The sequence below is a fragment of the Micrasema longulum genome, unplaced genomic scaffold (assembly GCF_059751315.1).
Source record: "Micrasema longulum isolate JH-2025_06_02 unplaced genomic scaffold, ASM5975131v1 h1tg000066l, whole genome shotgun sequence".
NCBI classification, from domain to species: Eukaryota; Metazoa; Arthropoda; class Insecta; order Trichoptera; family Brachycentridae; genus Micrasema; species Micrasema longulum.
The window spans coordinates 241,884-300,163 of NW_028277273.1; the positions used below are offsets into that span (position 1 = coordinate 241,884).

General features: G+C 33.5%; 1 protein-coding gene across 1 annotated transcript; it reads left to right on the forward strand.

Moving 5' to 3' along the window:
- The first annotated feature begins 2,264 nt into the window (after window positions 1–2,264).
- On the forward strand, window positions 2,265–55,723 carry net (atonal bHLH transcription factor 8-like protein net). Its single transcript, XM_088230709.1, has 2 exons — window positions 2,265–2,705; window positions 51,068–55,723. Exons 1-2 carry the CDS (start codon window positions 2,645–2,647, stop codon window positions 51,727–51,729), a joined length of 723 nt encoding a protein of 240 aa, XP_088086835.1. The 5' UTR covers window positions 2,265–2,644; the 3' UTR covers window positions 51,730–55,723.
- The last annotated feature ends 2,557 nt before the right edge of the window (window positions 55,724–58,280 follow it).

The following is a 58,280-nucleotide window of genomic DNA, read 5'->3' on the forward strand; positions in this document are numbered from 1 at the left end:
GGTAACCTGTAATTGAACATGATTATTAAATATATATAAGAAAAGAAGTTAAATAAAATATAATTACCATCAACACTCCTTACTGTTCACTAGTTCAATCCGATCTACAAAATGCTTCTCCAGTTTGGTCTATATTCGATAAGACTCATACTGACCATATTATGTCTGTCCCACACCGTTTTCTAAGAAAAGTAGCATGGTTTGCTCGGATTGCGAAGGGGTAATTATTTATATTGTGAAATAGAGCAATCTCCTAATCTGTCTTCATTGGAGAAATGTAGAACTGAGATGGCTCTTATATGCATCAAATACTTAATGATATAAGCGATGTCCCATCTCTGTAGCAATCTATTTATTTTCATGTTCCTAACCATATTGTCATCAGAAGACAAAGTCTGCTATTTATTAAATCTTCTAGGAGCAACTTTTGTTTTTATGCCCCAGAATGTGTAGATTAGTCAATTCGTCACACAACTTAAAATTCTTTGGGATAGATCTTCCGGCTTTTTGCAGATCTTTTTTGCAGATTTGCTCAAACAGTGTGGGATGAAGATGAATTGGCATGGTTTTACTCAAAGTCTTATATGTTTATAGTGTTTATGAATATATTATATATGTTAATCGTGTTTATAAACTGTTGTAATTAGTTAAGGATGTATATGTAACAAATAAATTAAAATAAATGTTTAGAAAATAAAAATGTACACATATATTTTCAATACAAAAAACTTAATTTTACTATGAAGATAAATGCTAACTTCTCATTGTAATACACGCCCTGATATCAATGTTTTTCACAGTTATGCTCGGTAAATCTATAACTTTTCTACTGCATTTTATGTCTGAAGTGTAGGTAAATGTTGTAATAATGATTTGCGTGTGAAGTCCACTTGTTCACGACACCTGTATCATGTTGTCTATGGCGGTATGGCGGTACGGCGCATGGCGGCTCCGCAGTCAAGTGAACGGCTGGCGACAGCGGCCGGCGCCTGCTGGCTGTTGGCGCTGTTGGCTGCCCCCCTCCCCCCCCCGCTGGGAACATCCAACCTCGTCCCCGCACCCAACACCGCGCATCCTGCACCAGTGCTTCCTGAACTTTAAATACGTTACAAATTATATTTTACTTAAATTATATTTTTATTATCAAAAACATTTTTCACCTTGTGGTACGACATTTTACATTTTTTATTTTTTATTTGTTTAAACCATTTTAATTTTTAGTTATACGTCGACCTGTTTCGAGGTTACTTACTTATCATCGGGGCTTATACTAACGTCGAAACAATATCACTATATTCTTATAACGTGGTATTCCACTGTTAGTATTTTAAATGTTTTCTGTAATATGTATATATTTTTATATATATTCATTAATCATATAACACAAAGTATTTTACAAGTATAATACGTTGAATTACATTCCCAGGAGTTACAACAACGCAATTCGGAACATTAATAATATTAACATTTAAAAATAACACATATTGAGAACAACAAAGAAACAAAGCAAGTTTAGCACCTTTAAAACTAAATACAGCACAACGATATATATTCCAAAAACCTTTTCTTACACAAGCAGAATAATTATATAAAAAGAAGGCTTTTAAGAATAAAAATAAGTTGTGAATCTACTAAGGGAGATAAGGTCATTAACATCACACCATGCAGATGATGCAGCCATAGTGATGATGAGAACATATCCATCTCAGTTAGTAAACATCTGGATGCCTAAGAAATGTCGTATAGTACAATGAACACATGATTATTGGAAACATAATTCGGATATACAAAACGTGTGTCAGACCGATTATGGTGTATACAATAGAGGCGAGGATAGATAGAGAGAAAATAAAAAATACGAAAAACCAAGTAGAAAAACTAAATAGAAAAACTAAATAGAAAAACCCAAATACTATATATCATTTTATTTAATAACCATGAATTACAACAGGGTTAGACCCAAGATGCCCATAATAGTCGTGGTGTATTACTACGCAAACCACACTGGCATGATCAAAATCACTTTTAAATTTTGTGATTTCTCGAAAATCGAACCTGAAACCCTCGTGCGTAAAGAAAGCACTCTAGCCCTTAAACTACGAGTGCGTTCTAAATTATTAAAATTGGCATTTGAATTATTTTTTTTGCTCTCCGCACCCGAGTTTGAAAACCGCTGCATACACACACCATCCTAACTAGCGTAAGTCGGTGGCGCCCGGGCCACGCACGAACACAGATCACAGAAAACAGATCGGTCTGAAAATTGAACGACTGAACATCATCCAACAACGAACACAGAAACAGAACTCACTCGATTCTGATCGCCGCGGCCGACTTCACGCCGGTTACGCTCCCGTTGACATTTCTTTACGCGGCAAACATCGAAGCAATTTTCAAATAAAAACAAAAGCGCGTGGAGTTTAATTTTTTCTTCGCGACGTCTCCTAAGACAAAAAGAAATACAGTTTTCAAAAGTGCAGTTAACTAATAATTTCCATCTTTTTAAGCAATGAAATAATCGATTTGGTGAAATAAAAATCTGATATTTTGAATTTAGTGTGTGAAATTTAAAGCAATTGTGAACATTTCAGTTTGAGGTTGTAGAATATTGAGAAGGTGGACAGGTTGAATGTGAGGCGACTGAATGTGCCTGCAACTGGAGACCAGGGTTCAGAGGGCGAAGCGCCCTATCATGGCGCCCCCAGGTAAATAAAAACATTGCATTTTATTGCAACATTATTTATGTTACACCATTTTTGTGAAGTCTCATAAACAATTAATTATATCAACTGTTGACTTTCACGCTATGCTACAAAAAAAACGTAAAGGATGTTAAATTTAAAATTCACATGTACAAAGTTCGACCGGCTATAAATACTGTCGAGTTATTTATGATAAGTTTTTTACCATACTTATTTAGTAGAATTTGCTTGAGTGTTTTATTGCAGGCTGTGTTTGTGAATTTACTAACAAGTTTGATTATGAGAAAATAACCTTTTTGTAAAAATTTTAGTATAATAATCATTTGTTTTTTTCGTGACCTAACCGTATTATCTATAATTAAAAGCATTTTTGTTAATATTAACTTTTTTTATCTAAACTATCCCTTATTTATTTATGGTATTGACCAAAACAAAATTATAAACATTGTTTATGTTATCAAAAATACGGTCATCCACGACATAGTTGTGAAACATTGTATTATTGTAAATATTTTTTATCGTTGTCATAATATATTACAAAAGAGACGGAGAAAAAAAATATTAAGCCAAATATGTTAGTATTATAAATGTTTGTAAAAGGCAGATTTACCGTTTATGTTAATAAAATAAATAAAATAAAATAAGTTCATGATGGACTTTTTCGTAAAATTTATTAAATTGTAAATGCTTTGACTTACATATTCCTTCTAAATAAATTTTCCTCAGTTTCATTTTTTTTTTTTTTACTAGGTTTTTAAGTAAGTAGGTACTTATTTCTTATGTATTGAAAGAAAAAGATCCCTATGTAAAGACCACCAAACTTGTACCAAACTTATAACTTAAAAAAATTTTTTTTTTAAAACAGGATTTGTATGAAAATCGATAAAAAATATTTTCAGTATTACGAAAAACAGTTTTTTCTTTCAAATCTTGCAAAACAAATTTTGTAAGTCAATGCGAGTAGTAGGTATTACGTGTTATTGTATTTTGACGCTAGGAATATTTGCTTGCAATTTCTACATGTCAAACACTTATTTTGTTTTGCAAGTATGGACTTTTTTTTCCAATAAACGCCATTACAAAATGAAAAATGACGACTAAAAGTCAAACAAAATGATAATGGTTAAACGTCATCATAAACGTCAAACGTTGAAAGGAAATTTTCAGCTCTACAAGAAATTGTGTTTGATTTTATGTTACACATATTATTTAATTCAATTACTAGCCTTAAAATAGAATATCAAGTAGACGAAAGCGAGCATTTTCGACACCTCTTTCTGTTCGCCTTTAATCGAGGAAATAAAGCCGCCAAAGCTGCCCGATATTTGTGTAGTGTATGGTGAAGATGCTATGAATTATTGATTAATTTGTTGTAAAATGAAGTAGAATACATTGTTTAAGTATTTTTTTTTTGTTTGCTCTTGTCCTCTTTTTTTGGAATATAATTAAAGCATCCACCCCTGTTTATAAAGACTTGAGTCTTTCTTCAGTTTCGCATATCAATATCAATTTTTTAAAACTAATTACGCGAAAATTTAATATTTCTTTACAATCAAGCCGCGAAAATAACAAAACAAATAAACTTTCATTGTACCCCTCACTGCAGTATTGTCAGTTTGTGATCAATCAAATACACATGGTCAGCAAAATCACCTTTTTCTAATTTCCCAGTATGACAGTGGAGGAATACAGTGGTAGTTCCAAATTGAGACCGCGGCCGCACGCTCCAGATCCCGCATCGGAAAGGAAGAAGATCGTAGTAATACAAACAAATCAATCAACGACACGAAACCCAAATACATATAGGAAACATTAGAATAATTTTCCCTATACAACATGCACTCAATCAACAGAAGAAAAACAATACGTATCTATACCAAATCACAGAGGAACATCAAATTATCAAGACATATTTTTTTGAAATAAGAGAACTTATCTTAACGTCCAATATTATTAACGACCCGTTTTCTGCTAGTAGGCGCATAGTCAGTTCTAAGTAAATGGTCGGTGGCTGAGTGGCTAAGTGGCCGCGGCCGGTCCCCAGATGCGGAGCGGTTGTAAATGCCAGTGAAACATATCGTAAACTGTGAATGGTAGACATGCCGCGAAAACTGCCACTGTCGAGTGACAGGACATAGGACACGACAGCTGAGGACGGGGTGCTTCCTTGCACTCGCCACTTGCCACTTGCCACCCTTACCCCATTGTTTCCCTTCACCCTTAATCACACATGCCGCCGCCGCACACGAGTACCGGGAAAACAGGAAAACGGACCACCTCGGCCCTTATCAAACTTATTAAACGGAGTGTGCATTCGGTATTTTTATTTATTCCAATTTATTACCAACGATAACCTCCATGGAAAACGCAAATAATAACAATCATTCTTTTCTTACTTGAATTTCTTATTTATTTTTATTTTTTTGTCACATTTAATGTTAATATATTTTGCATAATTTATGAAAACTTAATTGGTCTTTTTATGTTAAAAATTGTTGTTTTTAATATTTCTTATGTATGACTGTATGTTTTCTGAATAAAATAAAATGAAAAATAAATAAAATATCGTATTCTGAGAAACGAGCTTAAAAAAATAAATTTATTAATCATTTTTATTATTGATGATTCGACTCTCGAGGTGATGCAATACTAATAAAAATAGTAGAACAATTTAACTATGTATTTTTATGATTTAAAAGAAACGTCAACATTTTTTTTAATTTTCAGAACATTTCTTTGGCAAAATAACTTTTTTTTTTTCACTAAATTATTGAATTAGCAGAGATTACAATTATACCAGAGATAATAATAGCTTCGACTTTTTTCCAAATATTTAAAATAACCGGTTATTTTAATAATAATATTTTATATGTAACCAGTGATGATTTAATCATGATATATCAGAAAACGATATTGAAATCATTAATTTAATTCTGGAGATTGCCAACTTTGTAATACTGCCATGTTTGCAACAAACCCAATAATTTGAAAGTCAGATTCTCATATATAGAGCCCTATTTTAAACTGACAATCTTATAATTATTTTAAACAATTGTATTCTGAATAAGTTTAACATTGTCATTTCATATTAATAATTTAATTAGTAAAGTAGCGACATTATAGTCTTTTTTCAAAACCATATTTCTTCTTCCAAAAACGGAAAAAAATCTAAACGCATTAGGCCTATGTAAAAACTACAATATCTTATATGCTACTACTATAGGGAACAGGAAATCAAAATGACATAAACAGACTACAAAGACAGCAAAATAAAATATTAAAGTTAGTATATGACCTCGCTTATCTATCAGCAACTAAAGAATTCTTTAAACAAAGTAAACGTTTTAATATTACTGAACTCTTTCAACTAAAATTTTTAATATTTATTTATAAATTAGCCACTGATGTTATTGTAGACGAAGAACCAAAACTTGAAAAAAAAATGTTGTAAATATGGACACAATACGAGAATATCAGAACAATAGCGAGAACGCGTACGATGTTTGCTCGGAGACACTTTTCATATATAATAGCTCCAAGAGTGTTCAATGTCTTGGATGAACATGTTGAGTTCTCCAAAACAACGTCTATATTTAAGATGAAGATCCATAATTGGAACAATCGATACAAATCGAGGGGTAGAAACCACTGTATGAGATTGCTTCGGGAATAAATATATAACATCGCTAATGTCTTCATTATTATCCATATACGTATATGTGCATCCATATACGTATCACTGTCATCCGTATTGTATTAAATTTCATATAAAAAATCGTATCTCACTTTTTTAAGGTTTTGGATTTTACCCGGTTTATTTATTTGTCAATATTATACTCTGCATTACTTAACGGGCTGTTTAACCCACCAAGTAATGCAGACTGTAAACATAAGTCAGAAATCAACGAATAGAAAGCAGATAGGTGCTAAACTGCCGATATGTACAGAAAAATAGATCCATATTATCGGCAGAAGCCGTATTCAGCAATCGAATTGCCCTATATTATTAATAGGTGAATTTTGACTTGGATTTGTACGGCTTCTGGGTGTGTAGAACAGTGCATGAAATGTCGCTCTAGTATAATTATTGGGAACATACAAACTTTCATTATTTTTGGATTAAATATACTTCCAAAAATCAGCTCGTATAATAAAAATGTTTTCCAATAAAAATTTGGCGACGAAATTCGAGTGTTGTAAGTAATACCCCCAATTAAAGAATAGACAAAATATTATTATGTTGTGCTTACTATTTTTCGAATATACGCTGCACATTTTTACCCTTATTATGAAAATACGTTTAATTCTTCTTCTAAAGTCGTTCGCTCTTGGCAGAGAAGTCGTGGTCACATTGGCAGAAGGGAAGCACGTCGTTACGATTCGCCTCCATGCGCTTCTAATGAATTATTCGTTAAATTAATCACGTTCAATTGATATGACTAAAATTTCTTGAAAATATTTCAGCTTCGATCAAATACCGAGGAAATTTATTACGAATAAATGAATTACGAAACGCTTACCTAAAAGCTAAGACATCGTATACAAAACGGTCATTCAAATCTGAAGTCTGCGTTGATTGCATCTCGAAGTATGTTTATCGAAACGAACAGCAGCAGTGTCGGGCCGTCCATTATGCACCGCACATTCACCGTTTGTTTAGGGGTCGTTTAGTTTAGGCGGCAACTGGCAACTGGCAACAAGCCGTAATATATTACTGCGATTGCGAGTGCAGAGGATTAGCCTAACTGCGAGTGACAGGTTATTAGTTGTTAGTCCCGATGCCCTCTGCTCGCCAGATGTGTTCCCGGAACGGACCTGTTTACCGAGATACGGTACAGACGGTGCAGATGATGTGCCGATTTCGGTATTATTATCTCTAGGATCAACCCACGCCGCCACACAGAGCGCCATTTCCGCTACACTATACACTATTGCACTCATCTAGAGATTTACCCATCTGTGAATGGAGAATCTCCCTTCACTGCAAAGTGCTTAAGATTTCTCGGGATTTAAGATTTGCGGCTGACTTTACAAAAAATAATTCATTAATAATATATATATTTTTATGAGTTGATTACCATAGCTATGATTTATGTATGTGTATCTGGGAAGTATGTTTACGAAGTATGTTTGAACGGAGGGTGAGTGCTGGGAACAGGGTGAACGGTGCACTGAAATCTACTTTGGCAAATGTTTATCGTAGGAGGAAAAACTAGCAGTTCACAGTGGAGTTCTAGTGGCAAATCTAATGTATGGGAGCAAAGTATGGTATTGTAAAAATGATTATGAAAGTAGGTTAAATGCTGTCGAAATGCAATCCCTCAGACGAATTTGTGGTAAAACGATGTATGATAGGTGCACAAATGTCGAGATCCGTGAACTGTGTAAGGCTGAGACAAGCATTATCGCCAGAATCACGAAAGGGGTGCTGCGTTGGTTCGCACATGTAGAGCGAATGGACAGCGAAAGAACGGCTAAAAGGATCTACGATGCGAACGTTGATGGATGCAGAAAACGAGGAAGAGCGAAAAAGACATGGCACGATCAAGTTCATCAAATACTTGGAGATGTAATAATCGGCGTGCGTGCATGAGAAGATGTATGAATGTAGAGGAAGCGAGGTCTGTATGCAAAGACAGAGTGATATGCCATTCTATCCTCTCTGCCTATCCCTACGGGGAAACGACGTGATAGTTTGTTTTGTTTGTTTGTAATTTTGAAATTACTCCGCCTGTAACGTCACAAGTTCTCGTCGGTGAGTTCTGCTGACGTTTAAAAAGAGAACCCCGTGCGTATGAAAACACACTGAACATGGCTTCTCGGAAACCGGAAATTTATCACAATACATAATTGATTGGCTGTTCTAAACAGCTGATGACCAGAACCTATGACGTTTTAAAGTAGTTCGTTTTTATAAAAACGTATTTTTATTAATTTTTTCATACAATTTTAAGAAATTTCGCCGCAAAATTAAATGCTCTTATTTTTACCGCATGTAAGAAAACATTTTTTATATCAAATTCCCGTAGCACTGAACTTTACCGTTGTATACTATGCGATGATTTTTCAGGAATGTATACTTTCAATGTCAATATATATGTTTTTTAAATATGCATTGTAAAAGTAGAACAATAATAACATTTTTTTACAAATTACCGGATGTTCCTTGTATTCGTTCCTGGAAACAGCAAAATGCCTTTCATGTGTAAAAATATGAAAGAAAAAAATGTTTGTCGCAGGAGGTCAATTTAGCAGTTCACGGCGGAGTCCTGGTGACGACCCTTATCTATGGGAGCGAAGTATGGAATTTAAATAAAGTATGAATGCTTTCGAAATGAGATTATTATTATGGATAACTTATACAGCGTCATTTTCGTAATATAATACCTCAAGGGCGCTTTACATAGTGATTCTATAGATAAATAAATTTAATTAAAGCTTTTATATTTGTGATTTAATTAAAATAATTTATTTTGCTATCACATGCTATGTATTTATTCAAATGATTTAGAAAACAAGTGAGTTTTAAGTTTTTTCTTTAATCTTTTTGGTAAATGTGTGGTAAAACTAAGTACGAAAGGGGTAGAATAATGTCGAGATCCGTGCATTATCTAAAGCCGAAACAAACATTATCGATGCGAAAAAAGTATATTGTTAAGTGTCCTCGGCACGGGTCACCCCCTCCCAGTGAGGTCACGTTATTATTATTATTTATTATAGTTCACAGTGCAAAAAATACATCGGGAATTACACTGGCTACGTTTTCCACAGAGGGTGGAATACAAACTCAGTTGGCTTATGTATAAGTCTCTGTACAACTCTGCTCCAGAATATCTAAGGGAACTCTGCATTCCAGATGAACTAGCTGACAGACGTCTAACGCCTAGATCAGCTACATCTAGGTCGAAAGGAAAAGTTATTATACCTCTACGCAAACAGCGCACTAAATTTGGCAAACGCGCATTTGCGTCCGCAGGCCCTACGGCATGGAATGCTCTCCCAGCAGAGGTCCGAAACTGTGATGGTGATGTGATGTTTCGGAAGAAACTTAAAACCCACTTGTTATCTAAATCATTTTAATAAATCCTTAGCATGTGGTGACAAAGTACATTGTTTTTCTTAAATTAAAATTAAATTGATATCTTTATATAATCACTTTGTAAAGTGCCCTTGATGTATTATATTACGAAAATGGCGCTATATAAGTTAGCCATAATCATAATACTAATAATGTATAAAGCTCTCGGTGCAAACAGAAGCTCTTGTTGTTTGTTGTAAGTTCACAATCCTTTTCTCAAGTTGGTCCTAAGCAGAGCCAGATGGAAGGGCACCGAGTTCCCACACACATTACTACTGGATCCGGCGACTGGCGACTGGCGACATACGATTGATGTTGGCTCCATGTATGTACGAGTATAAGAAGCTACTCTAACGTATACGTAATTCGTACATACAAAGCACTCACCAAAAGAAGTTGCGCGCGTTAATAGGCCCTTTTAGATCCAAGCCACGAACTCGGTGCATAAATAGCATGGATACGGTTAGCAATTTGAAAGTTTTCTTTTCTTTATTATGTCCTTATCCAATGTTATTAATCTGCAAAATAAAAAACTTTTACGTGAATTGTTTAAGTCTAATAAATTATAATTATTATAGATAACTTATAAAGCGCCATTTTCGTAAAATAATTTCTCAAGGGCGCTTTATAATTTGATTCGTACAGCATTGATTTTATTTGTCATGACATGCTGAGAATCTATTGAAATTATTAATTTAGAGAACAGGTGGGTCTTAAGTATTTCCAAAACATCATTGAAAGGATGGTTTAATTAATTAACTAATTTTTGTTTTTTTTTTTGAGGAATTCACTATTGCATAAACACAAAAAATCCCACAAAGGCATGGCCTGTGTGTGGGAATACAATTTATTTTAAAATTTAATAAAGGCTACTGGAAGAATACGATAGATAATATTAGAACACAATTTTTTTGTCAATAAAAATGAGAAAATAATAATGAAGTAAATACTAAAATTAAGTTATTTTAATTTGCTCTTTTATCCATAATTTCAACAAAAAATTCAATTTAAACAAATTCAAATAACTAATCTCTATAATATTGTCCTTATGAAATGCATTAAACAGTTTCGGAGCTATGAAAAATGCGCTATTTTTAGCTAGTGCCCCTGCCCCAATTTGGATTTAATATTTGACTAGATCTATTATTTTTTTAGGAAATTAATGTTAGCGCATAAAAACATATTTTAGACAATGCAATTGGCAATAGATTTTTTTTTAAATATGCCTACAATAGGCTGTTGGGATAATTGCCTGCATACAAACAATCACAGAAAAGAACAAACGAAACGTACTCGTATACTCTGTACTTTTTATAAACTTATTTTCTGAACTGACAAAAACGAGTCCGATGCAGCAATCGTCGCATTTTTACTGTTTTTTTTCCTAGCCGTTTATAAGACAGGGAGCCACATTTTGTTAGTTTTGAATATTCCACTTTATTGAACTTATTCAGGTCAAAAAATGACATTTATATCTCGAAATTAAAAAAAATGTTTTCAGTTCGTTTTAGCCGTGTACCCTTCGATTAATTAAATTATTTAATATAGTTCCGAACTGTTGAAAGATGCATAAATGTATACAGGTAGCTACTGATTATCTAATGTTAGTTACCAAAGCACGTCTTTTTTTAACACTCGCATTACATCAGTTTCCAACTCCTGCTAGAAACTAAGCGGTTATCTTCGATTGTGATTCTCGTCACCCAACGCCTCATGCTCTCATGCACCACGGCGTCCATGGCAGATCGATCAGTTTGGTCAGCTTCCAAGTCCGAAGGGGGCATCTTGTATCTGTGCCCCTCGCTTCTCGCCGCTCGGCGGGCGGAGTTGGCGGCGAGGGGGGTGCGGCGGACGCCAGACAGGCGGCGCCGCCGAGCAGTGGCGCCTCCTCTCCCCGCCCCACCCCCCCTCCCCGGCCAGATGGCTGAGCGGGGCCCATCTGTTGGCCGCCCGCCCCCCGCCATTACACATGCACATTACACCGTGGGATTATCATACCGCTACTGACTAACTGAAGTACCGAGATATCGAGATGAGAAGATTGTGACGCTGGATGGAATTTGATTTATTTCATTATTTAAGTATACACGGTTTGCCTTTTATGTACAATAAATTGAACGTATGGATATAAACACACCCAGAAATATAAATTACTAAATATTTGAAAGTAACTGGTGTATGGTGTATGTATTTGACTTGGTGATAAAGGTTATAGTAGAATACTATATGCAAATATTGCAAAATACGTTTTATCAAATTTATTATATTACTATTCTAATTTTTAATACGTTTTATATTATTTTTTATTCTACATCTGTATTTTAATTTTCAATCTCCATTTAAACGTTAATTTTAAAAAATGTCAAAAGTATCAAAGAAAATAATTACAGCGTGTAAAAAAAAAATTGTAGCTGAATTTTGCTAAAAATAACTGGGACAAAATGTATTTACTGTCTTAGAACGGGGAAGCTGACCCTGGTTAGAGGCAGTGACTCACCAGCAAAAACAAAAAATGTATGTAGTATGTAGGTTTACTTATTACGCGTTTAAAGTGTATTGTATATCAATTATTTGCTGTAAAAAATCTGTAAGCATAAAATAAATAAATAACTTCATTATTTGTGATGCATGCGTAATGAAAATCACTAACAAGTTTCGATAATCACAAAAAATATAAATAGGTACTTACGTAATTTTTATTACATACAATAATTACTATTAGACTTTTTACTTGTTATACGTCAAATTCAATGCGACCTATCCCTATCCGTATTATTGTTTCAACTTTCTCAATTGAATTTGTTTTTTATTGTCAATTCTTAACGGAATTTCGCTGTAATTAGATAAAACTTTATATTTTCGTATGAGTTATAAATTTAAAATATTTGGTACACTTCCTCGAATTAGCGTGTTTCCACCAGAATTAGAAACGTCAAAAATGAATTTTTAAGATTTATAAAAAAATGATTTATTCTCATGGATAGCATGTTGTGTTTTTTTTGTCAAATGAGATGAAATTACACGACCGAAGAGTTTTGTTTAGTTCGCAATTAGTTTCAATTTTCAGAGTTTTGCTTCAATCAATGCACTTGCTACTTTCTTTAAGATTTTGGACGAGGTGATATGAGATGGGTTTCGGAGTTATTTTAAAGAAAATAATTTTTTAGTCACACATGTTGAACAGATTCATAAAGTATCTCGTTAAAATGTGTCAATTGCGTCACCGTGAAGTCAAAAGAAAGCCAATAGTTCGTCTCAGAGTCCGCTAAAAAATAAACAATTTATTTGAAAAATTTTTTTTACTTGTTACACTGTTAATTATATACACTAAAATAACTTAACACGTAATGTTTTTATTTAAAAATTAACTATAATATGTAGGTAAGAAAGCGGATGGCAGCACAGTGTGACAAGATGTATGAATGGGGGAGACGTTGAGAATGCATGCTAGGATAGACGTATGTGGCTTTCTATTCTTTATGCTACCCCTACGGGGAAATGGCGTAATAGTATTGCATATTAGTGAAATATAAACAGATTGAAAACATATTTGAGAAAGAATATGAAAGACTAGGCATTTACATAACTTATCGCTGAGTGGCTATTATGTAAAAATAATAATTTGTTCTGCCTCTGTTTGATCATCAGTATTTCTTCATTTTCCGCCAGTTGCTGAAACTTTTATTGCCATAGGAAGAAACTCGCTTCCAAAAGATTTAGATCTTAAATTTACAGAGACTGAAATTCAGCATGGTAATTAAAATACACCTAAAATAGATATGCCATAAATATCGCATATTATTTTATTATTCAGCACTAAACTATCAGGAGCAACAGCTGGGTTGGCGATCCTTGGCACGGCTCTACCGCGGCTTATTTGTTCTCACTGATTTATACTTGTAGTTAGTAGTTACCATACAGTTGTGGAACAAACTACAATCATGAAAAGCCGCAACGTATTTTATTTTATTTTTATTTTTATTTTTTTTTTATTTGGGATTTTTACAGCTTACATAAAAAAAATAATTAGAAAAATCTTAACAATACTAAAGCCAATTAAAAAAATCCACTGTAAATATAATGACACATAATATATAAGAAAAGAAGTTTAGTAATTGTATTAGTGTGACGTTTGTAATTACACATATTATGTAAATACAGATGCAAAACTTATGTTGCCAACAATAACAATGTATTTTGCAATACTCATCAAAGCTTTAGATAAACTCACGTTCCCTGTATAATGGAAAAGAGGTTTTGAAATTGAAGAATTTTCCATGGTTCTTAATTCCTGACAGCAGAAGTCGAGTTTATTCATTAATATTTTCTAAAATACTGTATTTTTATTAATTCACTATTATATATCCAGAATCCAGACCAATAATAATACTTTTTTTTCGGTCAATAATGCCTAGACTTTCATATTTCCTTCTCAAAAAGGTTTTCCCTCTCTGTTGCAATAAATTTAGAAATATAATATGTAATTACGACAATTGTGATCACATTAATATAATCACAAAACGTAATTTATTCATTTATGTTGTATTTAAAGTTGGATAAACGTCCTTGACTGCCTCAGTATCGATGGGTCGGGTAGTCCCGGTAGTCTGTGTATAAGCGTGACACTATTGGGGTAAGCCTAGGCGTCATGATGTGTAAGTTAACCGTTGTAATGTAAAATTTGTACCGAATGTTTAAAAATAGTATAACAGGACTATTATATTTAGTGAATGAGAAGATTTTTCACGAATTTATTAGCATGAAAAGTTCTAGCACCTTATTTCAGTGCATTTTCCAAGTTTTTGAAGTAAAATTTCGAGTGTCAAGAAAACGAGTCGAAAATCTTTCTAATATAGAAAACTTATTGTTAACATTTGGTCACATACAACAGATTACATTTATCACTCCCTTATCCACACCTTATGGTGCACGAGGCACTGCATTAGTTCAGTAATCGTAGTGACAATTTTTGTTTTGTTACACGAAGGGGAAGATCAGTTGGCCAATTCAGGGCTGGTAATCTGAACGGAAAAGCGCGCGTAGAAAACGCATTTTTAACGCGTATTTACGTACTAAATACACGCTAACAGAGCGATCTCTTCGCGTGCAATTCTGTTCAGAATACCAGCTCTGGTCAACAATGAAATATTGTTGTGAAAAGGCGTATTTTAAATCAATATTGACAGGAATAGAAGCAGAGACATTATGCTCGGCAAACACGCTAACTACAACTCATCATAATTTTTATTATCAAAATGTGGGTTTCGATCATTGAGATTTTCGGTATCTTTTTTTACAATAAATTATGGACCGTTATCAAATCATATTTCATCATTAGCTCATCATAAATAACTATATATCATCAAGTCTGTATATTTACCTTTGCAGAAGATTCTATCTCCGATTCCCCGTTAACACCATACAGAAAATAAATTTACCTATTTGATGAAGATATTTTGATACAAAAATAAATTATTCATTTTAAAACATTTTGAAATAAATTGTTTAAAGCTTAATAAAAGCCGGTAAAAAACATTATTTGCTATCATCATCATCATCATCAGCCGTCTCTTGTCCAATGTTGAACATAGGCCTCCCCTTTAGTCTCCATATTTCCCTATCCTGAGCCAACCGCATCCAACCACTTCCTGCAACTCGTCTTATGTCATCAGACCACCTTGTCTGAGGCCTGCCGACACTTCTTCTACCCGTTCTGGGTCGCCATTCCAGGACTTTTTTGGTCCATCTAGAGTCTGTGATTCTGGCTATATGACCAGCCCAGCTCCATTTCTGGTTGGCAGCCCTATGGACCACATCGGTGATCTTTGTTCTCGCTCTAATTATTTGCTCTACTTATTTAAATTAAATATATATGCTCATTTAAATTAAAAATTAAGATTCAATGCCAATTAAGTTATTATTTTTATTCCTATTTCAACATATGTTTTCTCAATGTGCTTAGATTTTAAATTTTTTTGTAGCATTAAGTTTTACTTTTTATTTGATTTTCGGAATGTTTTGTCATCACACCCCCTTTTTAATATAACACTGTTATTTCGTACGTAAATGTTTTTTTGAAAAAATATTACCTACTAAAATGTTTGTTCTTATGTTATTTTTGTAAATGCCTCTTGGGCGTAAATGTGTGAAATAAATCAAAATAAAATTAATCCCCAGAGATATTTTTTTTGCTTTTCGTATGATGATTTTCACGACATATTATTTATTAACAATAGATTGGAATGGTATTTTTAAAAAGTAATATTCCCATAAAGTTATTGGTGTAAATGAAAGTTCCGCCTCTGTCTAATGGCCTGGCATGGGCAATGGGCATATATTATTCCAGTCATGGAGCGCTGCGAGCTGTTTCCTTCCACGGGAACCACACACATAGACATGCATTCTTCCTTCTCATCGATGCACGAATGCACTACAATATGGCCAATCTTGTGCACCGAGAAGATGTGTATAAAATGCATTGATATTTTTGGTCTTCTCGGTGAATCATTTTACCACTGCGAGTATTTACAAACACCAAAATTTTAGACGATTTTGCCAATTAAAATCGCAAAAATAATGAAACCACTAAAAACCGGGTTGTGGTTCCGTGGGCCGTTGTAGTGCCTCGGATTCACGGATCAGAGGTCCGAGATTCAAACCCGCTCTACCACAACTTGATTATCATTTAGCTACGGGTATTAATAAAATAAAATGAATGTAATTCATATGAATGGAATTTTTAAAATGGAAATACTGAAATTGACTCAAATCAAAACTAGATTCTAGCAATACGTAGTTGCAGATGCTTTGCACATCAATAAAATTAGCACGTTGCATACAATTTCATTATAAGAATCCAGTGAACATAATTGCATTTGCATAATAGTTATTACGCAGTAAAAGCAGATTACCCACCTAGTTTGTAGTTTAAAGCTTTATTGTATAATTATGTAACTTTGAATCTTGCGCATTACCTGCCATATGTGTTAACAGTTGATCATTGTCCTTTTTTGTATGCTCTGTATTTCTGCATTACTACTATTCGTCGTCAACGCGCGGCATACCATTAATAATTTCATTATTTTAATACTTATTCAAATAATAAAATTAGACGGTTAAAATGTTTTATCTAAACATGTAAGTGATGTGATTTAAGAAATGAATCCTATTTATTAAATATCGATTGTGGAATATACTATTATTCATACATGTATGATGCGATTGATTCCGCATTTGTAGTGCTATACAATTTTTAACACCTGTCGCGAATGGCAACAGCCGCAGCCCTCCGACTTCTAACTGAACTGCTGAAATGCCAAGAACTAAAATATCAAATGAATACAATATTTCATGTATGAAACATTGGACTTAAAAGTTTTAATTCTTTTTTAATTGGTTTTCAAATAAATGTGGTTAAAAAATCAGTGTACACACGAGGATGTTTAAATCAAGGTGTTTACCGTACATGTCTTCGTGATTGTATAAAAGTTTCGCGTTCCGTGCGTAGAAGGCATGAAGAAGTATTTATTATTTACACATTAACATGTCTCTCATGTGTCTCTACAATCAAAGTATCGTTTGATGTCTACAGTGGCTGTAATATGGGCGAGGCCGCAATCTGTCCGTCAGTTCACAGTTCCAATAATAACTACATGTGTTACATACACAGTGAACATTTTCCATGTCTCCCTTTCTGTGTATAAATAACACGTAGTTCCAACTGTCGTCCTTATCAGTCTAGTATTTGATCACCGCCATGTGCTCGCAGCTGTTTCTGACTCCCGACTGTATTTAGTATAAACATTTTTCTTCCAACGTCCTCACTCTTGGCTCGTGGCACAATACGCCTTTCTTATAACAGTTTGTTTACCCAACAGTGTTTCACTGGGTTTTTATTTTATCCATAAATTTCAAATACACCCAGATGTATTAGTACCTATATCTTACGCTTCTTATATATATAAAAAAAAATATCGGCTTTTTTGTGGGTACTTACCAGAAACATCAAAACCTGTGGTTTTTTTGTCAAAGAATAGCAAAAGCTATCAAACTAATAAATAAAAAAAAGAATCGAGTTGTGGTCCCGTGGCTAGTGTTGTCGACTCACGGATCAGAGGTCCGAGGTTCAAACCCCACTCCACCCTAACTTGATTTCCATTTTCTGGTAGTGAGTTATTAAGTTATTTATAACTCGTTGAAAATGGTCACCAAAATTGGAATATTTGGGTAAATTATAAGAACGCTAATATTTATTTAAAAAAAAAACCGAATCAAAAAAATACAATAACTAAGTGGCGAACTGACACAATAACGAGGAACTTTAGCCCTACGGGAAATTGGATACAAAAAATATTTTCTTGCGCCCGGTAAAAATTGGAGTTTATTTATTGTACGACTAAGTTTCTTGAAAATATACAAAATAAATAATAAAAAATATTTTTTATAAAAACGCACTACTTTGAACGACGTCACTGGTTCATATGAACCAACCAATGATATGAGAGCGGTGAAGGATATCCGGTTTGCTCATCGTAAACGAACCAATCGGAAGAACTGACAGAGAAGAACCTCTGACGACACACGCGGAGTTATTTCAGAAATACAGAACTTTAAAAATCATAGCGCTGATAACACGATATATAAAAATGAAAAAAAAATTTTTCGGCTTAGTTTAACAGTCTATTAACGCATACATTTTTTAAAAACACTGAACTTCCTCATTATGATGAACAAAAATATCTATATTAGTTTTAGTAATATTCCATTGCATGTCTTTGATATTCCATTTTTTTTTCAATACTATTTGCAATAAATAGTCAATTTAATTACGACAGGTGATGTCAATTAAAATAGCTTGAACTCCGCACTTCGTTGTAATTACACGTGTCGCTTTAATTAATTGTATTGACAGCCATCAGGCGCCTTTAAATTTTTGTGCGTTTTACATTATAATAAGCGTTTGTTTCCTAAAAGGTGTTCTTCGGGAAATGAAAAGAAATTATCGCGGAGAATCTTGAAATGGCAGTTAGAAAGGAAAGGTGTTCATCAGGTGGCAGATGGAGCCGCATGTGCCGGAAACCACCACTACTATCCACATCTACCGTCCACTAGCCACGTGCTAGTAGCACAAGACAGACTATCGCGTCTTGGCATTCTGCGGTCACCTGATGTTTCGACTAATGCGACGTATTTATTTAGATTATATCGACAAAATTAATTCATTATCAGTTTGTCTTTTCGTAATTAGCGTTTTCATTAGCAAGCTTTAGACTGTATTTTTGTTTTTAAATAAATAAATGTATTCATTATTAATATTTAATTGGATAAAGACTCACGGTCCTCACGGATCAATAGCCTGAGATTCAAATCCCACTCTACCACACTCGATTCTTATTTTCCCCTTTAGGAAATGTTCTGAAAATTGAAATATGGTAAATAATGAGAACTCGAATATTTATTTTACGCTTTAAAAAAATTGAAATGTCCGCTTCGTGGCTTACTACCATACAAGAGGTCTCGGGTTCGATTTCTGAGATAGTTTACATGAAGTATTTTCTAAAAATTTGATTTTACAATAGAATCGGTCGGCACCTGGAGCATAAGACAGAAATGATCAAGAAACGTCCCGGTTGGTGTACCAATGCAGTGCCCTATGAACCATTAGGTGTGAAAATGGAATGATGATGATGAATTTTATGAAGCACAAATTTCGTGTAAAATTGTTTCAAAATTAAGTGTAGGCGTTTCAATTACAAATAACCTTGCGGCCACAAAACGCTACCATAAAAATTATCGTTTTTATGGTTAATTTATTTTACTTAAAAAAAACTGTTTTGCATTAGGTTAGTTAACGAAGACTTCGGGATCGTAACATAATTATAATACGTAAGTTCTGTCATTATTTAGAAAACTTATTTTCTGAATAAAAACATCTATTATATTAGACATAACGCCGGATAGTACATAAATACACGAATCGGGTTGCGGTCCCGTGGCTAGTGTTGAGAGGATAGTGATCAGAGGTCCGAGGTTCAAACCCCAACGCAACTTGATTCCCATTTTCTAATAGTGAGTAATTTACAACTCGTTGAAAATGGCCCCAAAACTCGAAATATTTGGGTAATGAGAACGCAAATGTTTCCTTTATTTTTTAAACCACATACATTGGTAGATATTAGATAATATGTACATATTTATATACTATCGTTATAATATTTTGACCAACTAAACTTATGGATAAATTGAAACAACTCGCGTAAGTCAATGGACGCATTTATCTTGTTTTGATTTATGATGCATAATAAGTGGTCACAATGAATACTTAATCAACGAGTAAGTATTTTCATTATATTGTATTATTTTTATAATTTCACTTTGCCTATGAATTTCTAGTTAGCCTTTCATTCATGGAAGTCTCTCGAATAATGTAAAATGTGGTTAGTTATTCCTCGTCCCAAAAGAACACCTGTATTATTGTTTTTTTAGCAAAAAATGTGCACCTGACTAATAGGATGTTGTTAAGTTTTAAAGACGATTCAAATTTGGCTTTCGGTTCGCTTCTGGCCTCGCATTATATGCCCGTTCGGACCTTAGAATTTTACCTGCCTTGATTACATCTTATCGTCTTCTAGCTTCTTTTGTGCCTTTTCGGCTCTCAGAGAAAAATAGCTCATTATTCGAACTAAATGATGCCCACAAAAAATTGGCGCCAGAGCTGTTATTACATTAGGTATCTACTAAATAACTTGTAGTATTTTCGATTGAATCGAAAAGGAACCTAACAAAGTACAAATAGGTGTATTTTTTAAATACTCCCGAATTAAAAATTTTCACTTTAAAATTGATAAATAATAGATTACGTAATCGGTAACAAATGTATGGGTTTATTTTATGTTGCTGTTTTTAGTTTAAATATAGGATCTTATTTTGCTTGATTAGATTTGTCTTGAAATGTTTCGATTTCATTAAAAACTTATGTGTACAATATATTATTTTTTTATTTATCTGTTTGATTTCACATATACGCCCGAGTATTGGTAAGTACAAACATAATAGGTTTTTTTTCTTACTTTTTAAATAACATTATGAATTGTTTAAAATCATGCCGTAATGCAAATAAAAAGTAAAACTCAATGCTTAAAGTACGAAATATAAAGTAAATTGTAAATAAAAAACAAATAATTAAGTGGTATTAAAATATACTATTATAACTAATTTTCTGATGTAAACACTTACGTTAACCAAATATTACATAATCAGTAGATAATTACGAAACTTCACTGGTCCATTAGAGTTAAGTCTAACTGTGTAAAATATAAAACTTTGTAACTGTACTGTATGTTTCCTAAATAAAAGAAAATAAAATAAATAAATAAAATAATTATATCTAAGGCAGTTAATAATATTTGTTAAAAAATATTTAACAATCTTTATGGCATAAAACTACTTTTTCAAAATTAGGTTTTTTTTCGACAGATATGAACCTGTCAAGGATCTGGAAGTCTAGGCATTTAGAGAGCCTATGAACTGTCATTGGCTGGGTTGAGTGATCACTTTACATTCTTTGTAATATTCACCATTCTGCCAACAAATATTTGACCTCCATATTCACGTATGGCATTTTTCGTATAATTTGTTTTATTTTAATACTATATTGACATCTATAGTTGAAAAGGGATATGTTTTTTAAATTGGTTAGTTCCCGAGCCAGAACGAGAATTTACTTAATTTACTTTAAATTTTTTAATAATTTATTTTGTCAGTATCGTTATTTCATTAGGTGTACTTAATGATCACAAGGCAGTGCATTAATAAATTGCAGCATATCTCTATAATTTGTTTGCGTAAATAAATTTGTCGCAAGATTGTGGACTTTGAAGGTGTCCTAGAAGACTTTTAAAAACCTGCTTTGTGTAAATTTTGCCAGAAATCAAATTCGGGACCTCATACATGGTAGTCAAACTCAGTCAGTTAGGCTTTATTCACTGCACCACGAGGTGAAAAAAATGTATCATCATCATCATCTTTCCCTTTCCGCACTCAATGGTGCATAGGGCACTGCATTGGTACACCAATCGCAGCATATATTGATAATTTTTGTTACATGAAGGTAAGATGATCAGTCTAACGGTCCAGTGACTCAATCACAAATAACTATCGATGTGCTCAAAAACATGCTAAGCATTTGAGCGATCACAACGAACAATAATGAACATGCTTAAGTTATCGCGGCCATTGATCAACGCTTGTGTCGGTTTGTTTTTTGTTTTCCTCGTAAATAAATACAGTTCATTGGCGAAAAATCGGCGTTTACTATAAAAAATAATACAATACATTGCATTTGCAAAATAGTAAGGAGTATCTAATACAAAAAAGTGAAAATTAAATTACAAACAATTACTGTGGCAACTGCTTTTCTTGACATTTGGATTGCCAACAGCCGGCTAAATGCAATAAATAGCATAATAAATTATAAATAAATAAAAATAGCAGTTTTGGAATATATACACCGGTGAAATTCAAATTTGTGATTGCGCAGCAGGATTATACGTCGCGAAACGTTAATATTTTGACATTTATAATTAGGTGTTCACGGATGTTCCATTGTGATCGCGAATACGATAAACAACTATGGTGAGAAATTGTTATCACGTCGCTTATTAGCACGTCGATAGTTGTTTGTGATTGATCTACAGGTGCCAGTCCAGGGACTATGAAATATTCTAGTTGTAATAACACCTTTTAAACAAATATTTCATGTCAAGAATTGAACCCGAGACCTTTTCCATGGTAGGCGAACGCGCTGACCACTACACCACGAGGCCGATAAAGAAAATGTATAGGTACATTCCTAGCTCGTTAATTTTCAGCTGAATGTCCCCGGTCCCTTCTTTTCATAATTATTTTTAATGCGCATGTGTCGCTTAACCCCCATTTGTTTCTATTCAAATGGGACCCCTATCACAAGCGGTGCGACTAAATAATAATATGGAAGAAAAGTGTAGCAGATGCTCTCTCGCCCCTGATTGGGGGCGGAATGCGCCCCTAGAAACAGGTGTAGCACCTGACGCGACGGTTGCCCCTGCCCCCGCGCCGCGCCCCCTTACCGTTACCTTCCTCGGCAGTGGGCACCTGGCATAAACAGGTGCGCAGGATGGCACACTAAGAAATCGAACGAAAATTACATTTTTAAGAATAGTTTTTCCAGTTTTTCGCATTGTGTATCATATCATGAATATTCGGAGTCAGAAAATTTGACTACTCCTTTAAAAAACTAACAGGTTGTGTTCCAAAACCGATCGGTATTGCTGACTGAACAAATATTTTAATAATAAACGCAGTTCCTCGAATTCGGTTCTAGAAACTGCCTATAACAAAAAAAATGTTTAAGATAGTTGTGCCATATATGTATTTGTAAATAAACCCGCTTACCTATTCTTCTTCTACTTCTTCAGCCTACTGCCGGGCGGCGGCCTCTTCCAAACGTTTCCACTCTTTTTTATCACCCGCTTTTATCATCCATATTCTACCGGCTATCGAGGCAACACCAACCTGATACTCATTATAATACTTACAAAAACATCTGTTTCATTGGTTTTATTTAACCTTCCAGAACTATGTATACCTACATCTTCATCTTGCGGTACCTTGTCAGGTCCCCCCGACGTTGGCGATCATTACAGTGAAAGCGTCTCGGCCCTGCCTAATCGTATATTCCGCAGCCAGAACAACTGCTTATTGGAAGCACTCGCCATAGCGATTCCTGGGAAAATATGGCCAGAGTGGTTTCCCGTTGCCTTCTCTGGTGGATTTTTCGGTCGGGGTCACCTTCCCTTAGCTGTTTGGTTTTGAGGCGCCAGAAACTCGCCTTTCATCCTTTCGTTATCTGCTGTAATCACACCGTTATGAGTGTGACCCCACTGTACAGGGTTTGCAACGGACCAACATCGTTTGTATTTAATTTTGTATAATATTTTTTATTACTTGAAATACATCTCAAATTCTAGTACTATTTACTTCATATTATATAATACTAGTTAACATTTAATAGTCCTTTGATTTAAGATAAATTTGAAATAAAATAAGGAAAAACAGTTCTCATTCTCGACCATATGATGCGGTGCGGTGTTTCAAAAATAAATATTTTTTAATCATATTTATTATCACGTTTTATATAAAAAAGGGTTGTTTTTAAAATATTAATTAAGTGAGGGGTATAAATTAACTCGATATTTTTATATTTTCGTCTTTAAATGCTCTGTATGCAATATTTGCATATTATATTATGGCTTTTCTGCGATGCAGCGTGCATTAAAATCGTTAAATTACACACACATATTTATGTTGTATTTGCTTTTTCTGTTTTTTAAGGGAGGGAACAAAATGTAGACATCCTGTCAGGGCACGAGTCTGACACGCGCCTACTTCCGCCCCCTTTCCGCCATGTGATAGTGTTTATTGTTTATTCTACGTAAGTGTAAACATCATCACAGGCCCTCAACTAAAAACACACTGTGTCACAATAATCATTAGACTTGCTCAACATAAAACATCCGGAGATCGCCGGCGTCGGCGTTGGTCCATTCAATATTACTTACCGTGCGCATAGTTGCTCTTCATAACCGCGGAAATACGAAATATGTAGATTTATAAGCACTGATGTGTGTACAATGAGTAGACACGTTAGTGGTCGTATTTTATTTGGTAAATATTGCGTTGCCTTTAACGGTAGGAATTAAAGAGATAGTACATCGCGATATACAGTGCGTTCGAATGTTAATAACCCTATGTGAATGTGTTAGTGCCTGTCGGCGAAGCTCTTATTGTTAATGAACTATCAAACTTAGCCAAAAAAAATACAATTTATGTATCGTATTATCATCGGTACGATTTGTTTGAGTTTGTTATTTTTTCAATTACTCCGCGTGTGTCGTCATTAGTCCTCTTCGAGCCTAGTCTATATTAGTTGAATATTAAAGTCATCATCATCATCATTCCATGTCCGCTCCCTAGTTGGAGCATACGCTGTCCACAAAGAGTCTCCATGCATCTCTATCGGTTGCCAGCTTTTTTGCGTCCTCCCGAGTCAGATTCGCGTCCCTTAGTTCTGACATAAACTGCCGATACACAGTCAGCAGGAGACGTTCAGGACACCGAGAACCTGATGCCTTGTAAAGTGGGCAAGCGTGGTTAAGACTATCAGGAGGCATTCGCAGTATATGGCCCTGCCAACCGTATCGCCGCTTGATGAAAGTTGTCACCGGAGTTTTCTGCGTCCGTTATCTTATTAATTCATTCCTTAAAAAGTCAAAGCACCGCACACGCGAGATTCTTCATCTACACCTGCTTTCGAAACTCAGTATTTTGCTGTTTTGGGCCCTAGTGAGGTGCCACGATTCGCATCCGTAGAAGAGAAAAGGTATTTAACTAATAATAATAATCGAAACGTGCCGCAGTTCGTTACCTTACTTCGAAATTATTCTAACTAGCGATTTTTAATTGAAAACATGAGTTTTACTAAAGAATGTGGACTCTATAACATACCAGCGCCCTTGGGGTGATTTTCACAAAAACGGCGCTATATAAATTATCCAAATATATATATATATACCATACGTAAATTACTTGCAACACCTACATTCAAATTTAAATGCTTAGAAAATCTAGAACCCAATGAACTGTTTCATAAAAAAGCTAGTAAAACGTATCCCTTGTTTTACCGGCAAACATTTTTTTGCAAAGTAACGTAAAAAGGTTTTATATACTTCAATTTTGTAATTATTTACTGTGTAGGTAAAAAAAAACAGCTCTTTGTTCGGCACTATTCAATGATTAGTCTTCGCATCTCGTGTAAGATTAGAATATCTTGACATAGAAAAATGTAATTTAAACGTTTTCAAAGTAAGGTAACTCACGGAGAAGAACGCGGATGGGGCTCCGCCTCACGGGCGCCAGCGCTAGAGCCGGGCTACGGTCCCTGACTACGCGTAGACTACAGTAATAGGAGACCGTAGGCTCGGCACTCGGCACTCGGCACATGACGCCTTCTAACTTTACTGTACTGCAATGTAATGACTAGACTTGGACGTACATACGTATCAATCAATGTCCTCAAAACACACTTCGAGTCTAGATTCTAGGAAATTAACACATCCACTTTAATTAACCATATTTATATACACTCGATTAGTCGCACATCGCTAGCAACGGGTGCCTACGTACAGTTATGTTTTGAGTATCCAATTCATTGACATTCTAAATTTATGCGCTTTGATGTTCAATCAATAGGTAACTTTTTTGCTTTGTTACGAATTTACGAATTTTAAAAATATTTTGTTTTTTATTTTTATTTATTTTTATTTATTGTATTTTTTTCTTTGTATTTTACAATAGGTGAATAAGTAACAAATACAAAAAAAAACTATCACATTAGCAACAAAAAATCCCAGAAAGGAATGATCTGTGTATACTTACTTCAAACCCTGTCTGAATACAATATTTTCCAACAAGTTTTCCATTTTTTCTCAAAACTCCCTCATACTAAAGTTTGCCTAGTCGTTTATGGTTGATATTAAATTATTATTTAAAAAGGTGTTTTCACACTATAATATTTCATTGTCCCTGGACTGGTGCCTGAAGCGTAAGACTGTTCATCTTACCTTCATGTAACAAAATATGATAAAGATACGCTGCGATTACCTATGCACCATTAGGTGCGGAAAGGGAATGATGATGATGATATTTTGTTAAAATAATTGTGTAATCTTAATGATAAATTGAAAATAGTTTTAAAAAATAAAAATTTGACTATCAACGGCAGTAGGTAACAAATTTGGTACAACAGAGAGGGAAAACATTTTTGAGAAGGGAATATGGAAGTCTAGGCATTTAAAGGGATTATTCCAACTCCAATTTTATTTTATTTAATACGTTTATGTTCATTACAACATTATTTAAGGCATACATAATACGAAAAAAAAAAATTGTACAAATTAAATGTGATAAAAAAGTTAAAAATAAATACCCAGTAATTAGAGTAAAAGGAAGCTATCCTTCATGAACTTTCTTTCAGTGATACGAAATATGTCGATATCCGAAGAGATATGGTTGAGTAAAGACGTAGCTCTGCCTACTGGCATTACCATTGGCAGGCTGGTTCTGCAAGCAGGGCTGCTATTCCAAACGCTCTCGCGGCCATAGAAAAGGCTTTTAAAGCGCTTTTTACATACTAAATACGCGCTTTAAAGGTGTTTTCTGCGGCCGCGAGAGCGTTCGGAATAGCAGCGCAGAAGGATAAAACAGCTTTGTTTAAGGTAGATATTAAGATCATAAAGTAAAATACTCTCCATTACACCTAAGTTCGTAATGCCACGGATCAATCGGAAAAAATACATGAGCAAATATGCATTTCTTCTTTTCTCCAAACTACTTTATCCAAGCATTCCCAGTGTGAAGTATGACAGGTACAACCACGGATATTGAAGGGAGACCCTTAAGCCCACCATCCACCCGCAGCTGTTATAGAGTCCTGGGGGACTCTCTGTCAGCTGCGCATAGAGGAAAGTTTATATAAATATTCTTAAGGAATATGCAGATTAAGGAGGGGGGAGGAGGACGTATGGACAGAGGCCAACACGTCGTCCCCACCCCTCAGGATCCCCTGAATGCCTCTTTTTTTTATTCAAAAAAATATGTTCACAAACAATTTACATAAATAAACGTATCCAAATATACAAAAACATTTTCTTATAACTATAGTAACATAACAAACATAACTTACACAAAACATAAGTAAAAACACGGATATTTACAATAAGAGAACGACTTTGGATAAAGAAGGACTCCCTGAGTGCTCAGAGGCAGAGGATCCGAATACCACCCCCGTAAGGGGAGGACAAAACAAAATAAAGTGTGCGTTCCGCTCGGAAGGAAGCACAGTCCCAACTGAATGAGGAACAGTTGCCTGCCACAGGAACAGTTGCCTGTCCCACCATATTTTACCCACCTAGGCGTCCGTACAACCACGGATAGTATCCGCACTCCCTTAAGTAAAGATACCTCAGAAATTTCTTCTGAACCATCTCCAGCATAACAGCATACTTCAACTCGTGGGCCGCCCAGATCAGACATCCACACTCAAGTCTGATTCGCACCAATGAGTTATAGAAAAGGCCAAGAACACGAGTAAATGGCCACTTTACACACTGTAACATTTAACATTCTGCCTATGTTTGAACATCCACACTTCCTAAACTCTTCCATCTGCTGACTTTTGTGAAGTAAAAGAGCTGAAACTTTTGTTCATGTGGGTGAGAAATCCACCCCGTCTACAGACACTTTAGCTCTAGCTTTAGCTCACTCAAAACATTGTACTAGGTACGTTTGTAGAGACGGATGAATCCGACGGTTGTTATTATCTACACACGCCGTCGTTCTTTAGTGGTAAGTGGTGAATTGTAGCTCGGCCCGCCGAATTATTCGCCATCTGTTCTCGGATAATGGATTCTCGTGGCACGCGCAACTGTCCGCATCTGTGTCCAATAAATGGTACGCTCACAATAACCGTTTACTGTGGTGATACTCATCTGTCAGAGGGGTAGAGCTACAAGCTACAAACCACACCTGCCTGTGGGTAATAATTGCCATTTTTCTGTCGCCCCCTGACCCGACTGTATTGACATCATTGTACATCTGACTTCTACTATATAGGCATTTAAATTTTATCAACACCTTTACTGTATTCGAGGGTACTTCACACAACACACCACACACAAACCGCACACGCAGCTGATGCATTTTTGCAATGATGTGGAACATAAATTACTGTCCATTTTTCAATGTTATAAATAATTAACTACCCTCGGTATAAAGTCTTGATATTTTTAAACAACTGCATGTTTCAAATATAAATTTCCTTTTTTTTAATTAGCTGTAAGTGCTAAATATACATAATATTAATTTGATCACACGTGTAATTTCTAAGAAATAAAAATGAATAAAAAACAAATGTTCTCGATTTCAAATGCTTCTATTTTTGTTACTATATTGGTAATATCATACTGTCAAAATCTGCTATTTATCAAATCTTCTAAGAGCAACTTTTGTTTTTATACCCCAATGTCCAAAATGTGTAGATTAGTCAATTCGTCACACAACTTGGAATTCTTTGAGACAGATCTTCCGGCTTTTTGTAGGTCCCTTCGCCACTAAAACAGTGCGGGATGAAGATGGATTGGCATGGTTTAGGTCGCAGCCTTATAACCTGGCCATGTTTATGAATATATTGCGTACCGTTTTTATTGCCCTTGTTTGTCTTTGCTATATAGTTTTATGTTCTTTTTGTTCGGTTTCTTGTACATGTTTTTTCATATAACTGTTGTAATTGGCTAAGGTCATATATATTATAAATAAATAAATACTGTCTTATATTCCCCTTCGATTTGAATAATGATTCTTAGGGTAGGTAGTACTTTAGTCACGCAAAAAATAGTACCAATCATAATCTGGTATTCTACAATCTTACAAGCCCATTTAAAAAATGTACACACTATGAAGACTTTGTTTTTGTGTTTTTTTCCGGATATGCCACAATTTCGGTTGATCAGGGGAGCAGAAATAGAGTAGGGTAACTCTGCGCTTGTACAAGTCAGGTGTCTCTACCTGTCCGCTGAAGTAAATAATAGGGGATGGACGATTCAGCTGGCCCCACTACCACCATTCTGCTCTCCTGGCCACCTGTGCCGCGTGGTGGGTTTGCATGTTAATTAATAATACTCGTCATTTAAATGAGTTTTTTGCTGCTAGAAAATTTTAAATCTCATTTGCCGCGACGCGCGCCGTGTTTGGTATATTTATTTACTATTTAAATGCCCGAAGCGCTAATAATTGCCATTTTATTGTTGTTACTAGACTGAATTTAACTATAATATGATATGATATTATGATAAGATGAAGACATTATTTTACTGTTGAACTGAAAAACAATATAGATAAGAGTATTTTAATTTCGGTTACTTCTTTTTAAATATGTATTATTATTTATGTTTCTAGGCTTTTTTCCGTGTAGAGAGCGATCAATAAAAAAAAAACAGTTTTATTATTTGTGTGGTGAGCTTAATAAAATATATTTAAGTTTTGACTCACGAAATAAACAAAATCAGTAATTGAAAACAAAACAAAAACCTCGTGACATAAATTACCTATAATAAGATTTTTCTTATTCGTCTTATAATTTTTTAATAAATTAGCATTGTGGTGGATGAAATATTAAATTGTAATTTTTAGCGAGAAATATCTTCTTCTTCTTCCAAGTCGGTCCCTCAATGCTGAGGATCGTGATCACCATAAACACTTCTAATTAGTCTGTTCCACTCCAGTCTGTCCTCAGCCCGACGAACTGACTCGTCAAATTTTAGCCCCGTGGCCACCTTTATTTGGTCTGTCCATCGATAAATATAAACGTTCTTATTTTTTTACTTCAATATATTTTGGTGGATAAAATATTGTTGTAATTTTTAGCGATAAATATGAACGTTCTTGTTATTTACTTCAATACAAATTTTAATTTTGGGGCTATTTTCAAAGAGTTGTTAATAACTTAGTATTATGATTGTAGAGCGGGTTCGAGCCTCGGACCACTGATCCGTGTGGCCGCGACACTATCCACGGGACGGCAACCCGACTCAATTTATTATTTTCGTTGATAATTTTAGCCTAGGTGATTACTAATTTCAACTAATTTGAGATTGGAATCGAACTTGAGGCCATATTCATGGTAGAAAACCACGCATGGCTTATGTGCAGGTATACTTATTACACGGAACTGTAAACCCGATTAAACTGTCGTAAAGCTGTGATAATCTTATAATGCGCGTGGTATGAAATAGTTCCTACTCGGTGCCTTCAGCGCGGCTGCCTGCTGCAACAGGTGTCTCGGCGCCACCTGTCCCCCCCCCACTGCCCCCGCCCCCGCCATCAGGCCTACCCCACACGCACACGCCCGCACGGCCTACCTGCGGTGAGAACTATTCATTATCTCAATCGCTCGGATGCTCGCGCAACCTGTAAAAAGAAAAGGATTAGAAGTAAATATGTATGTGAATTAAAGGTCGCGATGTCGAAATTTGTTGGCGGAAAACCCAGTCGAAACGCCAAAAAAATCTACTATTTGAGACTCAAAATAAAGGTAGGTGCAAAATATTACCTTTTGTATTATATGTACGTACCTAAAACATGCAGTAGATAAAGAAATTGTATTTTTTGCCAATAAACCGTGATTATTATTATTATTATATTATATTAGCGGGCTTATTGCTTTTGGTAGTATATTTCAACCAACCAAAAGCAGACTGGTATAAGTACTCAAGATTTGCACTTATCGATTTTTTTACAGCTACCAAGGTATTTTTTTATGGTATAGTGCATGCACCTACATATACATAAAATATTTATTACTTCTAAAACTACTTCCATAACATTTTGCACGATGAGGAATACTAAGTACTTATAGTAATTTTTCAGATGTTTTCCTAAATGTCTTATTGGTGTACATTTTACTTAAATATTTTATTACATGAACCCTGCCATCTGCCATATGATTTTAGTAAGCAATCAAAGTTTTTTTTTTTGTACTTTTACAATATAATTTAACTATTCATTATCGAATATGTACTCAGCCGTCGTATCGGCGGGCGTCGGCGTCGGCGTCTTCGGTCTTTAGTGACGCATAACCCGATGAATAAAAATATAATTTTCTATGCCTGAACTTTCGTTTGCCTTTTTAATAATTGAATGTATCTTTTATAGGTGACTGACTATAGTAACTTTTAATAAAAGACAATAAAAACTCTATAAACCACAAATTGAGTTTTTGAATATTGAAACGGAATTATTATTAATACTAGCATATTTATTATTAAAGCTTTGTTAATACTGAATTTTATACAATCCGATATCTGGTTTTTGTTTATTAAAATAAGAAAAATCATTTGCGATATGTGCTATCAACAAATATCATAATTTTATTATGAATCCAAGTTTTCATCTCTGGGTTAAAAGTTATTCTCAATTTTATCTACAAAGTAAAATTAAGTTTTCTGTTTGAAAAATATTATATATTTAAAAAAAAATCCAAACGTGTTCAATTACAGGTTACCGAAGAAGATATATTAATGTTCATACAAATATATACATATTTGGGCATAAATATTGATGTTAGTTTATACCGTCTCGATATGTAGCGATGAAAATAGCGTTTATAATCGCGACGTTGAAGCTTTTTTACTTTCAAGGCCATTTAATCAAAATTCATGAAAAATCATCAATGGACACCAGATTTAATGTCTTGCTGAATTTAAACTGTTCAACTTAGACTATACCCATCTTGTTTACATTCATGTAAACGCGTTGCAATAATAAATAATGATATAATTCGTAAACGTATAAACTTGCTAGTTAATATATCGCACATTCGATAAAATAATGTCATAACTAAAAAAAACTTATTTTTAGGTTAACTACACGGAATAAATTATTTCAACTATCTTCATATCATGTTAAATGCTAAACAATGTATATAATTCCAGCTTTACGATTTACCCGCTTGATGACCGTATGACACTTTTACACGAACTCACATTTGAGCCGCCGCCGTTCTAAATCTTAAGCGTCATATTTTAGCTATATTTTTATGACAATAACGATTATCAAAAATGTAAAAGCATTTTTAAATCAAATCAAAATATACATGACATATCGGTACGGCTTTAAAGGATAAAAAGAAAAACATAAAAACTCATTGCTTATTTCGCTTTTAGGCTCTTTAGGTAATTCTTATTTTTTGAGTTATGACTATTTTATCGGACGGGCAATATGTTTCCTATATATGTAAGTATTACGTATGTAATATTTATATTTTTCAACACGTGGTGTACCAACCATATCAAATAATGCATATTTATTACTCGTCCATAAAATGTATATTGGTCAGTGCTATAGATGCATAAAATTTAAACTTAACAAATTGAACTTCGCTAATAATGATTATTTTCCCACTTAACGTGTAACACGTCCTTAACTCGCGTCAAAATCTACGAAATAACTAGCGGCGCGTTTTTATGATTTATTTTTAATGATCGTCTATCTTCTGGTATTTCGTGATGCGATGGTCTACAGTCTACTACTAACCACTAGCGGTGAACACCTGGCAGTGTGGTAGGCTGGTGGGCTGGTGGGCACAGGCAGTAGGAGAAGGCACTCCAAACCAATTATCTATCGATTACAGCTTCCGTTCCACATTAGCTAACTTAACGCTCTCGACTAAACTATTAGTAATCTTCTGATACTTTGGACGCCTTACTACTTTATACCCGAATCAAAAGAGAATTCCTTTGATTTATATTATGGAAACAAATTATTTGGGAAGAGTTATTTTACTGGGCATTTAACTAGAATCCACTGAACCCAAAACTTCTTAAAAAACATGCACCTGCGCTTTGCAAATAATTAGCCGCGAGGAAACATGCATTATTGTGTCTCATCTGAAAGTCATATTTTTTTTGTTATGTTTCAAGTACACACATACGTTTTACAAAGCAAAATGATTATCATTTTTACATAAAGAAATATCAAAGTTGCGTTTTTCTTAAATCTGAACTTAAAGTAAGTGCAATAACGTCAACATCTTCAATGTTCTCACGAGTTACACAAATAATAAATAAAAAAATTATATACGTTTACATAATTAACAAGCTAAAAATAGTTGTCTACAGAAATCACTACATCCCAGTAATTGGTATCAACATATTATAAAGTGATACATAATAGTTTTAATAAATTTATGTGAAATTAGTTAAATAATTAAAATTATGAAAAAGTTTACCTCTGTGCTCGACTGTTGTGAGTATTATAATAGCATACAACTTGTATCGTTCTAGCAACTTTGTAATTAAAAAATTGCTTCTAATGAAGATACAGATGTTATAATATTATATTATAATAGATATCGTACATAAGACACATGTGATTAATAAGCAAAAATGACCTTAGGGAATCGTTTGACCCGAAACGAATATTATTTATGAACGAGCAGTCGCGAGTCAATCTCTATTGACCCTCTTGATCCCATTTATTAAATAGAAAAATAAAAATTAATACAGCAATTCGGGAAATGTTAGCTTTAAGATGCAAAATATATAATATGATCTGCCGAATTGGCGCCATTTGTAATGAAGATGTTAAATGGCGAATAAATTAATAATAATTTAAAAATTAAATTCTTCCCCCTTTTACTTACAATCTATGTTTTTTACCAAGTCAAAATACCTATGTGAAATTACTGATTCTTAGTATTTTCTATTTGACTAAAATTGAGTGTATCTAAATTACGATTTCAAAATGACTAAAAGCTTATAAATCAGACTCTGGCTTTGTTACCAAACCTTGTATATATATATATATATACGAGTATATTCTCAGCAAATTAAGATCGGTATTAAAGTGCACTTAAAATAATTTGTAATATTGCCCACAAATCAAAATGATATTCAAATCAATTTGTAAAATACGCAAATTAAATAAATATGTGATATTTATCGTAAAATAAACAGTAATAAATAGAGATTTTTATAATCTTGAGGGAAATAGGTAGGTATGTACTTTTTAAACGAAATTTATTAATTGAAATGAGAAGATGATTACTACATGAGTTTATGGCTGCTTCACTAACGCCGCAAGAATATATGGCCGATACAGTAAACAATATCATATCACTGCATACTGCATTATAGATTATGCGCCGTGTCCGCATTACAAATACAAAAAGCTGGCGCCTCCGTCAGTTGTGTCGCCGCCATGCGCCATACTGCCCATACTAAATGTACATACACCATACACACGAGTACGCATATATGTAGATACTACTATAATATACATTATATGCTTCACGTAACACCATGTCTGCTTACACTACTCTCAGTACTTACACATGTTAGACGTGGGTACATTCTTTATACGGAAGATGGTTATTTTTTTTTAGAGTCTGTTATTGGTGATTATTGATTTTGCTCTTCAGTTTCCGTACTAGTCACGGAAAAATAATTAGCATTTTAATTCATTTACCAAAGCAACTGCTAAAAGATCCGTATAATTTGATTGATTTCGAAAAATTTAATCACAATGAATAATTAGTTCTGAAAAGTATAACAATCACGTTCGCCGAAATTAATTCGGAAAAGGATACATTGAAAGTAATGCAAAGACAAATATCGCATTCTCAAATAAATGTCGTCAACATATTATCTAAAGATGAGAAGAAGGAACTCGGATAAAAGATTCTTAATTTATTCCGTGCCCTCCAGATAACGCTCGGCAACTCGGCGCAGTGAAATAATCGTCCTGAAAATTCTGAAAACTCTAAAATCTCGTAACTTAGCGATACTGTGATATATATAAATTGTGTGAAATTAGAATAGCAATGTACAATATGTATTTTTCTTTTTTTTTATTAATCAACATATTTCATAAATGGTACTTTTTTTAAAAATTCTATACAAATCAACGTTTATACATCTAGTTAATGTTATAACTGTAACTCTCCGAAAAAAGAGACTAACTCATGCGCTTGGAGAGTGACTTACACTGTTATAGTTATTTATTTATTAGAATTTATATAATTTTGAATATACGAGTACACGAGAAAATAAATAAAAACTTATAGGATATAAAAGGAAAAACAGAAAATAATAATACATACATACTAATTAAAATTGAATGCAGTTACACTTGTTTAAAAAATTTCTTTAAATTTATTTTGAATTTATTTATTGATGTATTAGTTTTAAAAGTTTTTAGTTCTTTGGGGAGATTATTTTAATTTTTGGCACCTTTGAAGACAAAGCTATTTTGACCATAACTTGTGCGGAATTTAGGGATTTCAATATTATTTTGGTACCCGAGTGACTTATTCATCTCAATTTATTTAATTTTCTTCTTTATAAATTTGTATAATAGATTTTATTTTATAAATAGTGTCTACTGTATAAACTTAAAAATATTTTTATATCGAATTTCCATATTGAATGTTGAGGGTTTCTTTAAAATTACTTAAATAATTAATCTTTGTACTATTTTAAGAGGGTTATTAAACCTAATGCTAACTCAATAATAAATGTGAATGGTAATGAAATGAAATAAAAATGGCAATAATGGCCATCACTTGTCGATAGTCCGTGTCCGTTCCGTACATAATCCACCGAAGACCGAGGATACGATCACGTTCAATCGGAGACACTATAAAAACGGAAGCGAACAGATATTCCCGAAGCCGAACTTTTTCTGTCTCGTCTCGGAACTTACATAATGCAATTCGGAATTCTTGACGAGTATTCCACCGCATCAAATCACCGCCCATCTCCTCGTGAACGTGCCGTTCGATTGACATTCAATTCTTTCTGTCGCATACATATACATTACAAATGCTAAGCATTTTAAAAATAAATTATTGACATAAAAAATAAAGAATTAGTAAAATATTGTAAAAACGCAAAACCTACCTCTTCTCATTATCATTTAGTAAATTTGTAGTACCTATTTGATGACAAAATAATTATTTTGACGAAAACATTGTAAGTACTTATAAATTGTCAGTCAAATTAAAAATAATATTCATTGAATCACTGTGTAACGTGCCTTTAAGGTATTTTATAATCAAAATGTCGCCATAATGTTTTATTATAATATAAATATTATGTATAAAATGTATTTATTTATTTGTTTATTTTATTGGGTAAACAAACAGTATGTACATAAATATTGACAATTTCTTTGTATATTAGTGTAGAACACTCATGCACACACCAAAAAATTGTTTACACTGAAGCAATAATTTTAATTAAGTTAAATATAACAAATGTAATAGATAAGAAAAAAAATTAATTTATAAATTAATTTAATAGAAATAAATTTAATAGACATAAATTTAATAGAAATAAATTTAATAAAAATATATTTTTTAGACATTTTAATATCAATTAGAAAATATGTAATCAAGAATGAAGTATTTGTTCAAAAAATATTAAAGGCAAATTAACTACAAAAATATTTTTAGCGTTAAATTCATTAAAGTAACAAAATTGTTGAAGGGAGACATAAATTTATACAAAATATTTTTGAGGTTAAATTTATTTGTAATTGGGATTAATGTATTCTTTCTGCAGTATTTTGTTTTTGGTTGAGAAAGTGGAAAATAATATTTAAAGTTTAATTAATAAAAAAGGTTAAAAAAATTTCGAAATCATGACATATAATTACGATAACAATATCATTATTTATTGTTGTGTTTGTTGGATGTATATATGTGCAGCAATTATGCTTGTTTTACGTTCGTAAGAAACCTATATATGTAAAACCGTCTTTACAAAACATTGTCCGTAGGTACGTATTCATTGTATTCAACTCTCAAACTGGAGTTCGGTTATTTCTGTTATGTTATTCAGTATTGTTTGCATTAAGACTATACGGGTGCGTATGGTGTATTCATAAAATAAGCTCGTTAGTCTTATTTTCAAGATCAATATATTATCACTTCGTCACACCACAATCGGCAGAGGATTAGAAGAAAGAAGGAACAAACTGACTAACCGCAATCAAACCACACGGTAACGAGTAGGGTTTTGTAGTATCATGAGTAAGTGTGTAAGAACAAAGTAATAGATAAAACCTTCCGGATATTTTATTTAAATGGGATTTATATCCGGAAAACTCTTTTTAAGAAGGGTTTCTGGTCGTTTAAAATGCCGTCATCGGAAAAATTCCTTCACATCAAAATCGATAAACGGTTGCAGCTCTTGATTCACTAAAATCAACAAATGGATATATTGAAAAAATAAACTTTGAACCGACAAATAATTAATATTACACATCGTATAAAGCGCTCACTGATGACGGGTGGCAAGCCCCGTGAAAACTTTATTTAACCCTTACGCTGCTACGCAGTTTTTCAAGAATCTAATCAGAAATCCTCTTATTTATACATTTCAAAAATATTTTATCGAATACGTTGTTTTCCAAACACACTACTGTTTTATCAATTAAAAGCAATTCCAAGAAAAATCTTCCATTTCATAAATATCTAGTTCAAACTCAATGGAGTGAGCAAGATAGAAAATTCGTGCCGCAAATAGACAATTTTTGTACAGCGGTTGTAAACCCTTTCTAAATTGAAAATAAAAACAAACAAAACTGATCTCGTACTGCAATCTCAAGGCGCATTGTTATTATTGAAACGAAATAATTATGATAGTTTTTTTTGTTGATTGCGGGGCAAAGTGCTCTGTTATATATTATCAAACCTACCACTTCCATAAATGCATGCTAAACAAAAATTGAGTAAAATATATCTTGAAATTTGTAAACCGGTAAATGTACTAAGTGATATTATTTCTTGGTAGTTGTCATAATACAATTTTAATTAAAAAAATAATGTTTTTGTACAACTGTCTCACAAATTGATATCTCTTCTAAGAAAAATATTCCGTTTCACTAATAGCTAGTTCACGCATAATGGATTGAGCGAGATAGACAACAGTTGCCGAAATTACAAACAGCTGAGGTAAATTACATATTTTTTACATTTATATATATTTTTAATCTTACTTTGTTACTTTAACTAACAATTTAACTCTGCAAAGCGTCCTTTTTATAATGAATAAATTTACAAAATATATCATTCAAAATGATAACGGATAGTAAAAGTGATAAAGAAATAATAGTATCTCGCCGAGAAACTCAGAGGCTTAGCAGCTGAACCCATTCCGAAAGTGAATTAGACAATAATGATATTTTTTAAAGTGATAGTGATAATAATTTATAATATGACTCTTACGAAGAGCACGAAATCAAAGAAGCTTTTTCTGAAGTATTTTTGGATCAATATCGAGCTGATATACCTCATTTAAGTTTTCTTTGTAGAATAGTTTGTAGAATAGAGTTTGTATAGTAATAATTACGTTTTGTTAGTAGAGTAATATTTACTACCTAATGAACAGCTAAAACATTTTGATTTCCCATTACTGTGGGTACCCATTATAATAAATTAACAAATGATTTTTTTAATATTCAAACCTCCTAATTGACGATCATTAGGTTCCATGGTGAATTATTTTTATGTTTTATGGCTCTTTACTTATTTGTTTATATTCTTAATTATGGGGTTTTCCGGTGATATAGGGACCTCACTAGATAAGAATTTTTATATTAAAGGTAAAGTATACAATTAGTTATTCATTACGGAAGTACATCAATATTTTCGTAATCACTGAATCGGGTTTAATAGCGGGGAAAACACCGAATATAATTATTTTCCTCAGATGTCATATAAGTGATAAAAAATCTTACTATTAACATTGATTTATTCTTTATTTCACTGTTTCTGGAATGTAAAAAAATCACTGTTTCAGGTCCCGACTAGCTAGAAGTTTCCTGTGTTTAGTCGTTTCTATTTTCTTTAAAGCACTGTGAATTTAAACATCACAAGTAAATTTATAATGAGTATGTTTAGTGGTTTAAAAAAATAAATTGTTAATAGACGAACCTTTTTTTTCAATTTTTATGTATCGTATTTTCAGCGCTACGATCTTTTAAAGTTTTGTATTTCTGACATTAATCCGCGTGTGACGTCGCAAGGTATCTTCCGCTTCTTCTCGGTTAGTTCTGTTGATTGGTTTATTGACGATTAGCAAACCGGAAATCTTAAACAACCCTCTTATCATTGGTTGATTCATATGAACAAGTGACGTCGTTCAAAGTTGTTCGTTTTCATTAAAATATTTTAAATTATTTTTTATTCATTTTCAAGAAACTTTGCTGTACAATTTAATGCTTAAATTTTTACTGCGCGCAAGAAAATATTTTTTGTATTAAATTTTCCGTAGGCCTGAAATAGGTACGAAACTAAATAACAACCCGTCGAATAAGTAATTTTTATGTTTTGAAAATGTTTTATACCACTGACAGTTAAGTGCAACAAGCAGTTCCCGAATTCATTTACCCTTTTGGGGATTATGACGTCAGCATCAGTCTAGTTAGAACTTTATGATAGGGATTAACAACAACGATATATCGTTGTTTAGCAGTATAAGGGTTAAAAAATATTTTTTAATAAACATATAATATAACAATGTTTATGCATTACATTTCCAAGAGTCGATGAGTTACACAACTCATTGTGGGTAAACTTATATTTTCAATTTATAAAACATAACATCTCTCAAGAACTCTTCTCTTCCTCTCCTTTTATGTCATCATTCCTATTGAAAACTAGTGTAAAATTAATGAATTTATTTTATTCATTTTTTTAATTATTTTTATTCATTTATTAGTTTATACATACAATGTTACAAAAATGGCACAATAAACACTCTGGCAAATTCTGCTTGTACTAGGAGTGGGCTCAGTATATGAAGGGTCGGCAAGCCAGATATACACATATTGCTAGTTCTATTCTATCTATTTTTTTCACTGTGGTCACATGAAGCCTAGCTTTATCGCTATCAGCTGGAAGGGTAGTCATGTGCCTGAACATCCACGAAATACAAGTCCAGCCAACAGAAGACGGTGTCAGAACTTTATAAAATAAGAACACAAGAGAGATTGCTCTTTTTTCCGCGCCGACGGCCTGTCGACGAATACGCGCCGTTTCATCACTAGGGCTCTTGATTATAAATTGTTCTTACCTCTGTAAACTCGGTGAAAAATAAATCTCATGTAAGTAATCTTCATAGCGTATTATTTAATAAACATGACCTACTTAATTCTAAATAACTGCCATGAACTGATAATTTAGTTAACAACAAACCTGCAACGGACCTGCTATTCTTGGTAACAAAAGTCTGCGGTGTATGCAAGGGAAGCGCTTTGCAGATGAATGCGATAAATCGAATGTGATGGTTTCTGAAAGAAATGAAAGTATGACTAAATGTGAAATCACTGTGAACGGGGTTATACTGAAACAGGTAGAGAAATTTGTGTATCTGGAAAGTATGTTTAGTAGGGATGAAATAACTGAGAAAAATATTGAAAGAAGGGGAAATGCCGGGAACTGGGTGAACGGTGCACTTAAATAAATGTTATCGCAAGAGACAAAATTATCAGTATAAATTGGAATCCTGGTGCAAACCCTGATGTATGGGAGTGAAGTAGGTATGGACTTGGAAAAACAGGGATGAAAGTAGGCTCAATGCTGCCGAAATGCAATCTCTCGGGCGAATGTGTAGTAAAACTATGAACGATATATGCACAAATGTCGAGATCCATACATTATGTAAGGCTAAGATAGCATTATCGACAACATCAAGATAGGAGCTCTGCGTTGATTTGGACATGTAGAGCGAATGGACAGCAAAGGACGGCTAAAAATGATGCGAATGTTGATGGATGCAGAAATAAAGGAAGACCGAGAATGACATGGCATGACCAAATCCAACAAATATTTGAAGATGGACTTGACTATAGTCGAAAAAATCGGCGCGCGTGCATACGTGCGCGAGGAAACGAGATATGTATGCAAAGACAGAGTGATATGGCGTTCTATCCTCTCTGCTTACTCTTACGGGGAAACGGCGTGATGGTTTGTTTGAACTAATATCAAATCTTATCCCAACACGACAAAAATATGGCTTTTATTTTAGATGGTTTGTTGGAAAATATTACCTTTTAGTAATTAGACTAATTATGTGCGAATAAAGTTTGTATAAGAAAATAAATAAAAATATGAATGTTTAAAAAACTAACACAAAGTACCTAAAAATCATTCAAAATTATTATTCATTGCTGAGAAATTTTATTCCCATCTCCATTTTTCTTTAGATATAAATCTACAGGGTGTTCTTTAAACCCTGTCACATCCGAAACCACAATGATCAGTATGAGCAAGAAGACATTAAAATATTTTTTGGCACATTAAAATATTTTTTTAGAACGACTAAAATCTTCAAAAATAAAATGTAGAAAAAAACAAATGGCTGCTTACTTCTGCAGGAAAGAAACGAGGGGGGGGAGGAGGGAGTCTGAACCGCAAGGCCGCGCCCCCCTCGCGTCTCCCCTACAGAAGTAAGCAACCATTTGTTTTTTTTCAATATTTTATTTTTTAAGATTTTAGTATTTCTAAAAAAATATGTTAATTTGCCAATATGTCTTCTTTCTCATACTGATCATCGTGGTTTCGGATGTGACAGGGTTTAAAGAACACCCTGTATATTTACGCGTGTCTGTCCATGTTCAGTGCCTGCCCAGACCTGGGGCCTGGGCCCCGATTATAATGGGAAGTTAACATTTATCTTCAATTTTATCTACAAAGTAAAATTAAGTTTTCTGTATGAAAAGCAGAATATGCATACAATTTTTTCTTCTAAACATGTTCAATTAGAGGTAACCGATGAAGATACTTTAAATGTTTGATACAGTTTCGTACACAAATAGCGGTTTTGCTTTATAGAACTTCCCATTGTAATCGAGGCGCTGGTCACTGGTTACCTATACCTACTGGCTACTGATCAAGTGGTCATGTGGTCATGTTATGTGTCGTGTGTTTTTGTGCCACAGTACCATTCCCATTCCACAAATAATCGCCCCCGTCTGCAGCTGTATATACGGAAGACGGAAGACGTTCGCAGCGTGTACCCTGTCTGTAATGATTGACACTGCCGTAACATGTTAGAGCTAGTTTATTTCACACTTTACTTATTACTCACACTTGCCGCCTACGCGACCACCGCTTGGCACTTATTTCCAAAAAATAAATCCAAACTAATGGCAATTTTTACGTTTCACCATATTTTAATTTCGTTACTATTAAATTAGTCGTAAACGATCGTGCCAGAAAAAAATGATTTACAAAGAGTTTTTATTTGCCTTGCTCCTTCGATTCGAATTCGAAATCTGCAAAATTAACCGGTCCACAGGCGGGATCACAACTTGACTCAAATATTAATAATTTATCAACGTGAAATCAAACGAATAAATAGAATTACTTAACTACCTGCCTTTATATATATGTATATTATTTTTAATAAAAAGAGAAATACTTGAGTTCTTATATTGACTCAAATATTTAAAATTTCAGATCATTTCGTAAAAGTCGTTAATAACTTGTGCTGGAAAAATGGAAATCAAGTTGTGGTAGAGTGGGATTTGAGCCTTGGACCTTTGGCCCGTGAGTCTACAATACTACCACGGGACCACAACCCGGCTCGATTTTGAATTCGAATATTCGAAGTTCGAATTTGTATTTATTTATTTTAACCCTTTTTTTACCTGTACTGAATTTTTTTATTTTTACATATTAAAGGGGGGGTTTATTGCCTTAAGGCAATTTCTTACAACCTACAGTACCCACCCAAATGAGATAAATAATAAATTATATTTTGGTCACTCTTAGTGCCAAAACTGCCAAACGCTAGAAAACTGCTCTTTGTTTAAAATTGCCGTTAAAATATTTACTGCACGTATTTTATTTGAATAAAAATAAAACGTTTTTAAATATGGCAGAAATTAAATAAGCGCAGTCTTCAGATTGCATCCTGATTATTCCTTTTTGTATTTTGCAGTAAGAAGTGCTCTTTTCGTAACCACGAGAACTCCTCGTACGGACATTATGCAGAGTTCGATAATTATGTGTGTTTTATTAATATACTAGCGGACCCGACACACGTTTCCCTGCCCGAACGTAGGCTTGCCGTTATTAGCTTGTTGAACAAACGTTTTTTCGTAAATAAGGACACACGTTATTTATTTTTGACATTTTAGAGCTATTTATATATTCGTAATAAGGGTTATTTTTTCGTTTTATCTCCTCATGTGATTGGCTAAAAAGTTTCGTTGTGCTCAAATTAAAATTGTGCAAAAATCACTGCTCTAGTGCCACAATCCAGGAAGAAAATACGGGAATACATGTTAATGAAGAAAAGTCTGACTGCATTTTACTCTGAGCCCTCTAAAATTAAGACACTCAACTCATGTCCAACGCTAATTTAGTCATTATTTAACCGTTAGCCAGATTTTAACGTGACCTTGACATTTAATTCGAAATGAAAGGAAAAATCACTGATTGTGTCGTGAAAACGTGCAAAAACTGTTAGGTTAAAAGAAAAAAGACTTCATTGATAAGTACCCAGGTACGTGTTTATGATTGATTCAAAGAGTGAATTATAGTAGCTACGTAGGTACTTGTTTATGGTTGAATTCCAAAACATCAATTAATTGTTTTGAAATATAACATTCTTTTTGCGACTGTCAAACTCTGGTCTACTTACAAACAGTGGTGCACTTCGTATAAGTATCCGTTTTTAAAAAATGTATCAAAAGGCAGTAAAAATTATTGAGGCATTACTAAAAATCTATTAATAATAAATTGATATGTAGAAATTAAGAAATTGTAAGGAAAGTAATCAATTCAGTATCCATTATGTATAATTGTTGTTTGTAAACGTTAAAATTCAAACTCTTTAAAATACAAAAAAACAACATCCTCAAAATTTTTCAAAATATGCATTTCAGTAGCATTCGACTTGCATTCAACATTCAGTTGCATTCAACCCTGGAAAATCGATGAAAACTTATATACGCTTGTAACTTTTTTTATACTCAACATATTGAAGATGTTATTGTTTGTAAACCTTGAGAACGGGAATTAGAAAATTTTGCAAAAAACCGCACGTAAATCTGTCAAGCCATTTTCGAGTTTTTGCGAGACACAACAAGGCGATTCAATTATATATATTTAGATAGATTTTTTTAATACTTTCGTAAGTATGTTTTAAAGTAATCTTTTCTCAATAAACTTACTGTTGATTTTGCCGGTCACTGGTATCGTTCCTAGTACTAAAAAAATCACATACTTTTTTCAGGTGCTTGAAACGCGTCAGAAGATGGTGACTCACGTTATTCGTAGGTACGGTTCATCCGTTTTTTGACACCTTTTTTCAGTCTCATTATTTATATGAATAGCACTCAAGGATTGTGGGCAACACGACACGACGCACAGTGTTTCGTTTCATACAAGCTAGAAACTAAAAATTCTGAATGTACTTTTAACTCACGTATGCGATTCATTTAATCCTAAAAAGAGGTTTTTTTTATTAAATATGTAATAATAATTATTTTTATAAAAAATATGTCACATTTTGTTATTTAATAAACGAAATAAATTTTCTGGAAATTGATATCTGCATCCAATAATGTATTTAAGGATCATAAATAATTGAAATTTTTACTTTAATTCTATTGACTGATAAATCGGTCAACCTATAAAATAAATCATTGAAAATTATATTAGATACTTGGGCATAAAATAAAGATTTCACCCGAGAGAACTAATCTGCCTTCACTTGTTTTGTCAGAATAACCATTTTACAGCTGATTTTATTATGTTAAACATGACAACTGAAAGGGTTTAAATAAACTTAAAAGTTTGACATTGTAAGGAACACAGAAGTGAGGCAACGGACACAGCAACCCTTGGTATCTACTGTCATCCAAGGCGTTTTGGCTGGCAAGGCCATGTACTACGTATGCCTTCCGAGAGCCTTAACCATGCTTGCCTATGTTACAAGGCATCAGGTTCTTGGCGTCCTGGTCGTCCACTGTTGACAATTTGTGGGCAGTTTGCGTCAGAGTTGCGGTACGTGGACTTAACTTGGGAGGATGTACGGGAGGTCGATAGCTTGGCCGGAGGCAGATTATGGAATCCATATGCTCCACATAGGGAGCGGATATGGTATGATGATGATAAAACTTAAAGGTTTTTAAATAAAACATTTGTTATAAGTGATTTTCAAATAGATGTATTTTGAGAAATATAAAAAGAGAATGTAATGTAGATAAGCCAAAATAATAAAATTCTTATCGAGAAACTCTATTAATACTAATAGAGTTAATTTCACTGGGTTTGGCGCCACAAATATAACAGGACATGGTTGACTTATTTTCAGCCAAAACGTTGCAAATTTTACCATCTGCCATTGTTAAAAGCATTTTAAATTTTATGGACAATACTACACCTCCAATATTAACATAAAAATTTTCAAGTTTTTCAATTGCACCTTGAAGTTTTTCGATTTCAGACTTAGTAGGAATATCAGTTTCTTTAGCGAAAATAAATTTAATAGGACGACAATAAGAGGTTGAGGAAGGGCTTAAATTTTGCCAAATTACTATATTAGGGTCATCATTAAGCCTTAGTTGTATTGGAACGAATGACATAATAAATAAAAATTCATCTATTGCATGCTCTGTGTGAAATTTCTGTTTATAATTACTATGTCCTGAGCTTCCATTTCCACCCCACTTGCATATAAGAGTCAGTACAGAACCTGAAGGAACTCTTTCTTTTAAGACTTCTGATTCTACATTTAGCAATCGTTCCACCGTATGATTTAAAATCGCTTGTAGCTGAATTTCTGCACTAGTTTCCGTTATTTTGACAAATTCCTCGCTCAGGCAACATGCTTCTTTTGCTTTTCTTAAACTATTAAATTCCGGATATATGATGTGGCCGGTTTTTATGGCATTTTTACGCATAACTTTGTAGGAATGCGAAGATAATTTACAGTCAACGTATAAACTTAGCGCTTCCTCAATTGTCAATGCCCGCTGTTTGTTTACTTGTTGACGTTCCCTACGTATTTTTGCTACTTTATTGGGAGTAGCTTTCAAAAATTTATTTAGGAGATCGGCAACTGTGCGTTTTCCTGATGCTCGAATAGATACCTGCGTGGCAAACGAAAGTTCTTCAGATGTCTTCGTACTCACTAAATCACGCACTTTTGTCCTTTTGCACTGATCACTGCATGCCCCAAAATCCTTTGCGGGCCTTCCAGTAGACGTAGATGGTTCATTCATGTCTACTGAAGGACTTTGTCGAAAGTTTTCACATATCAAAATATTTTCACTACCGTCGAGCCACTCAATTTTTTTTTTAACAAATCTATCTAGTTTACAGCCAGATTCGGTCCATTTTCTGCTTATATTTAAACAAATAAGCTTAATTTTATTTTTTAACAGATTTTCACCACTTGCACTGAGTTCACCGACTTCAAATTTACTAACAATATTATTTAACACTCCTTGAAGCCTTTCTTTCTTCGTCAAACTCTTCCACATCACGTACAATTCTCGCCTGTAAATCTCGTATCTGGTACCTGTAAAATACGAAAATAAGATAGATGCAACTTCGTGCGGTAAAATATCGAAACTGTAATGAATTAACAATAAATTGGTCTATTGAAAAATAAAAATAATATTTTGCTACTTTGATATACTCTCCGAGATAAATTCTCGAGAAGTTAGAAATTGATATTTTTTTAACTACTGAAAAATACATGAGTTAAATTATTGTTTTTTTTAAATACCTAAATGAAATACATTAAAATATTTAAAAAAAAACCATACAACATACCTTCCAAAATAGCTTCCATTTTTTTAAAAATCGAAATAAAAAACTTTAAACTTGATAAATAACCTTTACACGTCGGACGCCAAAATGCAAATAAATGTAATTAGGCTTTTAAAAACCAATTATCCGACTTTCATATTCTGGTATGAATCACCCTAAGCATTAATCACCCCAATTAGGCTTACAATCGTCACACTAACTATCTGGTAATGCCCCCATGACGTCATCGTTTAAGAATTCAAAAGTGACTTTTTATCTTGTAGCTTGTATGGGTCAAAACACTGTGCGACGCGACGTCAATCAGATACAGTAAAGATACTCGGAATACCAAGAAAATCATAGGTTTAATTATTATTACAAATATGTTTTCCCATCAATAGTAGTTAGAGATGATTGTGTTCAAAAACATATTCCCCGTCCATTGCACACTTTTTACATAGGAGACTACCTATCGCGCTGTTACAATTTATTACGGCGCAAAAATTATACATAAATATGAATTAATTAATTAACAATATCCAACTTTGATAGCGTTTAGTTAGAATTTTATTACAGAACGATTAATTCCATAAAAACGGGAAGTATTGGAAATGATTTTATTGAAATTTTTTGCTTACTTAAATTAATTAATTGAATACAAATCAAAACAGATGCCGATTCGTATCACAAAAATTCGATTACAATGAAAGAATTGCTTATAGATAGGTAAAACATTTCATTTTTAGCCCAATGTGCTAAACTTATAAAGGAGCGGACTAGGTTTACACAATATTCACTAAATTTTCAATTCAATTTGACAATATACCTACACAAATATTCATATTTATCTTTGGTAAATTCTCCGCAATTTTTTCATAACTTCATTGAATCTTCAAGATTAGCTAAAACAATGCCTAAAACCATATTTTTCAAATTCGGTACACATTAAAGTGAATTAATGAATGAATGAATCGCTGTTCGGCCCTGCCTAGCTGGCGCCACTAATCCCCCCTCCTGTGTCCCCTCTCCAACCCCTCCTCAGGCCTCCCGCCGTCCACTGTTAACCCTCTGCCCACGAAGACCATTATATTGTATTATAAACAAACAATAAAGGTGGCCGCACACGCGTCATCTTATCAGTAACAAACACTTTCAGTAATTAATGGTCAATCATTTCAGAGTCCAAACACGTAAAATTATTCACATTATTTTTCCAATAGTCGGAAGCTTAAAAGCTTGAAATAGCTGTTTAATGCACGTGTCCTATTGTGTATTTATTGTTCATTTTGTTTTATTCATGCGACATTTTGGAAATTTTCGTTTTACTATTTTTACATTCCAATCCACAACATCTCATAAATATAAACAATGGTTTTTTAATTATCAAAGTATTTTCCAACCAAAAATGAAAAAGGAACATATATAGTACTGATATCAATATATGTTAATAAATAATAAATTCATGTTGTTATTTTACCTTAAATCACACAACATGAAACAGTTTTTTTCCGTCCTTTCAATTATTAAATACTTTATTTTGGAGTCATTCGAAATAATAATCACAAAACTTAACATCTCAATTCATAACATCGTTTTATTGTACCTACGTTGATTATATTCGACATTTTTTTATTATATCTGTTCGCAAAATGTTAAATTATCTTCTTCTGATCTTGGCGAAATAAGATTCAAGAGATTTCGATTTCAGAATAAGGAATATGTATGGAAAGAAAGTCATGATTTAAGGCTGATAGAACCAGTGGTATATGAAACCAAAAACAGCAATATACAAATAAGGAATAAACATGGACAACCAAAATTATTAAAAATTAACAAAATTAACTAAAAGTTAACGATTTGTCGTAGGTACGTCCGTAAAGTTATAGTAGGTACTAAATACATATTTTTAATTTCTCTTCTACCCCAATCAGTTTGTCTAAAAGTTTAATCTCTCGAAGCACATGTTGATATCTCCATTTTCAGTCATTTTGACGCAACATTTCATAACTTAACTGCTAAAAAATAATAAAGTAATATTGTTTTAAAGCGGTGTTTGTCTTCACAAAATAACGTACCTATTGTAAGTGAACAGTAGGTATATTATTGTGTGAAGGTAGCATTGGTGGATAGGTTGCTCGTGTTCCCACATTCCTCCCGGGATCGGGGGGCGGAGGGGGCCCCCCGGCGCAGCGTGTCTCGGCGTCTCGGGCGGCGCCTTTGCCCATCACCTAAAAATATTCCCACCGACCCGACTGGACACCGCTGTCCCGCAACCGATGCCGGCCACTCGACAAAAAGCTCGGTTGAATATCTAACTTGATGTAAATATACAGCTATTATACGATGTTACTTTTTCTTCGCGGTCCGAATTTGATCTGTTTCAATACATCCGCCGTATGGAAATGCGCTACGTCTCGAGTCTCTCTCACACACAGCCAGTTCCCTGATCAGACATCTGACGCACACCGCTACACGCACCGCCCCGAATGCATAACTGTCAAGATTCTCCGGATCGGTTTTTTTATCTTGCCGATCGTCGGGATAACAGGTAAAAAGGTGTTATTAAATTTAGGAATTCGACTTCGTTAGCACTCACCTGTAGCGACTGGGATAACTCGACGGACGGGACATCTTGCGCACATACAAAACTTAGAGGTGTACATACTCGTGTAAATATAAAATACAGTATGCATCATCAACTACCAATATAAAACTACTACACACTCGTTACCCAAATATATTTCATAAAGATTATCATTGAAATTCTTCTAATTATTTGAGGGTTGAATTTTTGCTATATTATAATGTTAAGTAGCAGAAAATACCATACAGAGAGTGCTCGAAGAAGTTATCGCTCACTGATCTCAAATGTTTATTCAACAATTAAATCAAATCGTTGTTGTATTGTAAGGTCGATGTTTCTCTACAGTTGCAGTTCCTATTTATCCTATTATGTTTTATTTTACCTATCTACTTATGTTGTATCTTCGGAAACAGAATAATAAGACTATAAGATTTATGCGTTTGCTATTATGTATGGTGAATGGTGATAGGTACCTAAATGATACCCGATAAACAGAAGCGATAGACCGCTTTGCCAGACCGATAAAACAAGCAAATAGTTTTGCACACAATTCTCTCTCTCGGTCCATCCCACAACCCAATTCGCGGCTCACAGAAACAGGTTCTACGTAGGTACCCTTTTATGTAGTTATTAAATAAATGCGTTTTTTAATCCCCCGCATCTGCTGGAAAGTTGTGTGGGAAAGGAGCCGTCTTGAGGTTGCAATAATTACTATTTGTGTTTTTCAGAGTGTGGATTGAAAACACTCATTTCTCAACAATTTGCGCGTGTGTCACTATGGGAGCTTTTTTATAATCACGGGCCTTTCAAAGTGTCCGCAAGTAACGCTGTATAAAGCCGTCGATCAAAGGACGATGATAATTTCAATACTTTCAGAGGCGCGTCATTGGCGCCAAGACAGTTAGTTAGAATGGCCGAAATAAAATAAAATGAAACAACTAACAGATAATAAATATTTTTAAATATTATATATGAAACAACTGCGTCCCTGATACGCAGAGATACATGACATGTAATATATACCTTCGTACATAATATGGAAAAATATGTATGTAACTAGTTAGCGTAATGCCATCGGGCGCCGCCGTCGCCGTCTGAATCCGTCGGACATCTGGACTCCCTTGGCAAACCGCCACCCGCCGCCGCCTACTGTACTCTGCGCACATCTGTTTAACCATAAACATAACATCGCTTATTATCTGTTTACTCCTCTCTCTAATAATACAATGATATTTTTAAAAATAATAGCTTTATTTTAACGGCTTCCTGTTTTGTTTCAGACCTAGCGTCGCCCAAGACGCCCGAGAAGGACGCGGGCTTCTGTTCGGGAGGAGAGGATGACGACTCCGAGGAGAGCGCCCGCTCCAACTCGGACGACTCCGGCCTCAAGATGGGCTGCTCCGCCGCGGCCAGGAGCAAGCGGAAGGGGGCGCCGGCCGGCCCGGTCGCGGCCGACCCGCCCGCCAAGCGGGAGCGCTACTCGGCGGAGGCCTGGGCGGAGGGCCGGGTCCCGCCGCACCCCGCCGTGCTGCCGCGCCCGCCCGGGGGCTTCCTCAGCGTGGAGGCGCTCCTGGGTCGCGGCGCGCCCGCGGAGCCGGCGCTGCCCCCTCCGCCGCCGCCCCCGCCGAGGGAGCAACGCAACTACAAGAACATGACCCGCGAGCGACGGATCGAGGCGAACGCCCGCGAGAGGACGCGAGTGCACACCATCAGCGCCGCCTTCGACACCCTCCGGCGGTCCATCCCCGCCTACTCGCACAACCAGAAGTTGTCCAAGCTGTCCGTGCTCCGGATAGCGTGCTCCTACATCATGGCGCTGTCGCGGGTGTCGGCGGGAGACGAGGACGGGGCGGAGGGAGAGCCTTCCCTGGCCGAGTGTGTCGAGAGTGTTTCTAAGACTATACAGACTGAAGGCAAACTTCGGAAACGAAGAGACGATTAATTTTTCTCCCGACTTAATACGAGTGCCAGTCAATGAAGAAATAATTATGAATGACGTGAAAATCTCTTGAATCATCTTGACATAGTTTTCATTGAATCTCAATACCTTGCACAATCGGGTAATAAGTCAGATGGTGTCTTATAATAAATATATTCATTTATATTGTAACCGCGCGTGCATTAGGCTTTTATAATTAACACCATTATTTTCTCACTAAGTAACTTGATTCTAATTATTACTTTATTTTATTGTTAGTCTACAAGTTATTAAAGAAAATCTTGAATGTATATAAGTATTGATTTGTGACAATAATTCCTTCTCAGTCAACTGTCACTAAAATAATTCATTTCATCGTAATATATTTAACAGTTTACGGGTACTGTGTAGATATGTTTTTTTTTAAATATAAATGTTATCCTTCGTACTATATACCTACCCCATAAATAATACCTTACTCATCAAACTGCGGAATCAAATATTATTTTGTGCCTACTTATGTTCATGTCGCACTAATTTGGTTTTACAGAGTTATTAAATTTGGTTTGATACTAAAAATACTAGTTGTTAAAAACATAAACAATTTATACATCAAACGATTATAATAAAGGTTGTCTTGTTCATTACCTCGCATTTCGTAATATATAACTTTGTGGATTAACTAATACGTAAGCTTAATATGAAACCATTTTCTCTAGCATAATCAACACATAATTCAGTTTTAGAAAATCTTATTAGTAAAGAGTTTGGATTACAATAAAATCTAAAATACAAACAAAGCATTGATTTAAAATTATAAACCCATATATGGTACCCAGTAAAAATATTTTAAATATGTGATGATATTTCACAAAAAAATATGTAATTTTTTTCCGTTTTCATAAAATAATAACATTTTTAACAGTTGCAAATTTTAGTAAATAGTTCTCAATACCCGATCAACTTTGAATTTATTTAGGTAATCATTGTACAATTCATATTTGCTTTTTAAAAAAGTACTTAAATGAAGACCTTCTAAGTGTTCATTTTGTCAAAATTTTATTGAATTATACTAAAAAAATACTCACTTAATATTACCTTGAGAGTTTTGCTAGTACCTACATATATATTTACGGCGTTTCAGGGCCAGATCGCGAAATTTTGCGGTCTTCGCGAAACCTCGCGAAACAAAAAATTCTAAGATTTTTTTTCCATAACTTTTTACGTTTTTTTTTACAATTAAAAATAGAGTCAATCTTCAATTTATCGGACTAGCATCCCTTTCACAAACCCTTACACCTCCCCTACAAAAAAGTAAAGATAAACGTATTTGATCAACGAAGCGATACGCACCGGCCGCGGATCAGGGCAGGGTAGGAGAGGGGTAGAGGTTTGTAGAAGGGATGCTAATCCGAGAAACTAATTTTATCCTTGAGATATTCATTTCCGATTTACTCCATTTTCAAATTTGAAAAATGAAAAAATGTGTTTTTGGAAAAAAATATTTTAGGAATTTTTTAAAAGTTTACCATGAGGAATGTTCATCTGAAGTTTCGAGGTCTGGCCCTGAAACGCCGTGTATACAACCTAAAGACAATAAATGATCACGTATATATTAGATTTTAGCGTAAAACATTTAATATTATAAATAATTAATAGAAAAATAATAAATATGTAAATTATAATTACATACAAGCAATTAGGTCATTCATTATTGGTTAGTATAAAAACAACATAATTGTATTACATTAGATATAAAATATTTATTAAGAAGGTACCTGACGATATTAAGTAAATTTAATATAGTAATTCTCATAAAACTAGGTTATTCCCCGTGACCATTAGAAAATTTCTTTGGTTGAGATCTCTACACGATGACAAATTAATGTATTCATCAGTCTAATAACAATAATTGTTACGAATACAAGTACTATTAATAAAGACTGAATTTGAGGTATGATTTTACTCTAAACTCTTTTGTTAAAATGAGCTAAAACGACCATGACATGTAATCCATATTAAAATCACTGGTGAGGTACATATTTTGCGTACAATTATCAAAACAATATTAATCATAAATATTTAACAAATATATTATACGCGTATCCTACGACTCTTCCGCCAAAACAAAAATGATCTCGTTTTTATGCATTTTATAGTTGTATTCGTCTTTTAAAAATAACCATTTAAAAAGTAATATATTTTTTCAATTTATTCGGATTTAAAAAAAAACTACCTACTCGTCAAGTGAAATTTATAATCTACCTATAGTAATTATTATTCCTTTTTTTGTTTTTTCGTCCTTATATTTTGTGAATTTTTAAGGACCAAGACGCGCGGGTATGTAAAAAACCCTTAACTTATAACTTATTCAAAATTAAAACCATTTTTATTTTAATGTACGTATTTTTTTTCTATTCGAACTGGATTCAGATCTACTCTAAAAACTACTATGTTTTTTAGTGACTTATTTAATAACAATAATGTAACCTATACACTATTCTTATCCTGAATAAAAATTATACTGCCCCCTGTTCAGTATGTTCTTTTAATTTGTGATTTTTACGAACAAAAATGAATCGTGACAATAAAAATAAATAAATACTTATGTACACATAGATAATAATCAACCCTAGCATTGTTGTAGTCTCGATCTCCATTTGTAGATATTATATCTACACTCAAATACTTTTGTGTTATCATATCGATGATATTACACATTTAGTTGCTTATTTTAGGAATATCAATCAACATTGAATTTATTCAAAATCTGGACCCGTATTGCGATTAGACGATATGAGATTTGGGCACAAATGTTTGTAGAAAAGTAATTTCGAATGTCCCTTACTTAAATGTTAATACTCGTATGAATTTGTCGGTAACATTATTGACTGTGTAACAAACAAAGACAACTGAAAAGTTTAGCAAATGTATTTAAATTTCGTGATAAATAATCCGAGTTAAATGAATATCGAGAAACATCGGTAAATCTCTTACCCTTTCAATGTAATGCAACCATTGTGTGATTGGGCAGAACAGAAACAGATTGATTGATTTTGTCCAAAAAAATGTGTACTTACGTAAAATAAATATTTGGGATTAATTACATAAAGGTCAGTTGCGTTAAAAAATTAAATTAAAAATTTTTGAGGTAAATAGTTGTTACGTTTTAGACAAAATAAATAATTGTTTGCAAGGAAAAAAAACAATACCACCTATTTCGACCAAAAATGAAATAGAGTATTTTCACAAATCTAAATAAAAAAAATAAATTGAATATGCAAAGTGAATTTTTACAATAGGGAAATATCACTTTTTTAAAAACATTTTTAAAGAAGTAATAAAGGTCTATGAAATACTGTCCAGTAAAAAAATGGCTTATTAGTACCTAGCATAAAAAATACTTTTGTTATTTTGAATTCCCGCAAAAACAGTAATTTCACGGCCACGTCCCTAATACGCCACAATTCATGTTTATTTGTTCCTGCCATTGAAATGTGTATAGAATAATTTCAAGAATCTTGACGTCACAACAGCTAAGGTCAAACACGTCGCGTTTTTCTACAAACGTATTTTTATTGAATTCCTTTTTTACATTTATGTATGAAAACATTTCTCCACAAAATCCATATTGATTTTGAAATACAATTGATTATTCTAAATCCATTTCATATATTTTTATCAGTATTCGTAGTATGTGATATTTCCCTATTCTAATGATATAACTATCAATGTATAAATAACACGTTTTCATTCATAATATTCGGGTTTAAAAACGAGCAGGAACAAAACAGCTTGCAGTAGGCGTCACGTCACTGGCGTCACACGTCATGCCCGTTGAGTGCGCTTCTAACGAACATTGCATAGAAGTATGGCGGGGTAACGTAATACGTGCCGTTTGTCCTATAGGACGCAAAACGTCTCATTTTCAGACAAACGAAGTTCAGGGCTGTGGTAAATTGGATATAAAAAATGTTTTCTTTCACGCGGTAAAAATTAGGCGAAGTTTCTTGAAAATGTACGAAAAAAATAATAAAAACTGACCACTTTGAACTTTTGATGCAACTGGACCCAGATAATGATATTTTAAATTTGATGTATCAAATTTCTTTTTTTATGGACGATTCGGGATTATAAATGTCGACGAGTGATATTTTAATAATTAGGTACTTAATCACAAGAAAACCCTGTATATATTGTGTTAACGAATCTGTCGATATAAATGTAAATATTGTATGTTTTGTTACATAATAGTCAACAAATTATTTATAAGTTTTTTATTTTATTTTCCCCCAAATACTTTGAAGCTTATTTTTCTTGTTTATTAAATGCGTATTCGAAAAATAAGTTTAAAAAATATAACCAACATTTGTACATATGTAGCGCATACACATATTATATTGTATCATTTTGGTTGCGCAATGTATAATATGTAGGATGGCTGTTCCGTTTTTATTCATCAATATCTTGTTGAATGTTGTCACTTATTTTTCTCAAATACCTACTATGTAAGTTTGCCATTGTATAATATGCATAAATTGAAACTGAGCAACGAATTATAATTTGTAAATAAATAATAAACTACGTGACATTTGTTATAAATGAAAAGTCAATGTTAATTGTAAAATAAAAATCAAATACAAAAAATTGTCCGCTGATTTCATTTTATAAAAATCCCTGTCTATTTCTATATTACCTACGAAAACCTAGCGAATCAAATATCATGTTGGTCTTACCTAAAAACATTTTGACGCTGACAAAATGTTTTTTTTCTTTATTTGAATAATAAACCATGGAAAAAAAATGCGTTTACGTAAATTTGAAACGAAAAATTATTTTACCAAAGGCAAATAGGTAAGTATGTTTGTTATGAAATAATTCAAGTAAATTTTAATTAAAATGCTTTATGTTTCCTAGTATCTCAAACGTAAGACACATCTATATTTTGTAACCAATGCATTAGATAACCTATCAGTTGATTTTCTAATAACCTATTGATTTTTCCGACTAATAAAGAAATTTAGTGCTACGGGAAATTGGGGGAAAAAATGTTTTCTTACTCGCGGTAAAAATTAGAGCATTAAATTGCTGGGTGAAGTTACTTAAAAATGTATGATTAAAAAAAAAAAAAAAACTACTTTGAACGACGTCATTATTTCTTCTGAATCGACCAATGATGAAGTGTTGCGAATTCCAGTTTACGGGAAGCCAACCTTGGAAGAGAACTTGTTAGGTCAAGTGCGGAGAATTTCAAAATTACAAAACTTTAAAAAAGTCATAGCGCTAATAATACAACAAATCAAAATATTAAAAAATCCCTTTGTTTGATAGTCTGAAGACTGAACTTCCTAATTGGGTTGAAATTTTCTGGCATTTTGTTTTTTTATTTGCAAACAAAAAAAAATTGCGAAAGGTTGACAATGCATTATTAAAAAATAATATGTTCGAATTAAAATAAACACAGGGTAGGAAATATTTTTATTTATTAGCAACGGTATGTTCGCGGTACGTGCAAATGTGCATTATTCTTAATTGCACTATCGTCACTCTAACTTGTTAAACTTATTGTGAGTCCACAAATGGTAAAAAAATATTTTTCACGTTTTCTGTTAACCCCTAAGGGTTCAAAAAACATACATACTCGTACGTGTATGATTTGTATATTCACGCAGTTTTCCATTATTTAATATTAAAAAAATAACTACAAAAAACTTCGTAACAAAAGTAAGTTTGGGACTTACGAGTTTTATGATTGCTGCCGACGATATGCTGCCAGGTAGGTATTTAGGTAAATGTAGGTATTTTCAGGTAGGTTAAATAAATAGGTGTCGAATTAAAAAAATAATCTTAAATTTCGATTTTGTATCATTGCATTGATACAGATTTTTTTTTATTCTGAGGACGATGGCAACGATTATAGATAAAAGAGAACTCTATTCTCTACTCGGTGGTTGCAATAAACTCGATGTATAGCGCCATCTACCAATTTAACGAGGAATCAAAATACGGCATTAGTGGAAAACTTTCTAGTTTCACAGAAAATAAGCGGCCTTATTATTTTCATTTGCATTGCTTTCCGAATAATTCATAATTAAAGTTTTTAAATGTTTTAAATTTTTCAGGAAAACAGAATACAAAATTTGGGATAATTACAAATTATGCTTTCTCACAACTTTTCTTTTTTCTCGGTAAGCATTTATTTATTTAAAACTATAATATTATTTATTTATTTATACATCAACGGTTCAAAGTACCTTTTACAAAAAAAATAATAATTTACAGAAATAATCACAGTAGTGCACAATAATCATGTAGTACATAGTATAAATTAATAGAATAATTAAAACTAAACAATTTAGCAAACATATAATACAAAAAGTTAAAAAGAAACATAACATTTCTAAATAAAGATAGCAATAACCATGAGAAAATCTTACGTACTAAATATAAATATAACACAGTGAAGTTGAGAATAACTAGATAATAATAATTAAAAAAATAATACAACATACCTCTATTTAGTGAAATCATAATCATCAGTTGGTTGGAAGAATTTGCCATTTGGCAATAAATCC

Coding starts and splice junctions, on each gene's coding strand:
- net (XM_088230709.1), top strand. CDS start 2,645: ATGTGCCTGCAACTGGAGACCAGGGTTCAGAGGGCGAAGCGCCCTATC. Junction 2,706..51,067: donor CCCTATCATGGCGCCCCCAG/GTAAATAAAAAC, acceptor GTTTTGTTTCAG/ACCTAGCGTCGCCCAAGACG.